The following is a 72,089-nucleotide window of genomic DNA, read 5'->3' as shown; positions in this document are numbered from 1 at the left end:
TGCACATTGTATAAACAGACAGGACCCATCCAAAAGCGTTTGACAAAATACATCATCTTTTCTAGATTAAAACTCTTCAGAGTATAGGGATAGAGGAAACATTCCTCAATTTCATAAAATCCATGTATGAAAAACCCACAGTGAGTATCATTCTCAATGGGAAAAAGCTGAAAGCCTTTCTCTTAAGATCAGGAATATGGCAAGGATGTCCACTCACCATTATTGTTCAACATCGTACTGGAAGTCCTAGGAACAACAACAAAAAGAAATAAAAGGTATTCAAATTGGCAAAGAAAAAGTCAAATTCTTTTTGCAGATGACATGATACTTTATGTGGAAAACCCAAGAGACTCCAAACCCAAATTACTAGAACTCATACAGCAATTCAGTAATGTGGCAGGATACAAAATTGAAGCACATAAATCAGTTGCTTTCTTATACACTAACAATGAAACTGTTGTAAAACAGAAATTACAGAATCTATTCTATTTACAATCGCACCAAAAATCATGTCATACCTTGGAAAAAAACCTAACCAAAGAAGTAAAGGATCTATACTCGAGGAACTACAGAACACTCACAAAAGAAATTGAAGAAGACACAAAAAGATGGAAAAACATTCCATGTTCATGGGTCGGAAGAATAAACATTGTTAAAATGTCTATGCTGCCCAAGCAATCTATACTTTCAATGCATCCTGATCAAAATATCATTGGCATTTTTTGAAGTGCTGAACAAACAATCCTAAAATTTGTATGGAACCAGAAAAGACCCCGAATTGCCAAGGAAATGTTGAAAAAAGAAAAACAAAGCTGGGGGCATCACATTGCCTGATTTCAAGTTATATTACAAAGCTTTGATCACCAAGACAGCAAGGTACTGGCACAAAAATAGACACATAGACCAATGGAACAGAATAGAGAGCCCAGATATGGACCCTCAACTCTATGGTCAAATAATCTTCGACAAAGCAGGAAAAAATACCCAGTGGAAAAAAAGACAATAAATAACAATAACAATATAAAATAACAATAACATTTATAATAAATAACAATATTTATAATAAATAACAATAACATTTCTCTTCAATAAATGTTGCTGGGAAAATTGGACAGCTATATGTAGAAGAATAAAACTCAACCATTCTCTTACACCATACACCAAGACAAACTCTAAATGGATGAAATACCTCAATGTGAGAAAGGAATCCATCAAAATCCTAGAGAAGAACATGGGTAGGAAACTCTTCAAAATCAGCCACAGTGACTGCTTTCAAGACACGTCTCCAAAGGCAAGGGAAACAAGAGAAAGTGAACTTTTTTAACTTCATCAAGATCAAAAGCTTCTGCACAGCAAAGGAAATAGTCAACAAAACAAAGAGGCAACCCACGGAATGGGAGAAGATATTTGCAAATAACACTACAGAAAAAGGACTGATATCCAAGATCTCTAAAGAACTTCTCAAACTCAACACCCCAAAAGCAAATAATCAATTCAAAAAATTGGCAGAAGACATGAATGGACACTTCCCCAAAGAAGACATACAAATGGCTAACAGACACATGAAAAAATGTTCATCATTAACCATCAGGGAAACTTAAATCAAAACCACAGTGAGATACCACCTTACACCAGTTAGAATGGGAAAAAATAACAAGGCAAGAAACAACAAATGTTGGAGAGGATGTGGAGAAAGCAGAACCCTCTTAAACTTAGTGGGAATGTAAGCTAGTGCGGCCACTTTGGAAAACAATATGGAGGTTCCTCAAAAAATTAAAAATAGAGCCATCTTGTAACCTAGCAATTGCTCTTCTAGGTATTTACCCCAAAGATACAGATGTAATTAAAAGAAGGGTCATATTCACCCCAGTGTTCATAGCAGCAATGTCCACAATAAACAAACTGTGGAAAGAGCCAAGATGCCCTTCAACAGATGAGTGGATAAAGAAGATGGGGTCCAGGGGCGCCTGGGTGGCTCAGTGGGTTAAAGCCTCTGCCTTCAGCTCAGGTCATGATCCCAGGGTCCTGGGATCGAGCCCCACGTCGGGCTCTCTGCTCCGCAGGGAGCCTTCTTCCTCCCCTCTCTCTCTCTCTGCCTGCCTCTCTGCCTACTTGTGGCTTCTCTCTCTGTGTCAAATAAAATCTTAAAAAAAAAAAAAAAGAAGATGGGGTCCATATATAGAATGGAATATTACTCAGTCATCAGAAAGGATGAATACCCAGTTTTTGCATCAACATGGATGGGACTGGAGAAGATTATGCTGAGTGAAATAAGTCAAGCAGAGAAAGTCAGTTATCATATGACTTCACTTATTTGTGGAGCATAAGGACATTAGGAGAAGGATGGGGGAAATGGAGGGGGGAAAATTGGAGTGAGAGACAAACCATGAGAGACTATGGACAGTGAGAAACAAACTGAGGGTTTTACAGGGGAGGTGGGTGGGAAATGGGTTAGCCTGACGATGGTATTAAGGAGGGCATGGATTGCATGGAGCCCTGGGTGTTATACACAAACAATGAATCATGGAACACTACATCAAAAACGAATGATGTAATATCTGGTGACTAACATAGCATACTAAATAAATAAATAAATAAATAAGTCTAGTTGTCTTAAGTATTGCTACACTGGCTTTGTTTAGACATCCATTTGTATGATAAACTTTTCTCCACCCCCCTCACTTTTTATCTGTAGGTATTTTTTGGTCTGAAATGAGTCTCTTGTAGGTAGCATACAGATTAGTCTTGTTTTTTATGCATTCTGTGACAGACTAATTACTAATTACTAATGTAATTAATCCATTTACATTCTAAGTAATTATTGAAAGATCTATATTTGTTGCTAGTTTGTTACCTTTTTGTGATTGTTTCTGAAGATTTTCTGATCATTTCTTGTCTTTCCCTCTTTCCTGGTTTGCTGGAAACTTAGAGATATATTTGAATTTATTTTGCTTTATATTTTGCATACTTATTTGTGGTTTTTGATTTGTGGTTATCATTAGGTTTGTATATAACATCATCTGCATACAGCAGTCTGTATTATGTTGATAATCATTTAAATTTCAACCCGTTGGGGTGCCTGAGTGGCTCAGTGGGTTAAAGCCTCTGCCTTCAGCTCAGGTCATGATTCCAGGGTCCTGGGATCTAGCCCCGAATTGGGCTCTCTGTTCAATGGGGAGCCTGCTTCCTCCTCTCTCTCTGCCCGCTTCTCTGCCTACTTGTGATCTCTGGCAAATGAATAAATAAAATCTTTGAAAAAAATTTCAACCCATTATTACTCTTCTTCCTATGTTTAGGCCTATGGTGTCCTTTTTTACATTTTTTTATTTTGTGAGTTCCTTCACTGATTTGTTTTACATAAATATTCAATTTTTTTTTTTTTACTGTTTTTGTGTTTCTTACCTTGATATTGTTTTTGGTCTTTCCTTTCCACTCAATGTGTCCTCATTAATATTTCTTGAAGGACTGATTTTGTGGTCATGAACTCCTTTAGTTTTTGTTTGTCTGTGAAACTCTATCCATCTATACTGAGTAATAGCCCTGCTGTATGCAGTATTCTTGGCTGCTGCAGGTGTTTTCCATTCAGCATTTTGAATATATCATGACACGTCTTTCTGCCTTGGAATGTTTGTTTCTGCTGAAAAATCCACTGGTAGCCCTCTATGATTTCCTTTGTATGTAATTGTCTTTGATCTTGCTGCTTTTAATATTTTTTCTTTGTCACTACATTTTACCATTTTATTTTATTTTTTGTTGTTGTTGTTTTTCTTTAAAGATTTTATTCATTTATTTTACAGAGAGAGATCACAAGTAGACAGAGAGGCAGGCAGAGAGAGCGAGGGAAGCAGGCTCCCTGCTGTGCAGAGAGCCCGATGTGGGACTCGATCCCAGGACCCTGGGATCATGACCTGAGTCGAAGGCAGCGGCTCAACCCACTGAGCCACCCAGGCGCCCCTACCATTTTATTTTTTTAATTTTTTATTTAAATTCAGCTAATTAACATATAGTGTAGTATTAGTTTCAGAAGTAGAGTTCAGTGATTCACCAGTCCATTTTACCATTTTAATTACTTATGTCTTGGTGTGGATCTGCTTTTGTTGATTTTTTTGGGTGTTCTTTGTGTCTCCTGGATCTGGGTATCTGTTTCCTTCCCCAGATTATGGAAGTTTCAGCTATTATTCCTTCAAATAAATTCTCTGTACCCTTTTATCTCTTTTCTTCTGGGACTCCTATAATCAAATGTTATTACATTTTATGGAGTCACTGACTTCCTGAAGTCTATTCAGATTCTGCATAATTCTTTTTTTCTCTTTTGTTCAGCTTGATGATTTTCCATTACTCTGTCTTCAAGGTCATTAATTTGTTGCTCTGCTTCTTCTAGCTTGCTGTTCATTCCATCAAGTGGGTTTCTTATTTTGTTCATGAGCTTTTTATTTTTGCTACTGAGCTCTTTATTTTTGCTATTTCTGTGTTAAGGGTCTCACTGATGCCTTCTACTCTTTTCTCAAGTCCAGTGAGTATCCCTATGATCATTACTTTGAATTCTTCATCAGGTGTGTTACTTACATTGGTTTCAGTTAGATCTCTGGCTTTGGTCTTGTGCTGTTCTTTCTTTCAGGACAAATTTCTCCTTCTCATTTGGCATTATAACATCTGTGCCTATTTCTGTGTGTAAGGAAAGTCAGCTACTTCTCCTGTTCTTCAGGGTAATGGCTTTATGAAGAAGAGGTCCTATAGTGCCCTGCAGTGTAGTGTCCCCTGTTCCTCAGGGTCTGGCATTGCTGGGAGTGTCTCCAATGTATGTGGTGTGTGCTCTGCTATTGTGTCCTGGTGATGTTGCCCTTCAGGCCAGTCTTCTACAGAGTTTCTCTTTGCTTGTTGTGGGTAGTTTTTGGTCCCTGGACTGAATATGGTAAGTTTTATCTAGGTGTGCTCTGGTCTGCTTGTGAAATGAGACCTGTCTCCACTGCTACTTGAACTGAGGCTCTGCAAAACTGGGCTCAGGTGACTTGGTGTTGGCAGTGGTTTGGGCTGGTCTTCTAGGGGGAGGATGCCCACCACACTGCAACTGAGGAAAGCATGACTGGGAAGGAGCATGGTGGCGGACAGGGCTTGGTGAAAGCAAGTTAGGTAGCAAGAGTTGGCACTTCACTGTTTCCTACAGGTGGCTCTGTGTTTATGCTGAGCAGTGGGAAGAAAAATGGCATCTACCAATTCCTTTGTTTCTGGAGGGGTCTCTCTGAATGTTGCCTCTCTGGGACACACCCTGAGATGAGCAATTAACCTCCCAACTGTGTGTCTCAAGTGCTCTTCAGATAGTTGTTTCCATGGTGTATGTCACAGGCTGTTTGCCCTGCCTTTTCTCTAAGAGCAGCCCCAGTGTCCTCCCAGCCCTCTAAGACAAGCATGCTGACCTTTAAAACTCCAAGCTTTAAGCAGATGGTTGCCAGAACTCATGAAATGTATCCTCACTTTTCAAGCCCATTGTTGTGGGGATTCATCTTCCCTTTGCACTCCCCTTGTGTGATAGTCTGTCTCTGGCCCCTCTCTGCGTCCATGGCTCCTTCCCCACCACAGTGGCAAAAATCCATTTCTCTCCCAAGCTATTGTCTCTGCATTTCCTATCTTCTTCTCTGTCTTTAGTTGTGGAGTTAGCTCTGCTAGTCTTCAGATTTATTTCTGGTATATCACAGATTATTTGATGGTTATTTAGTTGTATTCATGGAATGAGATAAGCCTAGTATTTTCCTCCTCCTCCACCATCTTCTCCTCTGTATCTTCTTTTCTTGAAGATGGCTATTTGATGAGCCTGACCTTTTCCAACTTTTTTTTTTAAGATTTTATTTATTTGACAGAGAGAGCACAATCAAGGGGAGTAGCAGACAGGGGGAGAGGGAGAAGCAGGCTCCCAGCTGAGTAAGAAGCCCAATGCGAGGCTTAATCCCAGGACACTGGGATCATAACCCAAGCTGCAGGCAGCCACTCAACTGACTGAACCACCCGGGTGCCCCCTTTTCCAATTTTCTATATCTTATGTGGATCTAGAAATTCTTGATCTTTGTATTTTATTTGTTTCGGGTTTTTTTTTTTCTAGTTATAGTGGGAATAGTGGTCTTTTACTATTTCTATACTATGATTTAAAATCAAATGTCAGAATGATCTTCTTAAATATAAATTGGATCATAACACTCCTTTGCTTCCTACATTTCAATGGCTTCCCATTGTATAGCGGATTTTTAACATATAACAAAACACAAGCTAATTCTCTGTCTCTCTCCGTTTCTCTCTCTCTCTCTATCTCTATCTCTCTGTTGCTGAAGTCCTGAATGATTTTATTCTGTCCTATTTTTTCAACTTCATCATATGACATTATTCTTACTTTCTAGCCCATGACTGGAAAACATTTTTTTTAAACAACAGATAGTAATTATTTTAAACTTTTGGGTCATACAATTTCTGTTACAACTATTCAACTATGATATTATAACATCAAGCAGCTATGGATAATAAATAAATTAGCTTGACTGTATTCCAAAAAAAAAAAGTTATATATGGACAGGTTCAGGCCATGAGCTATAGTTTGTTGACCTCTATGTAGCTAGAATAGTTTACATACATTGCATAGAAAGTACAACCCATTTCCTTCGTGGCTGACTTCTTTTTCCTTAAGTCTGTCTTTAAATGTGATCTTTTCACAGATTTCTTCTCTAACCACCCTTTCTAAAGTAAATATGTCTCTCTCCCTTATTTTACATTACATCCAATTTCCCTTTCCCTTTAATATTTTTACCACAATGTATAATCATATTTTTATGCTTTCTTGGTATTGTCTGTTTCTTCCAATAGATTTTAAGTTACATTTGGCCAGGGACATTGTCTTTTGATATTTTATTCACCAGTGCTTAGCACTTACTATTATTTAATACATATTCAATAAATTATCTGCTAAATGCACTAGTCAGGCTCTTTCTGCCCTTTTGGGCTTTGATTGCTTAAAGGGGTTGATCCAACTGTTTTAACTATGGGCTTACTGAAGACACCTGGAAGGTTTACTGTGCTAAGCAGTGCCAGGTAAGTGGCTCAATGAACATAGCCCATCCTCTCCCCCGTTCCACACTGTGGACAACTTGATGGTAGGTCTCTGAGCCATAAAACAGTGAGCACTTTCACATAACAGATTCTGGACGTACAAAGCTCAGACTTCTCGCATACATTGGCCTTGGAATGCCTAAAACAGTAAGATAGTCTTTTTGTTTCACTCTACAGACATCTAATATATGTCAGTTAATACAATATAAATAAGGCCATCTATTGAAATCTAGATGTAATTATACCCTACAAAAGGTCTATTTAAAAAATATATACTAGCTTATAATTGGCTGTTAAAAAAGACAATTTCACATATATGTCCACATATATACTAAAATGATTGGTATTCAAGCCAAATAGTAAAAATGTCCTCATTTTGCACAGTTTTAGAATGCATAGATTCCAGTTACCATGCATTAGTTCAATAATACCAATCCCCCAACAACACACAGTTCACATTTCATTCACCATGGTACAATGACGGTCAGTAATTGAATAAAGTACAAACTTTACTGTTAGCTCTTCAGTACATAATTTACTATGCAAATAACAGATGTATATTATGGTAAATGACCAATCGCATTATTTTTTTTTCAGTCTTTTGGTGATTGGTCACCGAACGTATACTCAGTTTATGTTCTAAGTATGTGTTTATGTTCCCTTTTTGTTCCCCACTGATAAACCCACATGACATTTAACAAAAATATATAATGAAGGAGTGAATTATCCAATAAAAATGAAAATTCAAAAAAGAAACTAGAAGTGATTTTTAAAACTAATGTATATATTTTTAACTCAATAATAATTAACATAATGTTATACTAGCTTCAGGTATACAATATAATGTGAAATAAGTCAGTCACAGCAAGACAAATACCATATAATTTCACCCATAAGTGGAATTTTAAAACAGATGAACAAACAAAGAAAAAGAAGGACTGGAAAAGGAAAGGACCAGACTCTTAAATACAGAGAACAAACTGGTGGTTGCCAGATGGGAGGTGAGGGGATGGGTAAAATAGATAAAAGAGATTGAGAGTACACTTAACCTCAATGAGCACTGGGTAATGTATAGGATTACTGATTCATTAAATTGTACGTCAAAAATTAACAATGCTCTATGTTAATTATACTTCAATATAAAAGAGAGAGAGAGAAAGGGAACAGTTGCTGAGTAGAGACTCTGCTGGCAAAGAGGGACCTGCCAAAGAAATGAATGAACTATTGCTGAGTTTATCAAGAGGATGATCTTGAAAATCCCAATGACTGGGGGAGGAGTTAAGGTGGCAGAGCAGTAGGAGGACCCTATGCTTGTCTCAACCCTCGAACCCAACTAGATAAATATCAAGTCATTCAGAACACCCAAGAAATCAATCTAAACACTGAGAGAACAAACTGCAGAACTAGAGGGAGAAAAGAAGCCACATCATGGAAGGTAAGAGGTGGGGAGACCCAATTCTGGGTAGAAAAGAATCATGGATACTGCAGAGGGGATGGAGCATTGATCTTGGAGAGAGAGGAGAGAAAGAGAGAGAGAGAGAGAGAGAGAAACTAAGAAAAAGCAAAACACAGGGAATTGCACAACAGAAACACATCCCCCCAAAAATCAACTGGAAAAACTAGAGCAGCTGATTATCCGTGTTTTTATAAGCAGTGGAGCTCAATGTCTGAGGTTTTAGAAGTCCAAGCCACTACCGAGTGGAGATTGGCTGGCATAGCAGTTCCCCCAGGGGGGAAGAAGGGCAGAGGGCCAGGAGTGGACAGCATGGTTTGAGGATTCCCTGGGTCACATACTGGGAGAGAAATTTCTCCTTCTTGGAGTGCATTTGGGAGAGGTAGCACAGCTTCTCAGGGGATAAAAGAGCCGATGAACAGTCGTTAGCATAGAAAGAGACACCTGCTGAGGGGAGGAGACCTTGGTGTAGCTTTTTGCTGCACTTTACCATAAATTCAAAGCCCCAGCATGGTAGTGCAACTGCTTCTCTGGGACTAACTGATATCAGCCACAGCATGAGAAGATCCTCCCCCAGAGAATCAGCCCAGGTCCATACCTCACAGATCTCTAAAATTTGGAGTTTTTAAATTGCTGCCTTCCTGAGATCAAACACAGGAGTACTGTGTCGCCTGGCAGACAGTTAGCTAGGACACAGCCAGGGTAAAAGCAGGTATCTGACAGAATCCAGGAACACAAGAAAGAGATTGTTCACTCTTCTTGTGAGGGTTTCCTGAACAGTGGCAAGTGTGAATTCCCCACTTTGGGAACATGAGAGCGGGGCGTCACCATTTTCCCCATCCCCAACAACACAAGACTTCAGTGAGCAACCCAGCACCCCCAATGGAAGCTGGAGCCACTTACACCCAGCTCCACCCTCTGCACCCTGCAGGTGCATTTATACTAGGACAAGTTGGCCTAAGAACCAGGACAGCAGTCCCTTCCCAGAAGACCATATGATTAAACTCATATTTGAAAGTTAAGAACCAAAACAGATGAACATAGGGGAAGGGGGAAAAAGAGAGAGGAAAGCAAAACCATAAGAGACTCAACTATAGAGCACAAACCGGGTTGATGGAGGGAGGTGGTTAAGGGTAACCTAAATGGGTGACGGGTGTTAAGGAGGGCACTTGTGATGAACACTGGGTGTTTTATGTAAGTGATGAATCACTAAATTCCACAGCTGAAACCAATTTTTACCATATAGGTTAATTAACCAGAATAAAATAAAAACTTGGAATCAAATAAATAAATAAATAAATAAGAACATCCCAGTGACTGAAATGACAACAATCTTCAAAGCCTGAGACTTTTTGTCTGAAAATCAACTTCAGACCATAAAATTCCAACAGAGAAACAGTATTCATTATTTTTCACCACACCCAGTGCTGTTTTTCTGAAAATAAATAAATTGAAAAAAAAAAATTCCAACAGAGAAAGAAATCTTTTGTGCAGACTTGCTTCTGCTTTGGGAGGAGAAGCGTGCAAGTCTCAACGACACAGACCTTTTAGACATCAAATATACTTAATTTCATCAGCACCAGAAAGTGTGGGATATTTTTCAGATGAGTAAAGAACCAGGTGAAGACACTGACCTTTTTGATATGGAACAATTCAAAAGATCATTTTTAAAAAAATTCTTCAGAGAGCATTTAAAAATGTGAGTCTGCCTCAGAGACACTGAGGAAAATGCAGTATGGATTCAAGTTGCCTGGGATATGGTATAGAAAGCCAAACCGGTACAAACCTATTATGTGGTGTATTATTCCCAGATTCCCTATGCCTTCATTTCTTCCTGACAGCTGAAGAGCTATATACCCCTTCTGGGTCAGGCACTGATAGCTGGTAACAACCACCATAAGATTGTGAATATGGACCTCAGTGGCCAGCATCTGGGCTCTCTTAAGTCTGTTTTTTTTAAACAGTATAAACAGATCTTTGAAACTCACTTCTACAAGAAAGAACACTTGAGCTGGATATACACATGGATTCAGTGATCGTTCGTAAAAACAATAAAGAGGGAGTCAAGGGAGTAACTCAAGAAACTTTTGGAAACTATCCTCAACCAAGACTAGAATTTTCACAAAATAAGCTTGAAATAAAATTCAAAATGACTTAAATGGAGACATCTTGGCTGAGAGAAAAGAACCACTCTGGTGCCTAATAATGTTCTCTAGCTCACATCTTCTGGACGGGTTGAAATCCTTAGCACCAGCCGGTATTGCAAATGCACCACTTCCTCCATTGCTCACTTGTACATCCAGTAAGGGAATGTATTATTTTAAAATTAGATATCTCTAATAAGAGATATGTAGTTTTGTAAACAGAATACTCCCTTGACTATACTACATATGCATTTCAGTTAACAGCTAGCTGGATGGCTTCTATTTATAAACTCGTGTTTTAGAAATTCACTCTTGATATTGACAAGTTTAAAATGTTTATATGATTGTTGGGACTGATTCCTTCTTCCTCCACTGTGAACTCCTCTCCCTCCACACCCTGCAAAGCATAGCAATTGTGGACCTTTAAAAAGTGACAAGATGTCCTTTTTCTCACTCCTATCTCTCCTCGATCCTGGAGAGATCATGTTATAATTACTTGTTTCAAGCTAGTTTCAGTGCTTAAGCCTTGAATCATGGAAAGAAGCAGCAAGAAACTATACTCAACTTGACACTTTCTAGGAAAAATCATAAAAGTGATCCGTTTAGAAGGTAGAGCTGTGTCCGTTAAGTTATCCTGGAGGAAGCATATCAGATGATTCAGTTATATAAAATAATAGTTTCATTGCAAATATGATACTATTCGTAATCTGTTTTACCATAAATATGACATTCAAATGCAACAACACTTGCTGATTAGGAATCTGGTTACAATGACCAACCACTGTTTTGGATTGATGGCTTTAACCTGCATTAGGGACTGTCAGCAATCCAAAATAGTGGGTGTTAAAACTGTTTAAATTATAACACATCCAATTTGGACTTTTAGTTCCCAAGATTATCTGTGATTGTGATTACTGCTTTTAGTATTAAATACTTGCTGATTTGTGAATAAAGATCTTTAGGAATTGATTTTTTTAAAATGAAAGAAAAGGGGAGGGGAGATAAAATGGCGGAGAAGTAGGAGGTGCTGTTTCAACCTGTCCCCTAAAGCAAGCTGATTACCTGCCAAAGAACTCTGATCACCCATGAAATCAGCCTGAGATTAGAATTTTACACTTCTAGATCTCTATGGGGGCAGAAGACGCCAGTGGACAGGTAAAGTGGAGTGGGAACATCGGACTAATATTGGAAGATAAACAAAAGGGGGAGGGAGCCACCAGAAGCAACCCATTGGAAAGTAATACCCCAATACAAGAGTGCCCTGTGATTGGGGACCAGCATTAAGTTGGAGTCTGGCTGAAAGCACTCAAAAAGAGCAAAAGATCTTAAGGGGAAATTGGTGGAATTGGTCAGGGACAGGGACTTAAGCCCATGGACCCAGGACTGCCACCGCTAGCGAGGAATCAGAGAGCGCAGCAAAGAAACCAGGTCTTGGTCCCTGAGCTGCCTGTGCGCCTGAGAGCATCTGGGTGCTGGTGCCCGTCAGGTAGTCTGGGGTAGACACCATCCAGTGCTCTCTAGAACCACAGCCTTTTATGCTCTGCAGGTGTGCTGCGCGATAGGACCAGTGTCTGAGTTGCGCCCCACTCACTTCCCAGTGAGAGGTGCCAGCTGGTGCTCTCCAGGACCAGGAGATTCTGAACACACTCAGCCCAGGCCAGTGTGAAAATCTCAGTGTGCTATCTCTGCTTGGGACCTCTCTGGCGGTCTGGACCTGCCCTGACAGCCACAGCTAGTATTTCTCATGGTTTTGGGTACAAGCAGGAGTTCCCATGACCCCAGAGACCATGACTGGGGATGTACTCTGCCAGTGGCAGAGGGAGAATTTATGTGCTCTGGAGTACCCAGAGGGGAACAGACTGAGGCTTCTCTCTGAGATGGAGGTCTGGGTACAGTTTGCTTTCCTTTAAACCTCCAAAGAACCACTGAAAGCCACCAAGGGGAGAGAAAACAAATGACCAAACAAACCAAAAAAACCTCCAGAGAACAAAAGCCTGAAAAACCGGTTTCCTCAGAGCCCAGCCCCTTGATGGAGGTAGGAGGACTCAACTCTAGCAAGACTCCCAGAAAAAACATGTGGCAGGCCCCTCCCCCAGAAAGCCAGCAAAAACAAAAACAAAAACTAAAAACAAACAAACAAAAAAAAACCACACAAGAGGACAACCACCACTACTTCTTTTATTTTTAATTCGTTCCCACTTTTCTGGTTCTTTTCGTTGTTTTTATGTAACTTTTTAACCTATTTACCATCACAATATGTTCAGTACATCAAATTCCATAATAACCTTTTAACCTGAACTTTTTTGATACACACACCTGTGTTTTTCATTTGCTTTTCTGTTTTTCTATTTTATATTATTCTTTTTTAATATTCATATAGAGATAAGCTTCAAGGTAATCCCTTTTCCCCAATCAGTGTTACCCCTATATGTAAACCAGTTTTAATTATCTCAGTTGAATCCTTAAACAAAGATATCAAGATACATCCAGGAAGACTCAAAATAACCTTCCTTGCCCACACTGAGAATTTATAACCACCCTCCCATCTTTTTCTTCTGTCAGTGTTTCTGTGTACTTGTTTTTGTTCTGGTAGTATATAAATATTATACTTGGGGTTCATTTTGACGGGGTTCTTTTTATTTATTTTTTTCTCCTCGTGTCATCTACTTTTGTTGGTCATTTTCCTTGTTTGTTTTTGTTTGTATACTTTATAAATCTTACCTTTGGGGCCCATTTGGGCTGGGCCTTCTCTTTTATATTTTCTTTTTTTTTCTTTTTTTCCTGCCTCTCTCTCTCTCGCTTTCCTTTTTTTTTTTTTTTTTTTTTTTTTTGTTCTGTTTTTTTCATTCTTTTTGGTGGGGAATCTCAATTGCTCAGAAGCATTCCAGAGTGCAGCTTGCCTGCACCACGTTGATACATCCAGCTACACATCCCCTCAGCCATATCTCACCAAAATGACCAGGAAGAGGAATGCCCAACAGAGGAAAAATTCAGAGACTGAACCCTCTTCGTCAGAGCTTTTGGATATGGACATAAACAGTTATGTCAGAAAGGGAATTCAGGCTAACAATTATCCAGGCAATAGCTAGGTTGGAGAAAGCCTTTGGTGACAAGATGGAATTGATTAGGGCAGAAGTGAAAGCCATCAGAGATGACGTTAACAATGCTCTCAGTGAGCTCCAATAGAACCTAAATTCTCTAAAACCTAGGGTAACTGAGACAGAAGACAGAATTAGTGATCTGGAGGACAAACTGATAGAGAAAAAGGATCAGGAGGAAGCCTGGAATAAACAGGTTAGAAGCCATGAAAACAGAATTAGGGAAATAAATGACGCCATGAAACATTCCAACATCAGAATAATTGGAATCCCTGAGGGGGAAGAGAAAGAACAAAGACTAGAAGATATAGTTGAACAAATTCTCCATGAAAATTTTCCCAATTTGGAGAATGGAACCAGCGTTCGTGTACTAGAGGCAGAATGGTCTCGCCCCAAGATCACAGAATCTAGAAAGACCTCGAGACACATGATTGTGAAAATGATGAATCATAATTTTAGACAGGAGCTCTTGAAAGCAGCTAGGGGGAAGAGTATCCTTATGTACAGAGGAAAGCCTATCAGAATAACGTCAGACCTGTCCACAGAAGTCTGGCAAGCCAGAAAGGGCTTGCAAGATGTATTCAAGGCACTAACTGAGAAGAACATGCAACCAAGAATACTTTATCCAGCAAGACTCACATTCAAAATGGATGGAGCGATAAAGAGCTTTCAAGTCAGGAAAAGTTTAAAAAAGTATGTCAGCACCAAGCCGGCACTGCAAGAAACATTAAGGGGGGTTCTATAAAAGAGGAAAACACCCAAGAATATCATTGAACAGAAAATATATGGAGACAATCCATAGAAATACAGACTTCACAGGTAACACTACGTCAATAAAAACATATCTCTCAATATCACTCTCAAGGTGAATGGCCTAAATGCATCCATAAAATGGCACAGGGTTGCAGATTGGATAAAATGACAGTACCCATCCCTATGTTGTCTACAAGAGACCCATTTTGAACCTAAGGATACATCCAGACTGAAAACGAAGGGATGGAGAAGCATCTTTTATGCCAATTGGCCTCAAAAGAAGGATGGGGTAGTGATTCTCATATCAAATAAATTAGATTTTAAACTAAAGACTGTAGTCAGAGATACAGAAGGACACTACATAATTCTTAAAGGGTCTATCCACCAAGATGATCTAACAATTGTAAATATTTATGCCATCAATATGGACGCAGCCAACTACATAAGACAACTGTTAATCAAGATAAAGAGTCATACTGAGGGGCGCCTGGGTGGCTCAGTGGGTTAAGCCGCTGCCTTCGGCTCAGGTCATGGTCTCAGGGTCCTGGGATCGAGTCCCGCATCGGGCTCTCTGCTCAGCAGGGAGCCTGCTTCCCTCTCTCTCTCTCTGCCTGCCCCTCCGACTACTTGTGATTTCTCTCTGTCAAATAAACAAAATAAAATCTTAAAAAAAAAAAAGAGTCATACTGATATGAATAAATTAATAGTAGGAGACCATAACACGCCACTCTCAGCAATGGACAGATCATCCAAGCAGAAAATCAATAAAGAAACAAGAGCATTGAATGACACATTGGACCAGATGGACCTCATAGATACACACAGAACATTCCACCCTAAAACAACAGAATACTCATTCTTCTCGAGTGCAAATGGAACCTTCTCCAGAACAGACCACATAGTGGGTCACAAATCAGGGCTCAACTGATATCAAAAGATTGAGATTTCTCCCTGCATATTCTCAGACCACAGTGCTTTGAAGCTGCAGCTCAACCACAAGGAGAAGTTTGGAAGGAATTCAAACACCTGGACGCTAAAGACCACCTTGCTTAAGAATGCTTGGATCAACCAGGAAATCAAAGAAGAACATAAACAATTCATGGAAACCAATGAGAATGAAGACACTTTGGTCCAAAACCTATGGGATACAGCAAAGGCAGTCCTCAGGGGGAAATACATAGCCATCCAAGCCTCCCTCAGAAAAATTGAAAAATCCAGAATACACCAGCTGTCTCTACACCTTAAAGAACTGAAGAATCAAAAACAAATTAAGCCAATTCCAGACACAACAAGGGAAGATTAGAGCAGAGATCAATGAGATAGAAACTAGAGATCCAGTAGAAGGGATCAATGAAATTAAAGCTGGTTTTTTGAGAGAATCAATAAGATCGATAAACCATTGGCCAAACTAATCCAAAAGAAAAGAGAGAAGGCCCAAATTAATAAAATTATGAATGAAAAGGGAGAGATCACAACTAACACCAAGGAAATAGAAACAATCATCAGAAATTATCACCAACAGTTATATGCCAATAAGTTAAGCAACCTAGATGAAATGGATGCATTCCTGGAAAACTATAAACTTCCAAACTAAACCAGAAAGAAATTGACAACTTGAATAGACTGATATCCAGTAATGAGATTGAAGCAGTGATCAAAAACCTCCCAAAAAAACAAGCGCCCAGGACCTGAGAGATTCCCTTGAGAATTCTACCGAACTTTCAAAGAAGAAATAACACCAATTCTCCTGAAGCTGTTTCAAAAAACTGAAACAGAAGGAAAACTTCCAGACTCTTTATGAAGCCAGCATTACCCTTATCCCCAAACCAGGCAAAGACCCCACCAAAAAGGAGAATTTCAGACCAATATCCCTGATGACTATGGATGCTAATATTCTCAACAAGATCCTAGCTCATAGGATCTAGCAATACATTAAAAAGATTATCCACCATGACCAGGTGGGATTCATCCCTGGGTTGCAAGGATGGTTCAACATTCGCAAATCAATCAATGTGATAGAACAAATCAATAAGGGAAGAGAGAAGAACCACATTGTCCTCTCAATTGATGCAGAAAAAGCATTTGACAAGATACAGCATCCGTTCCTGATTAAAACGCTTCAAAGTATAGGGATAGAAGGAACATTTCTGAACTTCATAAAATCTATCTATGAAAAACCCACAGCAAATAAAATCCTCAATGGGAAAAAGCTGATAGCCTTCCCTTTGAGATCAGGAACATGACAAGGATGACCACTCTCACCACTCTTGTTCAACATAGTATTAGAAGTCCTAGGAACAGCAACAGCAACAAAAAGAGAAATAAAAAGTATTCAAATTGGCAATGAAGAAGTCAAACTCTCTCTCTTCGCAGATGACATGATACTTTATATGGAAACCCCAAAAGACTCTACCCTCAAGATACTAGAACTCGGGACGCCTGGGTGGCTCAGTTGGTTAAGCAGCTGCCTTCGGCTCAGGTCATGATCCCGGCGTCCTGGGATCGAGTCCCACATCGGGCTCCTTGCTCGGCAGGGAGCCTGCTTCTCCCTCTGCCTCTGCCTGCCTCTCTGTCTGCCTGTGCTCGCTCTCTCTCCCTCTCTCTCTGACAAATAAATAAATAAAATCTTTAAAAAAAAAAGATACTAGAACTCATACAGCAATTCAGTAATGTGGCAGGATACAAAATCAATGTACAGTAATCAGTTGCTTTCTTATACACTAACAATGAAAATACAGAAAGGGAAATGAGAGAATCAATTCCATTCACTATAGCACCAAGAACCATAAGATACCTGGGAATAAACCTAACCAAAGAGGTAAAGATTCTGTACTCGAGGAACTACAGAACACTCATGAAAGACATTTAACATTGTTAAAATGTCTATACTGCCTAGAGAAATCTATACTATATTTACCCCAATGATACAGATGTAGTGAAAAGAAGGGCCATCTGTACCCCAATGTTCATAGCAGCAATGGCCAGAGTCACCAAACTGTGGAAATAACCAAGATGCCCTTCAACGGACAAATAGTTAAAGAAGATGTGGTCCATATACACTATGGAGTATTACGCCTCCATCAGAAAGGATGAATACCCAACTTTTGTATCAACATGGATGGGACTGGAAGAGATTATTCTGAGTGAAAGTCAAGCAGAGAAAGTCAGTTATCATATGGTTTCACTTATTTGTGGAGCATAACAAATAACACAGAGGACGTGGGGAGATGGAGAGCAGAGGGGAGTTGGGGGGAAATTGGAGGGGAAGATGAACCATGAGAGACTATGGACTGTGGTAAACAATCTTAGGGTTTTGAAGGGGCAGGGGGTGGGAGGCTGGGTGAGTCTGGTAGTGGGTATTATGGAGGGCACATATTGCATCGAGCACTTGGTGTGGTACATAAACAATGAATTCTGGTACACTGAGAAGAAATTTTAAAAAAATAAATTTAAAAAAATAATAATAATAAATGAAAGAAAAAAAGGAAAAAGTAAATGGAGTCATAGAAGAAAAAGCCAATTTTGGATATGGTGACACCACCACTGTTTAGGGAGGTTTGATGTATGAAGACATAACATAAATTAGGAATCTGGTTGCGATGACCAATCACTGTTTTAGATTTATGGCTTGCATCTACATTAGGTACTATCAGCAATCCAAAATAGTGGGTGTTAAAACTGTTCAAATTATAACACACCTGATTTTGACTTTTAGTTCCCAAGATTATCTGTGACTGTGATTACTGCTTTTAGTATTAAATATCACTGCCAACAGTGAAAAGATCTGTGGACATAAAGTATAAAATTTACATTCATCTTTATCCACATTTCCCGGTGGAGCCCCTGGCCCTGAGAATGTTTAATACTTCCTACGATACAAGATACACCATGATGTGACTTCAACTGTTTTCTAGATACACTCTACCACAGAACAAAGTGATCCTCAAATTATTGTCACCCTGGATAATATTCTCTCTGGAAATGCTGTGAAAACCAAATGAAGGGACTAAACAAAATAAACAGTATACTCCACTCATTTTAAACCTATTATCTTGTTTCCATGAGGTTTTCCAGGTTACATAGGTCCAGTACTGGAGTGCATGAACTAATGTCAATTATTATTTTCCAATGTTGTTCAAAAATTAATAAGGCAAAATACTAGAACTCACTTGGCTTTCTTGCAAGACATAGTTATTCCTTCTTTTCCCTCTGGCCACTTGTCTGCAACTGAAAGTCTTATTTCTCTGAGCATATCATTCCAACTTACACTATGAACCAGAGAAGGCCTAAGAGAAGGTTTTAAAGGTAAGGTTAATATTGTCCCAGTTTTTTTTAAATTAACATATAACATATTATTTGCTTTAGGGGTACAGGTTTGTGAATCATCAGTCTTATACAATTCATAGCACTCACCATAGCACATACCCTCCCCAATGTCCATAACCCAGCCACCCTATCCCTCCCCCTACTTCCCATGTCCCAGTTTTTCTTAATCCCTTTTCCTATCCTCTCAGAGACTTATGAGCCTTCTATTCTCCAGCTTCTTCACCAACTTCTTTCAAAATATGATCTGTTCTTAAATTTTATCTTTTAATGCTAGAATGGTAAATAAATTTTATCTTGTGTAACAACTCTAAATTTTTAGTAGTAGCTACCTGAAATGCTATGTAAAGGATTATGGGAGTGTATCCAGTTGTTTTGAGTTATAGAAAGAATAGTGGGCTACTATAAGAATGAAAATCAACAATTCAATGGCTTAAACAAATACTCTCTTTCCTACATGACACCCCTAATGCAGAAAATTCAAGTCAGAGGGGCAACTCTATTTCTTAGTCATTCAGGGACTTGTTTTCTTACCAAGTAACTGTACTTTCATCTCATAGGGAATGATTGTCATCGTATGGTTGAAGGTAGCGTAGGTTGAAGGTAGTTATTACGTCTATGTTGCAGGTGGTGGAAGAGGTGAGAGGGTGGAAAGGTAATAATACACTAAGTCTTAAGAGCCAGGTCCAAAAATAGCACACATCACTTCCACCCACATTTCAATGGTTATAACAATCATCTTCATACATGGAAGTGCAAAGGAGGCTGGAAATTGTAGTCCAGCTGAGCAGCCACATGTCAAGCAAGAAGGGAAGATTGTATTTTTTCAGGCAATTAGCAGTCTCTTGGGACTAAGCCTACCAGAATTAAGTGCCAAAACTTTAATACTATCTGCCATAGGTTGGAAGAAAGAACCTGACGTGTGGTGTTTTTGTACCTATACCCAATATAACAGCAGTGCCTTGCCCATAGGTGATGCTCAACAAATATCTGGTAGGGAAATCAGAGGGGGAGATGAACATGAGAGACTATAGAAACTCTGAGAAACAAACTGAGGATTTGGGGGGGGGGAGGGTTAGCCTGGTGATGGGTATTAAGGAGGGCATGTATTGCATGGACCACTGGGTGTTATACACAAACAGTATTTCATGGAATACTACATCAAAAACTAAGATGTACTGTATGGTGACTAACATGATACAATAAAAAAATAGTCCCTGTTTTGTCACATATTAAAGATTCAAAGACTTGTCTCTAAATAATGGAATTTCAGACATCAGTTACCAAGAAGGGGAAATACAGGCTTGAGAAATAAGGCTTTCTTGTACCTTGGAAGTCATATATAGCTATACTATATAGCTATACTATATAGTTACTACAGCTATACTATATAGCTCTGCCTATATGAAAGGCTAGCTCTGTAAAAGTGAGATTATGGTGTTCCAGAGATATCAGGAAGTATCAGGAAATGGACAGGCAGAACTTGACAAGGTAAAGCTGTAAACACTAAGGTGAGAAAGAATCAGAATACAGACAAGGGTTATAAAGGCAACTAAATAGCATTGGTATCTGGTTAATCGGCCTATTAGATAAATGTGCACTCTCCTCCCTACCAAATTAACATGTTTTGGGACTCTAGGATATAGGAGCCCTTGCTTGATAACAGGGTCTTTCTATGGCCCGCTATTCTAAAGACTGCACTTAAGAATATAACTTCCCTTACAGGTTTATTTCCTCTAACACTGGCCATTCCTCCAGCATGCCTTATTCCAAAGATGCGCAGGTAAAAAACAAAACAAACAAACAAAACAAAACAATCAAAAAATAACCTAATAGAGCAAAAAGTGCCCAAGGATTGACATTCCAAAGAGGGAAATGAGCAGTTTCTGGTTGACTTAGCTTAATGATGATACTGACTGGAAGCATAATCATATTGATTATTCTATTTCTTATTTTCCACATGGTATATCTATTCACTGCTTAATCTAGGTGCTGTTTGTAGATCATCCAGACTGTCTTCTGGCCATTGCACTCTCCTTAGCAGTGTAGGGAAAGGATAAGAAATAAAAGGGAAGAAGTAAAGGGACTTCTGATTCCAGATTAGATATGGAAGGAAAGTCATGGTTAGGGCTTTGCTTTTACTTTTTCTTAGTCTTTCCAGAATAGCCAATGTTATGACTATTGTACCTTTGGGTACTGATAATCAACTTAGTGCCTAGTGGGGCTTGTTACTAGAGCTCTTTTCTGTGATCATTATAGAGTTCCAGCACTCTCTTTTGCTGAAAATGGCAGGATTTACTATTTATCACAAGTTTTCTCCAAAGCCAACTCCTCATCTATCATAATCAGTGGTAATTTCTATTTGGCAATAGTTCATTTAAGTCCCTTATCTCATGTCCTGTTTCTCAACCCTTAGGTGCCCGTGGCCAGAGCCCTTGTTCTAATGGGGCTTTTGAGTTCTAACCCAAAAATGCCAGTTGCTGTATCAAGAAATACGTAGTAGCTTTTAAAGAAGGTCTCCTCCATCAGATGTGGTTGAGCCAATATTAGTCAGTGGCACCTATATTCTTGATTCTCTTCCCTTTGAAGGCAATAGCTTAGTAATCAAGATAGTTAAAACCACTTCTGTATCTTTCACCACATCTTGGAGTTCAAGAATAACTTAATTCCCAGCTAAGCCCTATTCTTCCCAATGATTATTCAAGCAAGAAAGGGGTAACAGTGAGAAGATGGATTGGGGATAATAAAATGGTTTCATCCAAGGTGCTCTGACAACTACCTCTCTCATCGTCTTCTCTCATGGTCTTCTTACCTCCCTGCAGACTCGGGTTTCAACAACCATCCTATGTCCACACATCGAATACCACTGGTTGGTTATTAAGCCAGAGAATCCCTCCAGTTCTTCAGGCAGTAGCTCCTGAAGAGTACTCTAGCCAAATTACTGGATTCTCACCATGAGCAAGCCCAAGTAAGGGTTTTTTCAGACTGTTCTCAGTTCAATTCTTGTCTACCCCCAGGCACTTCTTGTCCTGTTTTATAGCGATACAGTAACAGTAAAAAAAAAATGGATATAAAAAGGGAGGTAACAATGAGGAAGTAGAGGGGAGAAGGAATTTGATAGTTTCAGCTGCCTAGGAGTAATAGAAGAAAATAGATTTTGCTTGCTTCAGACCCTACCTCTTTCTGAGCTAGAGGAGGTATGGGCTGGGATCAGAGGAAAGGGGATGGATAGAATATTTTGTCCTTCTCCAAGCTGTTCAGACTGCTTTGTTTTAGACACCAAATTTGAACCACAACCACCCCCACTCAACAGAGCAGGAGGCATCATTTGAAGGATCCTCTAGTGTCTGTAAGATCTAAGTTTATAATCATTTCCTAGGGGATCTTTAATAATCCATTTTTGTCCATGTCTTCAGGGCTAGAAATTTGTATCAATGCCAAAGAGTTCCTTCATGACCCCCTGACTTTCAATTCCAGGTTCAATCCTATTCCAAGACTGGAAGATTCACCTGAACTGGAGGTGCCTCATTCTCATGGTAATTTGAAGGTCATGGCATTTCTTTTCCATTTGGTCTATAACAGAATTTGCTAGGCAGACTCCTGCATCTGCTTCCAGTTGAAGTAGAATGTGAATCACACATGAAGAGATATAAAAAACATTCCAAGTTTCAAATCCTGTCCTTTGTAGACACATATTTTTCACAATCCTCTTACTTGAATAGTATCTCTCCCCTTGCAACAATGTTTTTACATATAGTAAAAATGGCAAGTTCTCCCTTACAGGTCCAAGAGGACCATACACATAAAAATAACTGTAAGATCATGGGCAAACTGTGGTTTCTCAAAGGCTTTTCGGCCCATTCTTTGATTGTACTTACATGCATCTTTGAATTTAAAACTGTCTACATTCCATGAGATAGGTACTGTCATCATCTCAGTCTTATTAATGAGGAAACAAAAGCAGAGATTTAATGACATCACAGCAAGTGGCAAAAGCAAAACAAACTCGGGCAATGATACCCAAGAATGCTGAACAATTACTATAATCATGCTTTTGGGTGTTCTGTAAGACTTTTTCCATGAACATGACATGAAGCACTCTGCTAAAGGTTAGTTATAATTAGGGAGAGCTATTCTCAAATATAAGCTATTCACCATCTAAACTCTTATAAAAATGTCCCCATTCTCATAAAAGAGGCTATAGGAATATATAGTGAGAAAAGGACTAATTTAGATGTCAAGTGATCTTAGATCTGGATTCACCTCAGCTATATTTATATTGTGACATTGAGCAAGTCATGTTTTCTGGACTTCAGGTACCTGGTCTTTCTTAACAAGTGTTTTTACATACACAAATTCTAATTACTCTGAGAATTACATTGCTAACACCCTCCTGCACAAAATACAATGGAATTTAACTGGAGTGAGGGAATAAAACCACTACACTATGAAGATGAGTGCAGCTGCAGTCACAAAAGAGCAGTTTCTTAACCTCCAGCATTATTGCCAAATGTCCAATGGGAATGGAAGGGCATAGTAGCTCACCATCATAAATGGATTCCACATCTCTTCCTCTATTCTAAAAACATAGATGGCATTCCAGGGACGTTTTCAGAATCATTGACTGTTTAAAAAAAAATTCTGAAAGAAAAAGGGGATGGAATTTACTCTAGGTCTGGGGAGATAGAGTTAATTGATTCTTGTCTATTAAAAAGTGAGGCCTCAAAAACCATCCTACCTCTAACGTTCCTCTTCATACAAAGGGCCAACAGACACATGAAAAAATGCTCAACATCACTCATCATCAGGGAAAAACAAATCAAAACCACCGTAAGACACCACCTCACACTGGTCAGCATAGCTAAAATGAAAAGCTCAAGAAAAAAACAGATGTTAGCGAGGGTACAGAAAAAGGGGAACCCTCTTACACTATTGGTAGGAATGCAAACTGGTGCTGCCATACCGGATAACAATATGGACGTTCCTCAAAATGTTAAAAATAGAATTCCCCTATGACCCAGGAATTGTACTACTAGGTATTTATCCAAAGGACACAGTGAGTCAAAAGGGCCCATTCACCCCAATGTTTATACCAGCATTGTCCACAATATCCAAGTGGAAAAAGCCCAGACATCCATTGGCAGATGGATTATATACACATATATGTATATATGTACACATACACATACACACACACACACACACACACAAATGGACTATTACTCAGCCACCAAAAAGAATGAAATCTTGCCATTTACAATGATGTGGATGGAATGGAAAATAGTATGCCCAATGAAATAAGTCAATCAGAGATAGACAATTCTGTAGTTTCACTCATATGTGTAATTTAAGAAAGAAAACAGATGAACACAGGGAAAGGATGAAAAAATTAGATGAAAACAGAGGGAGAGCGCCTGGGTGGCTCAGTTGTTTAGGAAACTGCCTTCTGCTCAGGTCACGATCCCAGAGTCCTGGGATCAAGTCCCATATAGGGCTCCTTGCTCAGTGGGGAGTCTGTGTCTCCCTCTGACCCTCTCCCCTCTCATGTTCTCTCTCTCACTGACTCACTCTCTCTGAAATAAAATCTTTTAAAAAATATAAAAGAAAACACACCTGAGTGGCTCAGTGGGTTAAGTCTCTGCCTTGGGCTCAGGTCATGATCTCAGGGTCCTGGGATCAAGCCCATCTGCTCTGCGGTGAGCCTGTTTCCCCCCATCTCTCTCTGCCTACTGGTCATCTATCAAATAAATATTTTTTAAAAAGAAAAAGGGGGGCACCTGGGTGGCTCAGTGGGTTAAGGCCTCTGCCTTCAGTCGAGCCCCACATCAGGCTCTCTGCTCAGCGGGGAGCCTGCTTCCTCCTCTCTGCCTACTTGTGATCTCTGTCAAATGAATAAATAAAATATTTAAAAATAAATAAATAAATAAATAAAAAGAAAAAGGAAAGAAAACAGAGAGGGAGGCATATCATAAGAGATTATAGGAAACAAACTGAGGGTTGCTGGAGGGGAGGTGGCAAGTGGGGGGATGGGGTAATTGGGTGATGGGCATTAAAGAGGGCATGTGATGTAATGAGCACTGGGTGTTGTATGCAACTGATGGATCACTAAATTCTACCTCTGAAACTAGTCATACAGTGTATGTTAATTAAATTGAATTTATTTTTTTAATTACCTCTATCCAAGATAAAGGTAATGCATACCTAAGTACGCATCAATAGAAAATTGGTAAGGAAGATGTGGTATATGTATACAATTGAATATTCTGAAGCAATAAAAATGATGAGATCTTGCTATTTATGGACCGAGAGGGTATTATGCCAGTGAAATAAACTGAGAAAAACAAATACCATATGAATTCAGTCATGTAGAATTAAAAAAAAAATGAATAAACAAAAAGTGGAACCAGAACTATAGAGAACAAACTGATGGTGGCCATAGGGTAGGAGGGTACAAGGATGGGCATAATAGGTTAAAGGAATTGGGAGATACAGGCTTCATTATGGAATAAGTAAATGAGAGGAATGGGGAATTAAATAGCATTGTTATAGCATTGTATGGTGATAGATGGTAGCCACACTTGTGGTGAGTGTATGCAGAGAAGTTGATCACTATGTTGTACACCTGAAACTAATGTAACATTGTGGGTCAACTATACTCATATTCTTCTTTTTTTAATCACCTTTATCAAGTCAAGGGAAGCAATATAGTTAAGAGTTTAAAGGTATGAGACCTGTCCACAGGTTTCCCCATTTACCATATAATTATCATGATGCTCCATCATTTGGCATTAATTCCTAAGCATGGTCAAGATCCTTCAATTTGTATTCCTGGCCCCCTTCATTTTTTTGTTAAGTTGCACCTATAACTAGCAATTTTTATGCCTAATCACTGTGAACAGAATGGCTGGCTCAATTTTAGACCCAACTTAAATTACAAAATTTTCAACTTAAAATGGTAGAAGGTTGCCAGTGTTTACTAGTCCCAGTAACATTACCTGAGGAAATAATCCCAGAAATACATACGGAAAACTTCTCATAACAAGGGTAAAAGAGTAAACCAACAGGAGGCACAAATTAATCTGTGGGTGTGGCTTTGGCCTAGAACAAAACATGACTAGTAACACACAGTGATCGCCCCATCTTTATCCTACAGAAAATACAAAAGCTGGAAAATACTATTATTTGCTTTGACACTTTCTAAATATTCCTGCTGCCCCTTTGAAACTGTCACATCTGACCTTTCCTCATTAAGCAGAAGACTTGGTGCTTCTCACTTCCTCTCCATCAGAGGACTGAAACTGAGATTTTTGAGCAGCAATGGTATCACAAACCCAGGAGTAAGCAGAGCAAAATCACAAGGAGACTGTTAAATCAGCCCATGAGGGAATCAAGGCTATCAATGGAGTCAGACCCTCATTAGATAGCCAAAAATTACCTCAGCAAGAACTCTTTCTAACCTCCCCACTTTTCTCCCACCAATATATCCCTGTCCCACACACCTAGCCTTGCAGGGAAATGAAAATAAACAGCAAGGGTTAACTAGGTCCATTCCCTTTCAGAAGCAACACATCATGATAAGAGTCAATTTTACCACCTGACACCCTATTCATTTATAACACGGTTATAATGAGTTCTCCAGGTATCAGTGTCATAAATACATGTACTGAAGTCACTTAGGCCATGACGACTTAAAAAGACTTTGTCTTCAGGGGCGCCTGGGTGGCTCAGTGGGTTAAGCCTCTGCCTTCGGCTCGGGTCATGGTCCCGGGGTCCTGGGATCGAGCCCCGCATTGGGCTCTCTGCTCTGCGGGGGGCCTGCTTCCTCCTCTCTCTCTGCCTGCCTCTCTGCCTACTTGTGATCTCTGTCAGGTAAATAAAGAAAAAAAATTATTAAAAAAAAAAAGACTTTGTCTTCAAAGACAGTATTTTGTCAGTTTGTCAAAAAGGAGTATAAACTCCTATAAACTCTTACCTATAAGCACTATGACCTATGAAGTCACCAATCTATATTTGTGTATTTAGCCATTCAGAATTCTAGGATTGCCAAAGATCCATTCACCCAGTCAGGATTCTTTAATATATAATGTGACTTCCTGCCTGAATACATCCTACTTCCCACATACTTACAAAAAAGTTTTGTTATGCCTTACTCCTCCTACACCACCCCCCTACTGCAATAGTTTTTTGCTTTTTCTTTTTTTTAAGATTTTATTTATTCGCTTGACAGAGAGCCACAGGGCGAGAGAAGGGACATAAGTAGGAGGAGTGGGAGAGGAAGAAGCAAGCTTCCCACCAAGAAGGGAGCCCAGTGCGGAGCTCAATCCCAGGACCCCGGGATCATGACCTGAGCCAAAGGCAGACACTTAATGACTGAGCTACCCAGGCACACTGCTTCTCACTTTTTTTTCTACTGGGTTTGTACTTCTCAGTATCCCTGGCCAAAATCACTGAAGGAATAAAGAAATAAGACCTCAAACCATTTATCCATGGTGGATGATTAAGGTAATTTAAAAAGAGAGAGAGAGAGGGAGAGAGAGAAATTACTAGTGTACCTAAGAATACTGAGGTAGAACTTGACACATCAAAATACAAAACTTTCAAAACAGTACATTTTATTTGACATTAGACAACATTCCCCAATTTCTCTCAGCTGTGACATGTAGATGGCTTTACATTGTTTTTGTGGTCACTCACGCTGAGCAAGGTTTTTCAATCTTCAAAACACTCAAAACTCAAAGATACTGCATTTCACATTAGTTCACAAGTCCAAGTGTATCTTCCCATTTATCAGAGTATTTGGCATAGATTCCCTTTTAGGTAGAAAGGTAGAGACGAGGCTATTTCTTTAAAGACGGCTTTGTTCACAATTTCATTTATGCCATAAAAATCAGATGACAGCATGTTCTTATTCTTATGAGTCTTAGGATGCCAGAAACTGTGAAAGGAAGGCTTTTAGTTACTTTCTCCTTTCCAGTTTCCAATAATGTAATTCCCGACCCCAACCTGAAAATAGGAGCATTACAGAATCCAGCTGGCACCACATATTAAAAGCCAAATGTTAGAATTTAGTTGATAAATATATAGTCCAAAATTGTTTCTCAAAAACTTATAGAAGTGAGTGGTAACAAACTACTGTGTCCTCATTTCAACAATGACCAGTTATTGGAATTGAATTAAACTTAAAAAAAGCAATCTCCTAGTTAGACTTGGAGGTAATGCTCTTAAAACCAATTCAAAACACAAGCAGGCTGCCCTTCAAAATGCTTTGACCTTCTCTTTCACTCTTCCTCCTAATCCCACCCTCTTGTGAGTGATTTAAAAATAGAAAAGGTCAAAGCCCAGTTGGGCACTAGAATGAGGGTTTTTTTTTTATCATTTACCTCCAGTTTTTGCCAATTACTTCCAATTTCTATTATTTTTAAAATTAAAACATGCTAAAATTAAGCTACTTTTATTCACTGACATAATTCCACTATACGAGATCCTTTCTTCTACATGTTTTGATGGTGAGATTTCTAAAGGTTAAGTTGCAAACCTGCTGGAAAAGAAAAATCATGTCTCTCCCATTATGTTATGTACCATCTGAAGACTGTTCTTCAAAGAGATCTATTTAGGCAGAGTATATCTATCAAAAAGCAGGTAAAATTGATAAGTGCATTTCAAAAGCTATTGTGGCCTGAGTATGAGTGTCTCCCCAAGGCTGGTACCAATGAGACTGGGGTTTGGGAATTAGTTGTTTTTCATCCCTCCTTCTGCCTAGCAGTGGTCACAGCCATTTCTCCTGAGAGATGGGCCAGGGAAAATAAAGTGTCTACTATAAGGGAACTTCCTCACACTTAATGAGCTAGCCCAATAGAAAACCCTGCTTATTGTAGTGGCCAGAATGGTAGAAGAAGTATAGAACAGGAATTAAAACCCACATTATTAAGGGTCTAGCCATGCCCCTAATCAGAAAACAGTCTAAAAGGAAGTTTTTTAAAAAGTCCTCTAAGAAAACATTCATTTTTTTCATGTCTCTGGGAGAACTGGAAACATTAAAAACCTTATATATAACAAGCACTCAAACACACTTATAGAATGAATAAATGAACTATGTAGAATGAACATACATACATGTATGTATGAACATACATGTAGAATGAACAGTAACTTCTTATATTCTCGTCTCCAAGGTAATAAAAAAATCAAGTTTCTTTCAGTCATGATCTTTTTCGTATTTTGTCTAGCAATTAACAGAATACCTTGAAAAAGACACTTCCATTTAAGGAAGAATTTCATTCCAATTTTTTGTTTCGTTCTGTTTTACTGCATCTCCAAGATAAACTAAATGCATTTTATTTTTTTTTAAACTAAATGCATTTTATACCAGATCTGCTCCAATTTAACATCACTTTCAGTGTTAGTATGAACGAATACAAAGTCCCCTCTTATTCCCACTCTACAAAACATGCCAAAGAGAAGGTGGCCATTTGTTCTCAGTGTCTTAATATCACAGCTGCTCAGTAATATTTTTCAAGTAAAGAACTGCAGTCTCATTAAATTTGCTCTTGTGTTTCCACCATAGACTAGTGAGATTAAATTACATTTTGGCCTAGGACTTTTTAATTTCTTAATTCTCAGCATTTGAGAACATACTTTATTCAGGGTAAATAATTTTTTGCACAAAATATGGAAAATGTAGGAAAAAATCTATTGCTTCCTGACTCTAAGCCAGGGCAGTGAGCAAATGTTTTTAAAACCAGTAATTTCATCTTAATTCTCATCTTATATCATTCATCTATAATAAAAACAGATATGAAAGTAATGAATTAAAAGACAAGCCCTAAGCACCCTTGTATCAGCCTTCTGGATTTAAACTAGTTCAATGAGCAAGTGACACTGGGACGTTCTAGAACTAGGAATAATTCTTCATTTAATATTAAAAGAACCATGTCTTATTTTTCAATTTTTTTCATATCTAAGGCATGTAAACATGCATTTTCTGGATGAGACCCACTCAACTAATTTATCTAGCATAATATGTTCCAAAAAACAGGCACTCAAATATTTGCTCAAAACTCAGTATTTTCTTATCTTCATCTATAATAGGTATTCTAATGCCCTTTAGACTTGGCCCATTTCACTTCTCTTAAGACCTACAATGATATATTATTCCACATGAAAGATGCTCTATTTATCAAATGAATCTAAAAGCAAAGCCATTTGATTTTACTCCTGAGCCATTTATTTTTCACTCCTTTAATGACTCAAGCCAGGCCAGGGTAGATTGAATTCATCTCTACATTCAGCATTCAGCATTTTAAAGACTGATAGAGAATTGTTAACACCTTGCTTCTTAAAAATATTTTCCATCTCTTCAGCCAGGCCAGGGAGCAAGTACACCTCTGATTCAGATTTTATCTTTCCACAGAGGTCAGCATTTAGCATACTTCCTGGCACAATTCTATTTTCCCCATGTTTTTATTAAATAAGCTTTGCAGTGCTTAAGTAACTTCTAGTCTGGATCTCCCACCTACTTCCTTATTTCCTCCAATGAACACCCCATGAGGATAAAATCATTTTCATATCCTAGGGCATGCACAGTTCAGAGCCTCACAGAAAGTAACCACTAATCATTCATTAAGCCAAGTTATTTCCTTTTATCTATATAGAACAGTAGGCTGTGTAAATTTAAACAGATAATGAACTATTATATCCCCACTTGTTATCTCTGGGGATAAAACAAAATAATCAATGTTCACGCAGCAGATATTGTTTTTATATGTATGGCAATGCAAAACTTATAAACTGATTTATATATTATCTGCTGCTACCCAGGACACAATAAAGATGATTTATCTTCACATCTCCAATGACAAGCAAGGTCAGTGGCACATAATAGACAATTATTACCCCATTTTTCATTTATCAGATATTTAATCCTTTGTATATTATATTCAGTGTTCAATAGTTAACAATTTTTCCTCAAAAATTTTTCAACTTTCTTCATAGTATAATGATGGCTGTGATATAATTTTATAATCCTAGTACTCAGCACCAAACTAGAAAATAAGTAGTTAGACTTATATGGTGCTTTAGAGTTCCTAAAATACTACACATGTATTGCCGTATCCTCAGCTGCAAGCACAATGAAATGGTAAGTCTGTGTATCTCTTTACTGCCTATATTTTTATCTAGTAAGCATCTGATGATATTCATTCACTCAACAAGTATTTAAACCCTCAATTTGTATAGCTATTTATACAACCTTCATCACAGTCAAGCACACAATGAGAATTTTATAGAGAAAATGCCTATCGCATAGACAGTTTTATTTACACAGAAACAGCTAATGTCTTGGATTTATATAGCACTATAAAAAGTGCAAAGGCAATCTCAATCATTACATTTTCCTTTCACCTGGGAAAATATACTGGTGATTATTTAATTTGACATGACCAGTGAAGTCTTGATTAAAACAAGCAATATCTAATTCCTTACATCTAAATAGTCTAGGACATAAACCTCTTATTACATGAGAGCATTATCTTAGATTTCACAGTACCCAAACAGTACTGGCCCATAAAAGGCAATTAATATTCATCTACTCATAAACATGTAACCCACTGGTATATAATGCTTTAGTTTATAAGGCACTTTAATATGCACCTCACAATCTGAAACTTTTAATTCCATAATGAGAACACTTCTTTTCCCTTTGAAAATGGTATGGTAAAGTGCTCACAACAGCTTAATACCCTGTGTTTGCAGTATATTTTATGGTTTCAAAGCAGTTTCCATGCATTTGCTTCTCTGCTACCCAGAATACCGTATTTTTGCTTAAAATTACCAGAGTAGCAGAAACACAATAGCCACAAATATAGGAGTTATTCATTTATCAAACAATTCCTAATATCTGCATGGTATTACATACTTCTAACAAAGTACTTTATTCAGGCTTCTTTTAATCTTTGTATCTATAGTGCCTAGTAGATAGAATGTAGATACTATGTAATCAATATTCATCCATCAACTCTGAAACTCTTTAATCTTTAAATGTTTTATAGTTTATAAATCACATTCATGTATTTTTCTTCAAGTCACCCGGATGTAATCATGAATAAATATTGCATCCTGAGTGCACAGGGACCGACACACAGAAATGATATTATTATTCAGCACATAGTCCCCGGTACTTACATCAGGGGTTATAAAAACTATGACCCCCCAGACCAAATATACTTGGTTCACAAGCTAAGAATAGTTTTTCCTTTTTAAAGAGTTGTAAAAGAAAAACATGTGTCAGAGACCATATAGCCCACAAAACTTTAAGTATTTACCATCTGACCCTTTATGTGTAGTGTGATAACTCCTGATTTACATAATGCTTAACAACTGACAGAGCACTTTAAATGTTAGCTGTGCATGACTGCCAATATACTATTAATGAGAATGCCTTCTTTTTTCTGTGTTTACAGTGCTTTCACATATATTCTCAGTTATTTAAATTACGGTAAAGGGGAGGGAAATCAGGGTAGGATTAAACCTGCTAAATATTTCCAAGTTCTCTCACCTTTAAGCCTAGAGGTGGGTATTAAATCCAGGAGAAGTGTTGGCACAATCTACCAAAATATTAGGCCACTACTATAAGCAGGGGGTTCAAAGTGTCTCCTTGGGGCTTCACTCCATACCAGACCCAATCATTCATTTTGTAACCATTACTAGGAATCCCAAACCCCAAGAATCCTGCTCACCCAAGCTCAAAGAAGAAAGGTGTTGCAGGTTGGTGCTTCTCAACAGTATAGCACATCTGGGTGTTTCTTGTCTAATTCTTCTCATTGGCCTGGAACATCTCTTCACATTTCCTCTAGATAGTCTGGGACTTTTTCCCCCAAAAGCCTGATGCTTGCCTTTGCTCATCAGGCTAGAGCTTCTAAGGAAAAGGGAGGACTGAAATACAATGTTACCTATAATGCATCTTTCAACAAGTGGAGGTGAAGAGAAACGGAAATTTAAAAAATAAACACTTAATAGCTCAAAACTGTGATAAAAACTGGCTTCAAACTGGCCCAAGCATAATATTGCCAATCTAAAGGTAATCTTAAGGTAACAGCAACATCAAAAAGGGCTCCTCAAAAGAAGTGAACTTAAATAAGAACTAAAAAGGGAGAACTAAAAATGTCCAAGGGTAGAGAGGATAACAAAAGAAAAAAAGATGGGGTTTAGTGTTCTCATCTCAGGATTTCCTTTGGTCTTGGGGCTTCTATCCTTCCCAAATTCTGTGTCATAGGCTTCTAGCTTCCAACCTAATTTAGTCTTGAGACATCGTTCTCTCTTTGGCCTTCGGTCCATCTAGATAAGCAGGAATGCAAGGTCTTTATGTGTGTCTAGAGCTTTCCATCCTTGGATCTTAGGTTTTTATCTGAATTCTTAGACCTTGTGTCTTAGGTCTCAGGTCTTCCATGGGTCTCCACACTTAGGCCTACAGTCTCCCACTCTGGGTCTTTGGACTTCTGTCTAACTCAAGAACTGAACTTTCCTTCCAACTCAATCAGGTGTTCTATCCAACAAAAGCCACCTTTTTACATCACAGCTGTCAGGGCTTTGATGGCCTCAAGCCTGAGGATTCCATCTATCTTGAAACACAGGTTTTTCCATGTCTGTCTTCAGGTTTCAAGTCTCAAACCATTTGTTTTTTACTTTGGGCCTTCAATCCATTATGGGCCTTCCACCTTCTGTCCATCATAGGTCTTGGATCATCCATCTCACAGGGTGTCCTGGCGTAATGACAGCTCTGCAATGTTTATTTTGATAGCTGCACTCTGTACCTATTGGGAAGGGGTTAGGAAACCCCTCTGTCACAAACACACACACATGACCACACAGATGCACAAAATATGCAAGGAAAGAGGATGGCATAAAGTCAAAGAGGAGGGAACACAGACATACAAAGGGGCTGATACACTCAAAGGTAAGCAGAAGGGGGAAATCAGAAAAGAAACAAGAGAACAGAGATGAATGCTGAAATGGAAAATCACAAAGAACAAAGATGAATGCTGAAATAGAAAATCACAAAGAACAAAGAGACATTTAGACAGCAGGAAAGAAAGAGAAAATGGCCCAACAGAGACAGAAAAAATATACAGAAAAGAGAAATGTGAGATAATAGTAGAAAAAGCAGGAGGAAAGCCAGAATGAGAAAAAGGTGAAATGTCAAACCATCAACAAAGGGAAGGTAAGACCAACAATCAGAGTTCACAACAGTAAAAGAAGAGAGGTATAGGCAGGACAAGTTATGAACAAAAAGCACACAAGCATGCAACACAGACCAAAACGGAAGAATATAGAAAGAAGAGCCAGATCTAGGAGAGCAAAGAGAATCAGTAACAAATTGAAAAAACAAAACGAAACAAAACCAGAGAGAGACATCTAAGACAAGACACAGACCACTCTTAGGAACAAAAACCAGAATGAGACAAAGATACACAGAGAAGAAACTAGCAAGAGAATCATGGGATGGCTAAGACACATTTTAAAGACAACCAAAGAGATTCAAGAAAGAAATAGACAAGCAAAGAAATACACACTTAGAGGAGTGAAAAACATAAGCAAAGGCAGACATTCAGAGGAAAAGGGTAAGAAGTAAAGACAAGATACAGTAAGAGGCACAAACGGCATATGTGAAGCATCATGAAAAGGAAACAAGAAAAGAAAACCAAAAAGTACATTAATAATTAAAGTAAACTATTATTAGTACTAATACTACTTATATTACTAACAGTAATAATTATTATAAGAACCACCACCAACTTAAATGTTTTTTATTTATAAACTTACACCTTATAAATTTCTTACATAGAACCAAAACATGCCAACTCTGCCTACCATTAGATGGTATTTGTGGTCACCTGTATTGTGTCATATCAACTTATAAAATTTCTTAGTTTACTTTTAACTTATCATGGACCAAACTGCACTAAACACTTTACATACATGATTTCATTTACTGTCACCTACAAGTCTAACCAAAAACTCTAAATTGACAAAGACCATACACCTAATGAGTGGCAGAAGATTTAAACACAGAATGTGAACCTTTCAATATTCTGCTTCAACTGTTTACAATGATTTCCAAAAGAGCCAAACAAGATGCCACAGATGTGTGAATATTATAATAAAGGGCCCTTAGAGAGCACCTAGTCAATCCCCTCACTTTATATCTTTACTTTTCCCCATCCCTTAAAAAACTTCATTTTCACATGCTTCACAACTATAATGGTAACTTCATGGACTGGGCTTCCTTTAACACTAAATCTGCAGATATTCTTTCACAAGAGGTGAAAAAGATCCACCCTTTCAACAAAAAAAAAAAAACCCTCTTTATGTTTTAGGCTTCTACAGTTTAGGCCTCTAAGAGTGGCAAAACATTTACACAGTGAAGATAAAGAGACAAAGTGAAACTCAATTACTTGGACACAACTGATAGGCAAACTGTAATATCTTCAAATTGCTTCAGTGAACCCAGTTGTTAATACAGGTTACTGGTTATCCTCAGATCTCACATTGCACGCCCCTCCATGTTAGACTATCATGCTTCATCCCATACAAACCTACAACAAATAAGCTCATAGCTAAAAATCCTCACAGGATTACAACACCAAAAACTTACTTCATTCTGCTGTTCTAAAATGCTAGTGTGCCAGGCATGTTGATCTTCCTTTGGTATGTTTCACTTTCTTGCACTTTGCACTGTTTTGGGAAGACAGTGATTTGGCAGAAAAGAAGGAACAATCAGGACCTATAAAAAATGAGAGGGGAAACCATGTAAATGCCATATAGAAGTATTAACTGAGTAGTGTTCAAGAGTTATGGGGAGATACAAATTACGAGCTATGGAAACTATCTCTATGAAGCTTAAAAATAAATACATAAAGCTGAAGCCTTTAAGTCCCTAGGGATAAAACTAACACAAGGTTTTTGTTCAAAAGAATAGGAAACTATGGCAAACACAGAAACACCATCAATCACAGTCTTAGTCTTCTGGTTGAATAATCTGTACAAAATCCGTATAATCAGGGTTTTTGTTCAAAAGAATAGGAAACTATGGCAAACATAGAAACACCATCAATCACAGTCTTAGTCTTCTGGTTGAATAATCTGTACAAAATCCGTATAATCAGGGTTTACTACTTACTGAATGGTTACCTCCACTTCCTAATCTGCATCCCCCTAATTAGCTTCTCTTACTGCCAACTTAGAGTACACAAGGTCCTAGTTCTTTAGAGCTTACCTGACAACAGAAACTTTGTGCCATTTCTGGTCAGGTTCCATTAATCAACAAGCATACAACTCCTATTTATCTTCTCAAACAGCTTGTTTTGTGTTTTAGCCCAAAGACATCCTAAGCCATCTTGACATATATATGTAAATGATTGTCAAAATTCCCCAGCAAGGCTTCAAGAAATACTCTGGGGACCAGAGGGTCCAAAATGATGATCTCCCCATGAACAATGTCACAGATGGGCAGTTGCCCATGTTCTCCTAAAAGAAAGAACAATTAAGCTGTAAGTCTCTACCACACAACAGTCCCACCCTAAACATCCTAACTCATGCAGCCTCCTACTCTCTTCACATCATTTCACCCATTTCACACCCAGTTACTTCCCAGGTTAGTTAGGGAGCTATTTTTATCAAACCAGACACAGTCAGTAATGATGGAAACAATCTCAATGGAAAGCTATGTGCAGTATAAAGCAAGGTCAAAATTAATAGCTACTAATTATGCTTTTAGAGACACAACTTACGCACCTCTGAAGGGTGGTGGTGGTTTTGAGAGTTCATCTTCCTCCCTGGGACCAGGGAAGAATCTTGATAAAACCTCCTGGCCTAGGGTTGTTGCCCAGTGGTAGTGAGCTTTTCCCCTGGAGGATCCTCATGCCCCATCTCCACCTAGGGATCGTCAAAGGGAACAGGTCACTAACACTGTAGAGCAACAAGCCTATTCTTCTGAAGAAGATCTGGAGAAGAGATCAAAGAAAAGTGTTACTGAAATGCAGAACACTGGGAAAGTCTGTCCCAATTAGCAACTAGTAGTTAAATTAAACCATGTCTCCTCTTTTCTTCATATGGATTGATGGGTGAAGATTGAGAGGTAAAGATTTAGTGCTCTATATCCCAGCTGTAAGCCTAGTAACATGCAAATTCTTCTATTCATTCCAGCTCCATTCCTTGCACCTCCCCTCACCTCCAAGAGCAATTCAGAGCTGAATAATTACCAAAATTCCCATACTGTGCTTTATTTTCCAGTCACCACTGATGAGCATTTCTCCAGAGTGTATAATTAATATCCTATTCTCATCATAAAATATAGTGGGGTTCAAGAAATCAAGGAGTTGAAAACAGTAGAAATAATGTTTTCTCAATCAACTGAGCCATCAAGTCACTAACAAAGGCCTCCATGTGATCTGACCCTATAGGTTAAGAATTCTTCTTCACATTGCCTCAGGCTTCTTTAATAAAGCACTATTTTAAGAACTGAGTGATCTACCTCAATCAGAGTACCTCTCATTCTAGTTTTATAGTATTTCCCTCTTTTAAAACTTGTATGTCAAGCAGTAAGTTGCTAGAGTGCTGCCAAGGTAAACAAAACTGTATTTTACTCAATCCACATGGTACATTTCTTGAACAGCTTATATAAATGGGTCCCAGGATATTCAGAGAAATCAATTATGGTTACAGGCATATAAAACACAAGTTATTACAACAACTAAGCAAATCTATGCAAAGGATAAACAAGATACAGAAAGCTAGGAAACCAATAAATAGCTTTCACAGAAACTTGGGTCTCTGTTTTTCTACCTTTCAATAATTCTATGATTCCTCAAATTTAAAAACCCTCAAGTATTTTTTTAAGATTTTATTTATTTATTTGACAGACAGAGAAGCAAGCAGAGAGAGAGGAGGAAGCAGGCTCTCTGCTGAGCAGAGAGCCCGATGTGGGTCTCAATCCCAGGATCCTGAGATCATTACCTGAGCTGAAAGCAGAGGCTTAACCATCTGAGTCACCCAGGAACCCCAAGTTGTTTGTTTGTTTGGTTTTTTTTTTTTTTTGAGAGAGAGAAAGAGCACAAATGGGGGGGGGGCATGGGAAAGAGCACAGGGAGAGGAGAGACAATCTTAAGCAAACTCTATGCCCAGTATGGAGCCCAACACAGGGTTTGATCATTCTCACCACCCTGAGATCATGACCTGAGCCAAAACCAAGAGTTGGAGGCTTAACCGACTGAGCCACCCAGGTGCCCCAGCCCTCAACTTTTTAAAATAAGGAAATGACAGTAACAATAGAATTGGGCCTGCAAAAACAGGGCTATGACACATATTTAGTCGGTACTTATGCATCAATGAATCCTCAACACCTAACTACCAGTCTGCCAAAGGATGGTAGAAATAATTTCAAGGGCTGCTAATCAGAAGGTGTAGGTTTGTTCGATCTTTCCCACGAAGTTGCTTTGAGATGTGAATGGAAGTAATTTATTGTTTTGCATCTCTCATTTTTTGTTTATGAAATGGGGATCAAGTATGCTTGCCCTTACAAACCTCACTGGAGCCTAACTCTGAGGGATAAATGAAATAATAAGCCAAACTCATCTGTAATGTTAAAATATATATGTAAGTGCAAAAAAACATAAAATCACTGTATGAATTGATAAAAACTGGCTCATGTTCTGTTTTAAAAAAAGTAGAGTTGCAGGAAGTTAAAGTCCATAAAGCCAAAGACAGAATTCCCACAATGATGAGCTCTCCAAATTATCTTTTTCTCTCGGGTGGCATGATAGCCATCATTTTAAAGATTATTTGGAGCTTATCCAGAGTCTCAAAAAGAAAAATCTGCTGTATGTGAAGCTGCTTGCAGCTACTTGTAGTCCTCATGTTTCACATGCTCTGAATGTCCTTGAGAAGAAAGATGGGTCTCAGGAGGGTACCGGACTGCTGAGAAATCCTCAGCAACAACAAAAAACTAGGAAACATTAGATCTGAGGACTGGGATAAGAAACATGAGCCCAGAGCATCTTGGTAGTTCCAGAAAGTAAGAAAGTGCTCAAACGAAAAGCAGAAACCCACAAGGATGGGGCTATGTTCAATGAGCCAACTGAAAGAACTTCCAAAGTCCAAAACTAGAACAATCTGAATGAAAATAAGTAGTAATAGCTTATTATCCAGAATATAAATATTCCTCAGTCCATATTGATATAAATTAATTATCAAATAAATACATAAATTAGGGAATAACAGACACATTTCCTATGCAGAAGAATTCCAAATAACTTATATAGACACTCAACCATCAGAGAAGTGAAGCATAACTCCCCATTCTTTAAGCACATAGTGGCTTTCCTTTCAAATACAGTATGGGAAGGGAAAAAAATAATTTTAATATAACAATAATTTTAAATGTTAAGTAGAGAAACTTGACAAACAATACCTTAGTCAACTGGTAACAGTCAACATCAGTATCAATAGTGACATGTCACGTTAATAGTATGTACTCGAGAAAGAAGACTGCTATGGTCTTCTTCCCAAAAACTTGAGCCCAGTCTAGCCACAAGAAGAACATCAGACAAATCCCAACAGAAGGACATTCTACAGAATACTTGACATTAGTCCTTAAAATTTTCAAATCCATTAAAAACAAGGAAAGCCTGAGAAACTGCCAATAACTAAGAGCCTAAGGAACACACAGTTACTAGATGCAAGGCAGTATCTTGGATGGGATCCTGGAACATAAAAAGAGCGTAAAAGAAAAACTGAGGAAATGTAAATAAAGTATAGACTTTAGTTAATAATATATCAATATTGGTTCAGTAATTGTGACAAATGTATAATAGTACTATAAAATGTTAATAATAGGGGCACCTGGGTGGCTCAGCAGGTTAAAGCCTCTGCCTTCGGCTCAGGTCATGATCCCGGGGTTCTGGGATTGAGCCCCACATCAGACTCTTTGCTCAGTGGGGAGCCTGCTTCCCCCTCTCTCTGCCTGCTTCCCTGCCTACTTGTGATCTCTGTCTGTCAAATAAATAAAATCTTTTTTAAAAAATGTTAATAATAAAGTAAAATGTGTATGGGGTATATAGGAACTCTCTCTGTACTATCTTCCAAAACCATTCTGAATACTCTAAAATAAGAAAGGTTTTTTCTTTTTAAATCTGCAACTAGATGTTGAAGGTTTATAGATTGTAGTTTTTTTAAAAAGCATGCAAAATGGAACCTAAAAACTGGTAATTCTGTTTTCCATATTTTGCTACAGTTATGTACCCTCATTGTTGGCAAAGTGTTTGTTTATAGAGATTTAATTATAGTCAGTTTTTAAGTTGAAACATATGAAGCCCAAATATCAAGATCCATAATATCAAAAAGTTATTAAAATTAGCAACTTAAACTCTTGTTCTTATTCATCAATGGACCATAGAGAAGGACCTATTCAATCCACTATATAAAATGAAGGCAGCAGTTATAGCAGTTTCAGTCAAGGGAGGCATGTAACGCTGGAAAACTAATGATCATAAGAGAAACTGCATACCAATTACATTATACAATGGCAAGCATACTAACAATCATAATATAAATATGCCAAAGGTTTTCAAAAGTATGGACTAAAATAATCTAGACATTTTATAATGATATCCAGTAACATAAAAATACAGCATACCAAAAGTTTTCAGAGCTATGGATAAGGTAACCTAGACATTTCATAATGAAACCCAGTAATGTACACTGATCTTCCAGCCATATCCCTATTTTGAAACTGCTATAAACATTCAATTACATATTTTATGCAGTAAGAAGGTATTGTGTCTGCTGCATACCTTCTAGTATTTCCAGGGAAACTAGAAGAATAGCATTCTAGTTGGTCAAACAAAATAATTCTTTAAGTGTACCCATCATCTAAGAAATCTAACACAAGTAAAATTTAAATTTTGCTTCCATCTCTAGCTCTAACATGAAGAAATCAAAAGCTCATTTCCAACATAGTCATCAAAATAGTAAAGTGTTCTTGGGGCGCCTGGGTGGCTCAGTGGGTTAAGCCGCTGCCTTCGGCTCAGGTCATGATCTCGGGGTCCTGGGATCGAGTCCCGCATCAGGCTCTCTGCTCAGCAGGGAGCCTGCTTCCCTCTCTCTCTCTGCCTGCCTCTCTGTCTACTTGTGATTTCTGTCAAATAAATAAATAAAATCTTTAAAAAAAAAAATTTAAATTTTGCTTCCATCTCTAGCTCTAACATGAAGAAATCAAAAGCTCATTTCCAACATAGTCATCAAAATAGTAAAGTGTTCTTGGGGCGCCTGGGTGGCTCAGTGGGTTAAGCCGCTGCCTTCGGCTCAGGTCAGGATCTCAGGATCCTGGGATCGAGTCCCACATCGGGCTCTCTGCTCAGAAGGGAGCCTGCTTCCTCCTCTCTCTCTCTCTGCCTGCTTCTCTGCCTACTTGTGATCTCTGTCTTTCAAATAAATAAATAAAATCTTTTTTTAAAAAAAGTGATTCACTCTAAGAAATTATGTGCTTCATTAAAACGCATTTGCAAAGGGGCGCCTGGGTGGCTCAGTGGGTTAAGCCGCTGCCTTCGGCTCAGGTCATAATCTCAGAGTCCTGGGATCGAGCCCCGCATCGGGCTCTCTGCTCAGCAGGGAGCCTGCTTCCCTCTCTCTCTCTCTCTGCCTGCCTCTCTGCCTACTTGTGATTTCTCTCTGTCAAATAAATAAATAAAATCTTTAAAAAAAAAAAAAACGCATTTGCAAAAAAACAAGAAATACTGGTGTAGTGTCTGTAAACCCTCAGCTTACATAACCCCTAAGTAAACAGACCAAGGTGCTCCCTAGTCACACTTTACATTTTCCCCTTGCCACTTTTCTCAGTAAGTTTGTTTGCTCCTCTCTTCTTCCTCTGTGCCACACAGAACTTTCCAACATTTTTTATGGTAAACATCAAACTGCCCAACACCACAATGATTTGTTCATTTTGGCATCCTCATCAAGAATCATGTCTTTGGTTTTGTAACTTATTCCAGTGTGTGACCCAATAAAGTTTGTTAACACAATGATTGTCTCAATTTTGAAGATGCCCACATTTCCAGAGCATCCCATTTTATAAATTGAAGAGACTTTATTTCAAGCAATGAATTAAAATAAAACTCCAAGATTCACCTTTGGATGCCATCTAGTGCAGGCTTCAATCCACTTAAAGTTGATCCATCCTTCCTCTTGAGTGGGGCACAGAACCAGCTCAGAATTCATCCCTTTAAAACAAATTCCAATAAAGTTATACTTGTATACTCATACAGAATAATTTGTTAAGTAACAATAAAAGATGTCACAAGCAGAGACCAGTGTTTCTCAAATTGGGGTGATTAAGAACCCTGGGGGTTTGTGGATATATCTTCATGGATCTCTAAATCCTACATAAATTATATAAAACATTGTATATCCTTTAATAAAGATCTTAAACCTGGAAAACATGTTTACATTTCAAATCACTTTCTTTAAGTCAACATTCCTCAAACCATGTTCTTTACGATCTCAAAAATTTTTGTTCCTTTAAAAGGCATTTTATCCTGACAACTTACTTAAGTTTGAGAAACAATGACCAATTGTTATATAATGATTAATATGATTAATTATATAATTATTATTATTATTAAATAATAATAAATTATTAAATGTATTATTATTAATACATTTCCAAGAAGGCTCAGGACCACTTGTATACTAACCCCAATCAGTCAGACTGGGGGATGTCTTTGGCATTGGTGGGAAACAAGCCATGAGGAAATATGGTTATGAATTAAAATGGGCAGTAAGGGATGCCCATGCAATACGGTTCTTCTTGCTCCTGCCAGGATGCAATACGGTTCTTCTTGCTCCTGCCAGGATGCATAGACATGCACCAAGAATGTCTCAAATTTGATGTTAATAATTTTTTTCAGCTGGACCTCTGTGTTTTACATCAGGGAGACTAAGCTTTTTAGCTTACCAAGGTTGTCTGTTAAAAAACTGAAGGGGAAAGGGTATAATTAACTTCATAAAGTGGGCAATGTCATAGTTTTCTTATAAAACTTACACTTCTCCATTCCCTTCTTGCCAAACAGGTTCCACAAATATTTCAAACTAAAAAGGAATCACTACTCATGTTTTGTGGCAGAGATAGAATTAAAAGGCACAAAAAGCCAACATATCACATTTGTACCCCCAATCTGAACCTTGAAAAGCTCAAGCTTATAATGAAATTTAACAATGAACAATTTCCCAGCCTTGGCATATAGCCAAACACAACACCTAGGCCTTATCTCTGTAATCACTTTTCATACTTCCAAAAGGGGTAAAAACCAAATTACATTAAAATAAACCAAGTGGACTACCCATATGGCTGTACTATTAATCATATCCTGGACCAAAGAGAAAAAGTAAACCCACTTCCTTCTTTGTTTATCCAACTAACTTCAGACCCTAGTGGGCACCCTTTTTAAAACTCTGTAACTTATAATTCACACAAGGCAGCACTTGATCATCATTTCCTAAAGGTATTTCAAGTGCTCTTTTATTAGTTCCTCGGCAATATATCACAGGAATGAGGTTATACAGGACCATATCATTTCTAACCGTCATTTCAGTGTTAACTAGCATATGGCTGGGTATATAATATTTCTGTTGGTTAACTCATACGGTGAGATAGATATCTATCGGTAGATAGATAGATATAATCTCAGATCAGGTAGGAACAGGGAAGGAGACTTAAAGACCCTCCTTTCTACAGGTAGCATTTAAGAGAAGGAAAATAGAATAGGGAAAAGATTTCTTAATAGCTACAAAGTAGTACTTACAGTATTCTAAAGAGCCAGAGACTCTTCTTACAGTTGTCCAAGGAGCTAGTAGTGCATACTGCACCCTGAGCTGGGCGGATCTTTTGACATCCTTGTCAGAGGAATAGTATCCTTTTTCAGTGATTACAAAGAACTGCCGTTGTGATAACTAGTTATTTGCTTCAGCAGTTCCACATTAAAGACTTCTCTGCCACACCCTGCACACTAGAAGCTAGGATATTATTCATTTTACCAGGAAGCTATCTCACTGTTGAAATTTATGTCCAGAAGAATGATTAGAACTTAGCTTATTTCTCCTTTAATACAAAACAAGGCAATTGATACTATCATTCCTAAGTCCTCACTTCAGTGTAGTGCTTCAGGATACTTTAAATTAGCAGAATTCAACAGGGTGCATTTTATATATGTAATAGGTTAATCAAGTAAGGTGAACTATGGTTTTCAAAAATGCCTCAGCATATGTTCTCTCAGTTCATTCTTTGAAAGCAATCTTCTTGAAATAAGTAGGGAGGTGGTTGATGATCCAGATGAAGAAATTTAAGGACTAGAAAGTTTAGGTAGTTTCTCTAAAAGTCAATGGTGGTGAAGCCCAAATAAAGAATGGTTTTTAAACGGTGGCAGAGCCCAAAGATATGTGTCTTAAGAGTTCCACTCTAGAACTCTTAGGAATACTTAAAATAGCAAGATTCATAGTGGTCTATCCACAGACCCACCACCCATAGTAAAATGAGAGACACTGGTCATCAAGTACATGGTATAAATGGGTTTTTGGACTTCAAAAATTAAATGACCAGGTTTACAATTCCATCTTGCAAACAGCATTTTTTTAATTGTATCCTGGCAACCAGCACTGTACAATAGCAATATACAAGAGGGAAAGAGAGATTCTTGGCCAGGCAATCTGCTCTGGAAGGAAGAATGCACAGATGGTGCTAATCTTTCTTCCTGGGGAGACAATTTTCAACTGATACTTATACTGAAAATCAGTAATAAGGGGTGGCAATCCAGCTTTCTAGGCCTGACTTGCCTTGAGCATTTTGCTTAGTAAAGCAGTAACAGAGGTGGGCAGGGACGGTTCCTGTCCCAGAATGTGACAACTGGGATTGCATCATTAACAAGTGCAGAAAAAAGAGTGAAGGTCCATCCACCTAATTCAGGTCTGCTTTTGGTAGTCAATACTGCACATAACATCAAAGTGATAGGAAAATCTTGGGCTGATGAGCTAAAAAAAAATGGGACAATCAGTACTGCGTTAACACAGAAGGGACTTTGCTTAGTCAGCAATGCAATGCAAAGAAGTGGAGGGGTCCGTGTCTGATGGGTGGGACCAAGGAAAGTGCAACTGAGGCATTACAATAATATAAAGTGGGTAAAACAATGACATCAGGGATTACTAATGTATTAAGTCCAAGAGAAAGGGCCTTGCTCAGTCAACATTCCCCAGCAATAAAGCAAAAGGGGCAAGGGATGGGGGCAGAGTGGAGGAACAATCTTATTCAATGGCTGAATACATGAACACCTGAAACTGTGACAAAGGTCCATAGGAAGGGTGAGCACAGGATGGGAAGAGGGATGATAAGGGGAAGACCATGAGTACTTGGAATTTTATACATAGGAGCAATACAAAAGGAGGGGAGTATGGACTGCTATTTGATAGACAAGTTCACAGCATACTGCAATGTTTATACTTAATTATGTCATGCAAATTGGGGCTGGGAGTGTTTGTCTAACAAGGCCAAGGAGGAAAAATTCATTGCTAATTGCCATTGTGCCCATTAACAGTCCCAGGAGTTTTGTGTGTTCAGCAATCCCTATAGTAATGCAAAGGGGTTTTAAGGGAATGTTATCCTAAACCTAACAGAAGGGAACTTAGATAATTGCCCATTGACAGTCCAAGAAAGAGACCTCAGTCAGTACCCCTAATGAATACAAAGGGAGTACAATAGGTCCCATAATTGATAGTGGTGCATATTAATGGTCCAAGAGCGGAGTCATCCTTTCACACTGCACAGATCAACAAATACAAGTATGTATATTAATAAATTCTCGAGAAGAGCTCATTTATGGTTAACATGCCCCTGAAGCAAAGGAGGTTTGAGGGGATGAAAAGATGGACAATTGCAATTATACACATTAAAGTCCAAAAGAAAGGGCATTAGAGGTAAACTGCATCTCCTTACTCCAAAGCAAAGAGGGTACAGGGGTTCTAGTATAAGACATGCTTAGCAAACTGCACTTATACACATGAACTTTCCAAGTGAAAGAGTTTAAATAGTGGACACTACCTGCTAAACATGCTAAGAAAGTAGGTAGAGTCCTTATAGAGTACATAAAACAGGGGAAAATTTCAACTGTACATATTCACAGTCCAAAAGAGGACCTTAGTTCATCAGCACACTCTGCTGTATTGCAAAGGGAAGGTGAGAGTGTAGGGCCTTAGTCTAATGAAGACAACAGACAATTTCAATTGAGGAGTGAATGTTAGCAGTTTACTAGAAAGAAATTTGGGAGAAAACAGTATCTCCTGCAGCACTGCAAAGGAGGTACAATAGTTCTGGAAGTAACAGAGTTGTGGAAAACTACAATTCTGCATATTAACTATTCAGATGTAAATGTCTTAGCAGTGGGCACCACCTACTGGAAGGCTTAGAAGTAGGGGGTGAGGGGGTCTCCTCATCTAGTGCATAAGAACCTGGACAAACGTAATTATGCACATTAATAGGACAAGTTGGGGTCAGCAACCCTGGTATACTCAATGACATACAACAGGGTAGGATGAACTAAGCTGCAGTCCTGTACACTAATGCCCAAGGGATGGCACGGTTAATTAAAACTATGTACTTTGTACAAATGTAAGGATTAAGTAATGGGAACTCCCTGCTAAAAGGTAAAGAGAGTGGGGAGAGAGGTGCCCTTATTTAGTGTACAAAAACATGTACAAATGAAATTATGCATAATCACAAGCCATGAAAAAAGGCCTTAGGGATCAGTACCCCCGCTGTACTACAAAAGGGGTCTGAGAGGGTAGTACCTTATTCAAATGGGATGAAGCATGTGTAGTTATGCACATTAATATCCATGGTGCGTAGTTGTGGTCAATGATAACTGTGCTCCTTGACTGCTCAAATATAACAGCCTTAGAGGGGGCACTCCCTGCATAACAGATAACAGACAGAAGGAGTGGGGAGAGGTGTTCTTCTCTAGTACACAGGAACCCAGACAAATACAATCATGCATCTTAACAGGCCAAGAAATGGGACCTTATGGGTCAGAATTCCCTGCAGTACTTCAAAGGCAGTGTAAAGGGGAAGAATCCTAATTTAATTGTCATTACACTCATTAACAGTTTGAGGAAGAGGCCTTAAATTGACAGTATCCCATGCAGTACCTCAAAGGTTCTTAGAAGAGTCAGGGACAAGTTAACTCAAAGGAGAGTGGACAGGGGGCGCCTGGGTGGCTCAGTGGGTTGGGCCGCTGCCTTCGGCTCGGGTCATGATCTCAGGGTCCTGGGATCGAGTCCCGCATCGGGCTCTCTGCTCAGCGGGGGGCCTGCTTCCCTTCCTCTCTGTCTGCCTGCTTCTCTGCCTACTTGTGATCTCTGTCTGTCAAATAAATAAATAAAATCTTTAAAAAAAAAAAAAGGAGAGTGGACAACTGAAACTACACACAGCCACAGTTCCAAGAGAAAGGCTTGAATGTGGTCAGTCACCTCCACTTTGGTAAATGCAAAGTCCTGAACTTAAAGGTACAGTTGTGGACAACTGAGTGGGTACAAAACAATGAAGGTTGTGCAGATTAACTGCGTTAGTGTGTAAAATCTTGAGTAGTAGGCACCTCCCACTGGAATATAAACAGTATGGGGAGGATCCTAACCTGGTGCACAGGTATAAGAGCAAATGTTAAGTATGCACACACAGTCTAAGAGAGTGGATCTTGGCTAGTCAGAAGCCCCTGCAATAATGTAAATGGGGCAAGGAAATGAGATCTTATTCTAACATAAGGGAGCAAGGACTGCTGTAATTATGCACATTTAAACTGCACAGGAGAAGCAGTCATAGTAGGTCAGCACCCCTGACACAGAGAAGGTGTGATAGGGATGGGATCCCAGTGCAACACAGCACATTAACTGTCCAATAGAAAGACTGTAGGTGGTCAGTATCCCCCAGTAGAATAAGAAGAAGTAAGGGTATTAGCTTATCAAGAGGGCATATGTACATTAAGAGTCCCAAGGAAAGAATTTTGGGATACTAGCATCCCCTGATGTAAAAAAAAAAAAAAAATTGATGTAAAAAAAAAAAAGCACTGGAATTTTGCACACCAATTGTTCCATAAAAAAGTAACTGAGGTAATTAATTCAAAGAGAGTACGGGGGACTTAAATGAAAGACACAGTATATCAATTACCATGGTTCACTTTATCCTAGCACAAAGGTATTAAAGTGCATCCATGCCGAATACAAGTGAAATTAGAGAAATCTAGTGCAGAGGAAAAGGAACAAATACAATTATGCCCATTAACAATACAAAAGGGGGGGCGCCTTGGTTTTCAGCAAACCCGTACTGTAATGCTAAAAAGGTAGGAGTGAATGGGATACATCTTAATTGTCCCAAGCACTTCTGAGGTGATGTAAAAGGAGAGGGCATGGGATCCTACACTAACAAAAGGGACCACAACTGCATTTAAGCACAGCTACAGTCCCAAGTACCCTCTGCTATAATGCAGAGACTATAGGAGGGCGTGGGAAAATATACCAACAAAGGGAACCACTTCTAAAATTAAGCACTTTATCCTTCCCAAATACACTCCCAGATAATGTAAAGGGAGTTGGTGCGCATGGGATCCTACAAAACAGAAGGTACCACAGCTGTGAGAATCTGACAGGCCCAAGTACTCTCTGCTATAATGCAAGAGTTGGGGGTCTAGGATCCTAAACTAAGAGAAAGGAACGCAGCTGCATTAAGCACCTTTCAGTACCAAATCTGCTCCCAGGTAATATAAAGGGAGGAGGTGATCATGACTAGCAAAATGGACCACACCTGTATTTAAGCACATTAACAGTCCCAAGTACCATCTGCTGTAATGCAGCAAAGGGAGTTAGAGGACATCGGATCCTAGACCAACAGAGGGCACCACAGGTGCAAGTGAGCACTTTAACGGTCTCAAAAATCCTCCCAGGTAATGTAAAGGGAATAGAAGGGGATGGGATCCTAAACCAACAAAAGTGACTACGCCAGCAATTAAGTACTTTAACAGCCCCAAGTACCCACTGCTATTATGCAAAAGAGGAGGAAGGCATGGGAAAACTAGACATACAAAAGGGACCGCAGCTCCAACTGAGCATTTAAACAGTCCCTAATACATCCTCAGGTAATGCAAAGTGAGTTGGAAGACATAGAATCCTAGGTTAATAAAAGGGATCAGGACAGCAATTAAGCCCATTAAAAGTCCCAAATATCGGGGCGCCTGGGTGGCTCAGTGGGCTAAAGCCTCTACCTTCGGCTCAGGTCATGATCTCAGGGTCCTGGGATCGAGCCCAGCATCGGGCTCTCTGCTCAGCAGGGAGCCTGCTTCCCTCTCTCTCTCTGCCTGCCTCTCTGCCTACTTGCAATCTCTCTCTCTGTCAAATAGATAAAACCTTAAAAAAAAAAAAGTCCCAAATATCCTCTGCTGTAAAGGACAGAAAGTTAGAGGGCATGGGATGCTTGACTCACAGAAGGGACCACAGCTGCAAATGAGCACATTACAGTCCCAAATCTGTTCCTAGGTAATGCAAAGGGAGTTGGAAGGGGCTGGAAACTAGACTAATAGAAGGGATAACAATTTTAATTATACAAAGTAACATTCCCAAATCTGCTCTCAATAATAGGGGAGAAAGAAACGAGATCCTAGACTAACCGATGGGACCACACCTGCAATTAAGTACTTTAACAGTCCCAAGTACCATCTGTTGTAATGCAAAGAGAATAGGAGGGCATGGGAAACTATACTAAGAAAAAATTCTCGATTTAGTAGTGTGGCACCTTCTAACAGTCCCCAAACTCCTCCCAGATAATGTAAACAGAGTAGGAGGAGATGGGATCCCAGGAATTCCAGAAGGTACAACAGCAGCATTGAATTAACAATTAACAATTAGCATTTAATTAACAATTAACAATCCCAAGGACCCTCTGCTGTAATGTAAATTGAATAGGAGGACTTGAGAACCTATACTAATAAATAGACAACCGCTGCAATTAAGCAACTGAACAGTCCCAAATACACTGCCAGGTAACACAAAGGCAGTTGTAGGGCTTGGGATACTAGACTAACAGGAGGGACCACAGCTACAGTTAAGCCTATTAACAGTCCAATGCCCTCTGCTGTAATACATTTGGAGAACACTGGGCTCCTATAACAACAGAAGGGACCACAGATGCAATTAAGTACTTTTTAGTTCCAAATACCACCAGCTCATGTGTAGGAGATGGGCTCCTAGACCACCGGAAGGGACCACAGGTAAGATTAAACATATTAAGAGTCCCAAGTATGCCCTGCTATGTGCAGGAGTTGGAACATGTAGGACCCAGACTAAGAAAAGGGACCACAGTTGCAAATGAGCACATTAATAGTCCCAAATCCACTTCCAGATAATACAAAGTGAGTAGGAAGGGATGGGACCCTAGACAAAGAAAAGGGACCACAGCTGCAGCTAAGCACTTTAACAGTCCCAAAAACAATCCCAGGGAATACAAAGGGAGTTCAAGGATGTAAGATCCTAGACGAACAGAAGAGACCACAGCTGCAATTAAACAGCTTAAAGGTCTCAAGTACCCTCTGCTGTAATGCAAAGGAAGTAGGAGGGCATGGGAAACTAGACTAACAGGAGGGACTGCAACCGCAGTTAAGCACAGGAACAGTCCCAAATGCCCCGCCATGTAATGTGAAGGGAATAGAAGGGGAATGGGATCCTAGACTGACAGAAGGCACCACAGCTACATTCAAGCACCTTTGGGTGCCAGGTATCCTCCGCTATAATGCATAGGGAGCTGGAGAGGATGGAATCCTACATTAATTAACATAAGGGACAAGGCTTCACTTAAGCATATAAGAGACTCATAAACATTCCGTGTAATGCAAAAGGAGTTAGGTGGGTATAGGATTCTACCTTAATATAAGGGACCATAGCAGCTTCATTTAAGCACTTTAATAGTCTCATGTAAACTCTAATGCAAACTGAGTAGGTGTGGATGGGATCCTAGACAAACTAAAGAGACTCTGGTGGCAATTAAGCACATTAACAGTCCCCCAAGTATCCTCTGCAGCAATGCAAAGGAAGTAGAAGGGGATGGGATCCTAGACGAACAGAAGGCATCATAGCTGCCTTTGAGGAGCTTAAAGATCCCACTACCCTCTGCTGTAATGCATAGGGAGTTGAAGAGGATGGAATCCTACCCTTAAAGGGACCATGGCTTCATTTAAGCACATTAACAGTCCCATGGATGTTCCATGATAATGCAAAGGGAGTAGGTAGGGATGCGATCCTTGTCTAAAAGAAGGGACCATAGCTGCATTAGAGCCCATTAACAGTCCCTCACACCCTCAGTGGTAATGCAAACCCTGTAGGAGGGGACGGGAACCAAGACAAACAAAAGGGACTATAGCACCAATTATGCACATTAACAGTCCCAAGTATCCTCTGCAGTAATGCAAAATAGGAGAGGACGGAAACATAAACAGAAGGAGACACAGCTGCATTTAAACACCTTAAAAGGTCTCAAGTACCCTCTATGTAATGCTAAGGAAGTTAGGTGGGGAATGGGATCCTACACTAAGAGAAAGTACCACAGCTGTTTTTGAGGACCTTGAAGATCCCAACTACCCAACTCTGCTGTAAAGCATAGGGAGTTAGAAAGGATGAAATCCCTACTCTAACATATGGGCTGTAGCTACATTTAAGCCCATTAATGGTCCCATATACCCTCCATGATAATGCAAAGGAAATAGGAGGGGATAGAATTCTAATCTAACAGAAGGGACCTCAAGTACACTTTAGCATATTAACTGTTCCTCGCACCACTGGAGGTAATGCAAACCCTGTAGGAGGGCATGGGATCCTAGACAAACAAAAAAGACTGTAGTGGCAAGTAGGCACCTTAACAGTCCCACATATCCTCTGCAGTAATGCAACGTAGGAGAGTATGGAAACAAACAAGGGGACGCAGCTTTAAGCACCTTAAAGGTCCCAAATACCCTCTATCGCAATGCACAGGAAGTTAGAGAGAATGGAATCCTACATTAACATAAGGGATCATAGCTGCATTTAAGCATATTAACAGTCCCAAGTACCCTCTGCAATTATGCAAATGGAAATAGGCGGGGATGGAATCTTAGGTTAACTGAAGAGACCTTAGATGCCTTGAAGCACATTAACAGTCCCTTGTACTTTTTATGGTATTGCAAACCCTGTAGGAGGGAACAGGATCCTAGACAAACAGAAGGGACTGTAGTGGCAGTTAGACACATTAGCAGTCCCTTGTGCCTACTGTAGTAAATGGAAACCCGAAATGAGGATAGGATCCTAGAACAGAAGAGACAGTAGCTGCATTTTAAACAGTTAATTGTCCCTTGAACCTTCTGTAGCAATGCCAGTTTAGGAGAGGATGCGATTACAAACAGAAGGGACTGTAGTGGCAATTAGGCACATTAACAGTCCCAAGTATCCTCTGCAGAAATGCAAAGTAGTAGGAGGGGATAGGATCCTAGACTAACAGAAAGCACCAGAGCTGCCTCTGAGGACCTTGAAGATCCCAACTACCCTCTGCTGTAATGCATAGGGAGTTGAAGAGGTGGAATTCTACACTTAAGGAACCATGGCTTCATTTAAGCACATTAATAGTCCCCTGGATGCTCCATGATAATGCAAAAGGAGTAGATAGAGATGGCATCCTAGTTTAACAGAAGGGACCGTAGCTGCATAGAGCACATTAACAGTTCCAAGCACCTTCTGCAATAATGCAGAGTTAGGTGGGGACCAGGTCCTAGGTTAACAGAGGAGATCGTAGCTGCGTTTAAGCACATTAACAATCCTTTGTACCTTCTGCGGTAATGCAAACGGTATGGAATGGGATGCGATGTGATGCCAGACTAACAGAAGGGATTGTAGCAGCAATCAGGCATGCTAACAGTCCCAAGTAGGAGAGGATAGGAACATAAACTAACAAAGGCAGCTTAAAGCTGCCTTTAAGCACCGTGAAGGTCAAAATTACCCTCTGCTGTAATGCACAGGGAGTTGGCCAGGATGGAATCCTACAATAACATAAGGGTCTGCATATTAACAATCCCATGTACCCTCCATGATAATGTAAAGGGAGTATGAGGGAATGGGTTCCTAGTCTAACAGAAGGGACAACTGGTTCATTAGCAGTCTCAAGTACCCTCTGCAATAACACAAAGAGAATCAGGTGAGGATGGGAACCTAAGTTAAAAGAAACAGTCCCAAAAATAAAGAACAGTCCCAAACACCATCTGCTCTAATGCAAAGAAAGTGGGAGGGCATAGGATCCTAGACTAAGAGAACGGACTGTGACTGCAGTTAAGCACATGAACAGTCCCAAATGCCCTGCCATGTAATGTAAAGGGAGTAGAATGGGAATGGGATCCTAGACTGACAGAAGGCACCACAGCTACGTTCAAGCACCTTAAAGGTGCCAAGTACCCTCTTCTATAATGCAGAGAGTTGGAGAGAATGGAATCCTACATTAACATAAGAGACAAAGCTGCATTTAAGCACAATAACAGTCCTGTGTACACTGTGTGCTAATGCAAAGCCAATAGAAGGTGGACGGCATCCTAGACCACTGGAAGGGACCACAGGTAAGATTAAACATATTAATAGTCCCAAGTATGCCCTGCTGTGTGCAGGAGTTGGAACATGTAGGACCCAGACTAAGAAAAGGGACCACAGTTGCAAATGAGCACATTAATAGTCCCAAATCCACTTCCAGATAATACAAAGTGAGTAGGAAGGGATGGGACCCTAGACAAAGAAAAGGGACCACAGCTGCAGCTAAGCACTTTAACAGTCCCAAAAACAATCCCAGGGAATACAAAGGGAGTTCAAGGATGTGAGATCCTAGACGAACAGAAGGGACCACAGCTGCAATTAAACAGCTTAAAGGTCTCAAGTACCCTCTGCTGTAATGCAAAGGAAGTAGGAGGGCATGGGAAACTAGACTAACAGGAGGGACTGCAACCGCAGTTAAGCACAGGAACAGTCCCAAATGCCCCGCCATGTAATGTGAAGGGAATAGAAGGGGAATGGGATCCTAGACTGACAGAAGGCACCACAGCTACATTCAAGCACCTTTGGGTGCCAGGTATCCTCCGCTATAATGCATAGGGAGCTGGAGAGGATGGAATCCTACATTAACATAAGGGGCAAGGCTTCACTTAAGCACATTAACAGTCCCATATACACTGTTGTGCTAATGCAAAGCTAACAGAAGGGATTGTAACTGCAATTACAGTTACAGTCCCAAGTAGCCTCAGCAGTAATGCAAAGGAAATAGGAGGGGACAGGAACATAAACGATCAGAAAGGGCCACAGCTGCATTTAAGCACCTTCAAGTGCCCAAGTACCCCGTGCAGTAATGCACAGGGCGTTAGAGAAAATGGAATCTTACAGTGATGTAAGGAACCACAGCTGCCTTAAAGGACTTTAACAGTCTCAAGTACTGTTTGCAATAATGCAAAGGAAGTTAGAGGAGGGCTGGATCCCAGGTTAAGAGAAGAAACCATAGCTGCCTTTATGCACATTAATAGTCCCTTGTACCTTCTATGGTAATGCAAATGTTGTAGGTGCGGATGGGCTCCCAGATAAACAGAAGGGACTATAGTGGCAAGCAGGCACATTCAGAGTCCCAAATATCCTCTGCAGTAATGCAAAATAAGAGAGGATGGGAACATAACAGAAGGGGCCACAGACCGTCTTTAAGCACCTCAAAGAGCTCAACTACCCTCCGTTGTATTGCAAAAGAAGTAGGAGCACAGGAGAAACTAGATTAACAGAAGGAACTACAGCTGCAATAAGCTCATTAATCATCCCATTGCACCCTTCACAAAGGGAACAGATGGGGATAGGATCCCACCCGAGGGACGTAACTGCAATTACGCATATCAACAGTCCCAAGTACCCTCTGCAATAATGCAAAGGAATTTAGATGAGGAAGGGATCCTAGGTTAAGAGAGACCATAGCTGCCATTTAAGCACATTAGCAGTCCCTTGTACTCTCTGTAATGCAAACTCAGTGAGAGGGAGGGGGCTGGGATCCTAGACAAGCTGAAAGGACTCTGGCAGCAATTATCCATGTTACAGTCCCCAGTATCCTCTGCAGAAATGCAAAGGAAGTAGGAGGGGATGGGATCCTAGATGGACAGAAGGCACCGCAGCTGCCTTTGAGGACCTTAAAGATCCCAGCTGTACAACTCTGCTGTAACGCACAGGGAGTTGAAGAGGATGGAATCCTACACTAACATAAGGGACAGAGCTGCATTTAAGCACATTAGCAGTCCCCGGGACACTTTATGCTAATATAAAATGAGTAGGAAGAGATAGGAACCTGGACTAACAAAAGGGATTAATAGCTGTGATTAAGAACATTAACATTTCCAAATGTTCAGTGCAGTAATGCAAAGTAAGTAGGAGGGAATGAGAGCACAGAAGGGAACATAACTGCCTTAAGCCCTTAAAGGGCCCAAGTAGCCTCTGCAGTCATGCAAAGGGAGTTAGGTGGAAATGGGGTTCTAAGTTAACCACAGGAGACACTGGGGATCACAATTTTGCATACGAACAATTTTAAGAAAAGAGCCTTCAATAATTAGCACCTTTTAGATGTAAAGATGGTGCAGAGTTCCTAATACAAAAGGCTCAGTCTAATCAATTAATATTGTACACATAGTGTCCTATGTGTATAGTTCTTTAGTAAAGGTCCCCTGCTAGAATACAAAGGGATTGGGTGTGGCTAGTTCACAGAACATGTGCAATTATGAAAATTATCAATGCCAGAGGATTCTTGAGTTATCAGCCCACATTATAGCGTGCAAATGGGATACAATGGCCCTTTCAAATAGACAGGACTCTGTACAACTGTAATGTGCAAATTAACTGTCCAAGAACTGAGTTCTTGCATAATCTGCACTCCCTAGCAATATCCCAAAGAGATTAGGATAGGGTGGGATTTCATTTTTTATTGCACAGCACCATGGATATATGCAATTATGCACATCAACTGTTTAAAAGAAGTGACCTCGGGTAATCAGAACTCCTCATAAGCAATGGCATAAAGATAAGGTTGTATCCTAGACTAACTGTGGGGGCAACGGGCAGTGAGGATTTTACATATTAATACTAGGTAGTAAACAGTCTGCGCTACCTAGGAGTAAAAAAAAAAAAACAAAAAAAGAGCATGGGTGGATCTTATCTTTTAGGCAGGACCAAGAACAATGATGACTATATGCATTAATATCCCAAAGTAAAGGACTTAGAGAGGATGGGCACCTCTGCTACAATGCAAAGAAGTTGCAGAGGATTTGTGTAATGAACAGGGGTGTGGACAATTGGGATTATACTCATTAATCATTCGAGGAACATGGTCCCAGGTAGTACTTCCTAGTAGCAATGCAAAGGGGATGAAGGGACATTGATTACTGGGCAAGACAACGTACAATTACAATTTGGTACCTTAATTCCAGAAGCAGGCCAAAAATGGTAGAGTGCCTTTGTTTAATGAACAAGGCTGGTATGATTGGGACTGAGCATGTTAACTGTTTGAAGACTCATGTTTTCTGCACCCACTCCTGAATTCAGCAAAAGGGTTTTGGACTGGGATCCAATCCAATGGGCAGGATTATGGACAATTAAATTTACACTCAGCGTAGTGTTCAGGTGATCAGCACAATTTATGAACACTGCCCAGAAAACTGGGACTGTGACTACTGCACCAATGACAGAGGAATGGTTTCTCCTTCCTCAAGGGCAGAGGAAGATAATGAATAACCAAAATTATGAACAATAGGTGTCTGATATGAAGCTTTCAACCAACATTTTCTAACAAGAACACAAGGTTTGGATTGTTCTAACATGGGACTGGACAAATGGGACTGTGTACATTAATTGGAAATGACTCAGGTAGTCAACTCAGGAAATAAGCAATGCTAGAGGAAGAGTATTCCAATCTTATGGACAAACAATGGACAATTTATTTTTAGCACCAAATCAATGCAAGTTGGGAATGACTTTAGGGGTGATGGCTGGGTCTGGGGCTGGGGTGGGGGCGGGGGCTGGGGCTGGGGCTGGGGCTGGGGCTGGGGCTGGGGCTGAGGCTGGGCCTGGGGCTGGGGCTGGGGCTGGGGCTGGGGCTGGCCTCGGGGCTCAGGGCTGGGGGCTGGGGGCTGGGGGCTGGGGGCTGGAGGCTCGGGGCTGGAGGCTCGGGGCTGGGGCTGGGGCTGGGGCTGGGGGCTCGGGGCTGGGGGCTGGGAGCTTGGGGCTGGGGCTGGGGCTGGGGGCTCGGGGCTGGGGGCTGGGAGCTGGGGGCTGGGGGCTGGGACTGGGCAGCTGAGGCTGAGACTGAGGCTGAGGCTGGGGCAGTGCTTGACACAGGGCAGGGGAAGGGCTGGTGTCAGATGATGGGAGTGGGGCAGTTGCTGGGAGCAGGGTTGGGGAGGATCTGGGGGCTGTGGAGAAAAGGCACCACAGAAAATTGAAACTGTGGGCATTAACACTCAATAATGTTTTACTAGAGGAACAAGTCCACAGCAAATAAAGTTTTCTGACAAATAACTTATTAATTAGTGCAGCATTCTGGATGGGAACAAAGCAAGGCCTGGAATGGAGTGGACCTTCAAATATTCCTTATTATATTTAATCATAAAGTTAAAATTTTAATTATTTCTGTGTTATGACTTCAAAAATCCAAGAGGAAGTAGTTTATTAAGTCAATTTCAAAGTAAAAAGTAGCAAAAAGTTTTTAAATGACGGTTTGACTTTGACTATCTAAAGCCAAAAAAATAGCTTAAGCAATCTGTAAAAAAGAAATTGAAAACTTTAAGAGATTTTAAGGAACCCAAAAATGAAAACTCATTTAATGTAACTGAATTCTACAAATAAGCTCCTAAAAACATACGCACAATAGTCACTTAAAGGTTAAAACTAAAGCTAGCAAGCCACATTATCAAACTATGTAAGACTGACATCCAAGAAATAAATATAAATCAAAATCCGACCCCAGCATTAGCCACGGGGTAGGTGTTCCTCTTGAGAAAGGCAGGGATTCCTCTTCTGCCACCTGTTGGCCAACGATCATCTGTGATCCATTCTTGTTCTTGCCAGGACTCACCACCATGTTCACACCTGGCAAGCATGGAGCACTGCCCCTGGCCACATTGCAGATGAGCAAAGGCCCGGGGGGAGGGGGGGTAGACTAGCCATAGGCCATGGGACCAGTGCAGAGAAATGGGGGTTGGGTTCAGCCCAAAGCCAAAGAGCCAGCACTGCAAGAGGCAGTACTGGAGGGGAGGGAGCAAATAGAGGGGAGGGAGCAAGTGAGAGGGGAGGGAAATGGTAAAGGCAAGTGACCTTGGAAAGACCTTGGGTACCACCCACTGGGAAGAAGACGTAGGAACATGGCTCCTCTGCTTCCTTCTGACTGGCTGAATAAAGACGGCAGTGAGGTGCTATGCTAACTCACACAGACTAAGTCCATCCTCCAGTAATTGGCTATGCCCAATTCTACCACCATTTCTGATTGGGTGGGTCATGCGGCAATCCAACATTGTCCATCCCACCTTTCTCCCACTTTTCGCGGCAACACGACAACGCCCGCCATCTTTAACAATAAGGCAGGTCCACCTGGTGCAAAGCCCGCCAAGAATGTACCGGGCAAAAATCCCCGCCATGACGTCCACGTGATAAACTGCCATGATAACCAAATGACAAGGTCTGCCATATTGCCCCTGTGGCAAAACCTGTCAGAAAATGCATACGGCAAAGACAAGAGCCCGCCATGTTTTACACTGCGGCAAGTACTCCAGCCGCCATCTTTTACTATGTAACAGAATATTTGCACCGCCATGCTGTGCACTAGAACAAAGACACCACCATGATGTGTCCTTCCCGCCACATGAACACTGCGGCAAAATTGGGTCCGCCATTTTGAACACTCTAACAAAGCAGAGAGCCATGCTGAGCAATGCCGAAAACCCAAAATCGCCATTTTGAGCCGTGTGCCTAAGTGTTCTCCCTATTAATTTCTACCAGCCTCTTGTAACATGACATAAGACCATCCTATTTTTCTACTTCATGATACCACAGTTCATGCAAAGTTCCTAACAAGCCCCAAATCAGCTCACTCAAAACATTTAGCTAATGCAACGCATATAGCTGCCTCTGCCTGTCCCGCTATCCATCTTAGCTCCCTAATTTATAGTTGGCACAAACAACCAGCCCCTAGCCGACCCGCTAAAGTGGCCGCCATCTTTCCTCCCCAGCCTAACTAACCAACCCCTTAGCCTAACTGCAAAGTCATCTCCCAGCCAAAGCCGCAGGTCCACTCACACAACACCAAACGTTTAGCAGCATAAATCTGTAGACATCCCAGATAGCACAACCAACACTTCCATCCGTAAAAGGCCCCGATGGGCAATGAGAAAAAAAAAAATCTAAACAGGTATCCACAGCCCCGATGGGCAAGGAAAAAAAAATAATAAGGCAGGTATCCGAGGCCCCGATGGGCAAGGGGAAAAAAAAAAATACAAGCAGGTATCCGAGGCCCCGATAGGCCAAAAGGTAAAAAAAATTTTAAAGCAGGTATCCATTGCCCCGATGGGCCAGAGGGTTGGGGAGAGAGAGGGGACACAGCAGGTATCCGAGGCCCCGATGGGCTAAGGGGAAAAAAAAAATAAAAGCAGGTATCCGCGGCCCCGATGGGCAAATTTTAAAAAAAAAAGGAAAAAAAAAGAATTAAAAGGCAGGTATCCACAGCCCCGTTGGGCAAATATAGTAATAATGACAATAATAATAATAATGAAACCCGGTATCCGCAGCCCCGATGGGCAAACTATAGAATAGGGAAGAAAAAAGAAAACTAAGATCATTCCAGTGAAAAATTCCTTTAAAATTGAAAATTGCCTCAAAATATCCCAAATATCTGAAAAATAAGGAGGAGGTGTCAAGAAAACACTCAAAGGAAGTTTAGAATTATTAAAATATGTTATGGAATTTTGGTGAATTTTCTTAAATTAATACGCCATAAGACGTGGTTGGGACTAGAAAATGTTCCAGAAAGAACCACACGGGCAAAGATATCCACCGTTAGCGTGCTTCCAAACCGGGAAAGGAAGAAATATGGCGGCAGCAGCAAATTTCAGGGCTTTAAGAAGTGAGGGGGAGGGGACCTGAGGGCGGAGGGAGTAGAAGAGGAGTGGCTTAGAAGATTGAAAGCCAGACATCTTTGTGGTTTAACTGGTTCAAAATTTAACCAGTAACAAGAAAAAGGGAGCTTTCAAAAAACAGCAACATGTTAGGAAGAACACTAGACTGGAAGTAGACTTCATTTCTTGACCACAAATTCAATGGGTTTTCAGTGGGTTCTTATCTATAAAATAGGGACGTTGGGTAAATCAAATTAGGTAACTGTTGCTAAAATTCTCCACAAACAGCATAGCAAATGAAAGGGGTTAGTTTAGTTTGGTTTTGAAATGGGAAGAAGGGGGAGGTAAAGCTTTGATATGTTGATAAAGAATCCCAATACCTCTTTCAGCCAGAGTTTATAACTTCCCTACCAAACGTTTTAACCAAGGAAGCTAGAAAGGGCACTACATTAAGGTTAGATCCCTCTCCAAAGGGCTTTCTCTTCCAGTATCTAATGAGATAGTGCCCGTTTATTCCTATGTTTTTTACAGATAATGAAGCTGTTACGTGATATGCATGAGGTCACACACCATTATTTTGAGACAGCGAATTTTCTACTCCAGCATTCTACCTTTGTGTGGCCCCGGTCATAGAAATTAGAAGTGCTTTTAAGTCAAACGGTGAGCAAGAGAAAGGTAGGAACAGAAAGTAATTCACAGAATGTCCTCTTGGCCTCTAAATAATCGAGAAGCTATACTGTTTGTGAGCTATTTGCAATTGTAAACCGTGAGTCCTTAATCTTTAGTATTTTCCTGTTTCCTCCATGAATCTGATGACCCCTGACATTGAACCAATCATAAGGGCACAGCAGCGAAGTTCACTCATGGGCAGTAAGTGACAGGCAAAAGCTTATATAAAAGCCAAAGTTGCCCCCAGAAACCTAGATATTTCAGTGAGAAGCATTTAATCTCATAAACTGTTCTATGTTGTTTATCAAAGAAACAATGGAGAACCAGAGGGAGACAATGAAAACTAAGAATCACACAATGACTCCTAGAAAGTCAGAGGATAGGTTGCCCTCCCACTGGCTGAACTAGAAAGTGTAACTATTAACCCAAATACTATCAGGTAAGCATGCCCTCTAGTCTCCAGAAAACAAAGTATATAAAATTTTCTTCCTTAAAGGATACACTCCATCTTCTAAGTGCTCTTGGTTCAGATACCCAAAAAAAAGTATCTGATTTGTCATTTCAAATGAGGGAAATTGCATTGTACAAGTGGTAACTTTGAGAAGACAATGCTAAACACAAAGAGAATCTGGTAACAGAATTTCAATCTGAAAGATAATTTTCCACAAGAGCCTTCCTGAAAAATTAAACTATAGAGCAAAAGCCTACAAACAAAACCTGTTATGTTTCCCAGATTTGGGGCAGGAAATGGGATTATAATTCTGAATGTCTTTAAGATCTCGCCTAATCTAAGTTTTCACAAGTTTCTAATGAAAGAAATAGGGGAAAGGGAGTCTTATTGTATAGGCTGGTAAATTGAGATGGAGGGATATTGATTTTTTTTTTTTTTACTTTTGGTTTAAAAGCTAGTGACAGCATTAGGATCCCAGAGAAGAGGTCCTTAGACTCATACCTTTTGTTGCAGTTTAGTGAAATAATTATGTTGATAAGATTGCCTTGTGTATTAGATCTCTCTAGTGAGAATTGTGGAATTTGTGTGGAGTTCTAAATCACCATAATGATCATGATATATTTCAAAAATAATAATCATACCTGTAAAAGTCAGTCTCCACAACTACTTTGATATCACTCAGTTATCAGAGAAAAACAATGATTATATTAATACTATTCCCTTAACACCTGGTCTTTCTGCCTGGACTCACCAGTAGGACTTAAAAACCAAGCCAACTACCATCAGCAGCAACACCATCAGGTCACCTGAACTAATCTTAAACTTCTCTACAGACCATGAACTAATAGTATCACCAAGAATCTGAACCCCCCCAATAGAATTTAATGTGTTTCAGCTTATAGTGTTTTTAGCATAGGTTACCAATCATCAGGGTAACTAGGCCTGCCTAATACGTCTCTGTCCAATAGAATTTTCTACAATTGTGGTAATGTTCTATACTTTCTAGACCTTGGGTTAAAGAAATTTTTCTTTTTTTTTAAAGATTTTATGTATTTATTTGACAGTGAGAAATCACAAGTAGATGGAGAGGCAGGCAGAGAGAGAGAGAGAGGGAAGCAGGCTCCCTGCTGAGCAGAGAGCCCGATGCGGGACTCGATCCCAGGACGCTGAGATCATGACCTGAGCCGAAGGCAGTGGCTTAACCCACTGAGCCACCCAGGCGCCCCAAGAAATTTTTCTTAAATAAGACTTAGATCATCAATTACAAAAGATTGATAAATTTGACTTTTTAAAATTAAAATGTTTTGTTTTACAAAAACACCTTAAATGGTAAAAGGCAAGCTATCAATTGGTTTTCCCAGAGTTATGCAGCCAGGCTCTGGTTCCTGAAGAGCAGCCAAGCTAGCAGATTACTCCCGTTGGCTCTCACAGTAATTCCTTTCATGGGATTGGGTGAGATTAAGCCACCAAAATGGTGATGACATGCTGATTCTAGGTGACTCTCATTCACATGAGACACAGGACATTTTCAGGCTCTAAGCTACTAGGATCCACAGCCGACGCAAGCTAAGAACTACAGAAGCAAGAAATCTATATTCTTCTGATACAAAAGTTTCTGAAGAGTCATTGTATTGGAAGTTATAACAGTGTTGCTACCTTTTCTTATAATGGAAAGTATAAAATTAACCAGGTATGGTACATTGACAATAAAGAACTTGAAGAAATGGTTTCTGGGCCTGAAAAGGAAGAGGTGCTACCTGGCTGTTATGAAGAATTTTTGCATAAACTGTTGAATTAAAAAAAAACTGTAACTACCTCTTTCTACCCATTATTCTAAATCTTCATTGTTAAATTTCTATACTTCACATGGGCCCATGAATTTTAGAATATATTTTAATTGAATTACTTACATAGAAAGCTCTCTTCCAAATTTTTGCCTAAAATCGTGCATGCCTTGGAGAAGCCCTGTTTTCTTCTGTCATTTATCACCTTTGGGCTTGAATTATTCCTCCCCCTCCTCTACCCTCAGACCTCAGTCCTTTACTTCACATTCTTTTTGCCTTTACTACTACTACTTGGCTTTTTCCTGAGGCTATACCCTAGCTTTGTCCACATCTTCTACTTTGGGCTCCCAAATGCCTGGAATACAACAGGAATTATATGAGAGGAAGGATTCAAGACCTCTTTCTAAAAGATTCCAATTATTCTACTTCTAGGCTTGTCATTTTGTTAACCTGTACTTCCTCTACCCTGCTTAACTAGTTCAAAAAAAGGCAAGAACTACCTGACTTAGCCGGCAGATGGCAGCATGAAATTATCAAAGAAATACTGAGCCAGACTGTAAAAAAGGAGCCAGGGTCTTACACTAACCCCAATTAAGGTAGGAGTTGAAAGGGGAAGTACCCTATTCATTCCAATTCAGTAGCAGAAGAAAGAGCAAAAGAAAAATTCTCACACACCCCTAATTCCAACAGTCCCTCTGAGTGGGAGTTTGTCCTTGGCTTCAATGCAGTGCCACTTAAAGAGGACTTTCATAAATTATTCAGAGTCAAATTAGCGGATTGATGGGGACCTTAAGGGCATTATTAGTCTTTAAAAAAAAAAAACACAGTTAAAGAAACTAGGACATATTATGGACATGAGTATACTTGGGGAAGGGCTCATTACAATTCATAAGGACTATCTACAGTGGAAGAAAAATGATAAGCTTTGTTGTGTGTAGCTTTATATAAATAAGAATGTCTTAATACTCTGAGCTGTCCAAAGATGGAACGAACTACCCCCAAAACTGGTAAGATGCCAGTCTCTCAAGGTAGGAAAGCCAAAGATGGATGAGAAGAATCCTCAGAGAGAAAAGGTGGGCCCCATGCCCTGTAAGGATCTTCTAACTAGCTCAAGATCTTCTATATGGGATCTTACCTTTTCTATTTTTGTAAGGTTGTAATTAGTGATTACTACCATCACATAATAAGTGATCACTATGATTACATAGTAAAAAGTGATTCTTATGATCAATTGAAGGCCAAAAATTTAGATAACCTAGATGAAATGGACAAATTTCAAGGAATGCACCAACTACCAAATTTGCCTCAGGAAGAAAGAATAAATTTAAACAAACCTATAATCAAGTAAGGAGATTGAGTCAGTAATGAAAAACCTCCCAACAAAGAAAATTCCAGGACCAGAGAGCTTCACTGGTAAATCTGCCAAAAGTCTGAGGAAAAGTTAACACCAATCATTCTCAAACTTTGCCAAAAAACAAGAGTGGGAAACACCTCCCAACTCATTCTATGACACCAAAGCCAGAAGACACCACAAAAAAGGAAATCTATAGGCCAATAGTTTTTTATGTACACAGTTGTAGAAATTCTCAGCAAAATATTAACATCAAATCCAGCACCATATAAAACATTTATACACCAAGACCAAATGGAATTTATCCCAGGAATGCAAGAGTACTTCAACATCTGAATATCATAATCATCCTTTTTTAATTATTTTTTTTAGATTTTACTTATTTGTTTGTCAGAGAGCAAGAGAGCATGTGCAAGCAGGGGGAGCGGCAGACAGAGGGACAAGCAGGCTCCTCACTGAGCAATAAGCACAATGTGGGACTCTATCCCAGGACCATGAGATCATGAGCTGAGCTGAGGGCAGATGCTTAACTGACTGAGCCACCTAGGTGTCCCTGAATATCATGATCCTCTTAATTGATATGGAAAAAGCATTTGATAAAATCCAACAATTTATCATCATAAGAACAGTCACAGGCTATAAATAGAAGGGAACTTCCTAAATATGGTATAGGGCATTTGTTTTTGTTTTGTTTTGTTTTGTTTTAATTTAAAAGCCCACAGCTAATCACTCAATAGTAGAATTCTGGAAGTTTTCCCCCTAAAACCAAGAACAAGAATGCCTGCTTTCACCACTGCTTTCAGCATTGTCCTAGAAGATCTAACCCAATCAATTAGGCAAGAAAAAGATATAAAAGATATCCAAATTGGAAAAGTAGAAGTAAAATTATTTCTATTCATAAATGACATGATGATATATATATGTATGTAATCTTAAAGCAATCAATAATATTATCAGTGCTAATAAACAAATTCGGCAATGATACAGGCTACCAAATCAGCTGTATTTCTATACATTAGCAATGAACAATTTGAAAAAGAAATTAAAAATATTGTGCATGGTAGCCAAAAGATGGAAACAACCTTAATGTTCATCAACTGATAAATGGGTAAACAAAATGTGGTATAGCCATACAATGGAATATTATAGAACAATAAAAAGAACAAAGTACCGAGATATGCTACAAGGTAGATGAACCTCAAAAATATTATATTAATTCAAAGAAGGCACACACAAAAAGGCCACATATCACAAGATTCTATTTATATGAAATATCCAGACAATGCAAGTCCAAAGTCAGAAAGGAGATTCATGATTGCTCAGGGCTGATGGGAGTGAGGGAAATGGACAGCTGCTTAATGGAAGAGGTTTCCTTTTAAGGTCATGAAAACATTCTGGAACTAGATATTGGACATGGTTGTACAACATTCAGATGTACTAAATGTCACTGAATGGTAGACTTTAAAATGGTTCAGATGGTAAATTTTATGGTATCTGTATTTTATAACAATTTAAAGAAGAAAATGTTAGCAAAATGGGGGAGTTCGTGGACATATTGGGGCCCTGACCTACCATTTGAATAGTTTGATTACCCTGATAGAGAGAAGTCCAGCAGCTTCCAGCCATTCCAGCTACCCCAGCTAAGGTACCAAACCAGTGACCAAAAACTATCATGGGTTTTCCAACCACAGCCAAGCTCCTTGTTGAAAGAAGCTGCATGAGTGACTCCAGACAATGTCACATTAATCAGAACTGCCCAGTTGAGCCTAGCTAATCCACAGAATTATGAGAAATAATGAATTGTTGATGTTTTAAGCCAAAAAAAGTAGAAAAATAATGTGGCCCCGGGTGATTTGAAAGCACATAAAAGTTTACTTCTCCAAAAAGGTGAAATAGGAACAGACTGTAGCTCACTCTTGAAAAGGAATTCAACAAAGAAGCATAACTTTGAATAAAATAATCCACCAGAAATTGACCTGGTCCCAATTCTGAGCAGCATAGGCAATCAGTGGTAAAAGAGGAATGGCCATACTTGCCACTCAGAGCCATGTACTGTTTCTTTCTTATCACCTCTCAGATTAATTCTATCCAAATTGGGATATTTGGCTGTTCACATGGTTAATTTTGTTGTTGATATATACCAATCTAATAGGCTAATACACTAGGTCAGTTGTTCTCAAAAGAGTGATAGATCCAGCAAACCAGCAGCATCAGAATTATTTTAAGTTGTTTGTGTTGGGTTCCTTTCTCTACAATGATAATAACTACCACCATATATTGAACACATATTCCATGCAAAAGCTTTAAATATATTATTCCACTTAATGCTTATAAAATGTATTATAAGTAGTCTTCATCATACAGATGCATAAATCAATCTCAGAGATCTAAGATGATCTGCCCAGGATCACACAAACTAGAAATGGAGAATACTGACATTTGAAACTGATCTGTCACTGAATGCTAGAAATATGTTTATTTAAGGACAGGATTTTAAATGGATGGGGAACTCCAAAATCTAGAGTCCTAGAAAGTAGGAGAGAGGAGCCCCAATCCACTATAGTGACATAATCACCATGCTGTACTTAGTTCCTTAGAACTTTTATAACTGAAAGTTTGTACCCTTAGACCAGCATCTCTCCATTTCCCCCACCCCACCCCCTTGCAACTGGCATTCTATCCTCTGCTTCAAAGAGTTGACCTTTTTTTTGATTCTACATGTAAGTGATATCATACAGTATTTGTCTTTCTCTGACTTACTCCACATAGCATAACGCCCTACAGGCTTATTCATGTTGTTGCAAATAAAAGGTTTTCCTTCTTTTTTTATGGCTGAATAATGTATGTGTACATGTATGTGCTGTGTGTGTTCACAGATATATACAGTCACATTTTCTTTATCCATTCATCTGTTGATGGACACTTAGGTTGTTTCTATATCTTGGCTATTATGTAATAATGTTCAGTGAACATGAGAATGTAGATATCTCTTTGAGAAACAGATTTTTTTTTCAATTTATTTATTTTCAGAAAAACATTATTCATTATTTTTTCACCACACCCAGTGCTCCATGCAGGCCGTGCCTCTATAATACCCACCACCTGGTACCCCAACCTCCCACCCCCCCGCCACTTCAAACCCCTCAGATTGTTTTTCAGAGTCCATAGTCTCTCATGGTTCACCTCCCCTTCCAATTTACCCAGATTCCCTACTCCTCTCTAACGCCCCTTGTCCTCCATGCTATTTCTTATGCTCCACAAATAAGTGAAACCATATGATAATTGACTCTCTCTGCTTGACTTGAGAAACAGATTTTATGTCCTTTGTATATATACCCAGATGTGTGATGGCAGGATTGTATGGTAATTCTATCTTTAATTTTTAAAAATATTGTATTTATTTATTTGAGAGAGAGAGACAGAGAGCATGAGCGGGGGTGGGGGGCTGGGCGGGCGGAGAGTGCAGAGGGAGAGGGAGAAGCAGGCTCTCCACTGAGCAGAAAGCCGGGCATGGGGCTCAATCCCAGGACCCTGAGATCATTACCTGAGCTGAAGTCAGACGCTTAACCAACTGAGCCACCCAAGCACCCCTCTATTTTTAATTTTTAAAGGACCTTCCATATTGTTTTCCATATGGCTGTACCAATTTACATTCCCACCAACATTGTGCAAGAGTTCCCTTTTTTTCTGGGTGTTGAGTTGTGTCAGTTTTTTATATATTTTGGATACTAACCCCTTATCAGATACGTTATTTGCAAATATTTTCTCCCACTCAGTAGGTTTCCCTATAGTTTTGTTGATTGATTCCTTCACTGTGCAGAAACTTTTTATTTCGATGTAATCCCAAATATTATTTTTTCTTCTATTTCCTTTGCCCCAGGAATACATATTTAGAAAAATGTTGATATGACGAATGTCAAAGAGGTTACTACTTGCACAATCCTCTAGGATTTTTATTTTAAAATTATTTATTTTTATTTTTTTAATTAAAAAAGTATTTTTATTTTTTATCTTTTTTTTAAAGAAAGCATGAGCACGTGCATGAGTCAGGGTGGGGAGGGGTAGAAGGAGGAGAGAGAGAGAATCTTAAGCAGGCTCCATGTCCAGCACAAAGTCTGATGCAGGGCTCGATCTCACTACCCTGAGACCACGGCCTGAGTCGAAATCAAGAGTCAAACACTTAACTGACTGAGTCACCCAGGCACCCTTGATCTAGGATTTTTATGGTTTCAGGTCTCACATTTAGGTCTTAATCCATTGTGAGTTTATTTTTGTGTATGGTGTAAGAAAGTGGTCCAGTTTCATTCTGCATGTAACTACCCAGTTTTCCCAATACCATTTGTTAAAGACTACTTGGAGTATTCCATGATCTGCATAGTCCCTGAATGCTAGCTTAGGTCTAGACCTACTAGGCAAACCCAAAGAACAGTTCCAATTCAGTTTCGCTTAAATCTTTTTGTACTCCAAAAGGACTTTTTCTAATTAGTCAAGTAGCTTTAAGCATAAATTCCCTGGATACATGACAAGCTTCTAATCTCTCATGCAGAAATCCTCTTCCATTTTCTCTTTTTTAAGACTTACTTGTTTATTTGAGAGAGGAGGTGAGGGGCAGAGGGAGAGAATCTTCAAGCAGACTCTCAGTGAACACAGAGCCTGACACTGGACTCCATCCCATGACTCATGAGATCATGACATGAGCCAAAATCAAGAGTCAGAGGCTTAACCAATAGAGCCACCCAGGTGCCCCTTCATTTTCAAACTAAGCAAAACCAAAACCATTTGCAAGCCTTAAAGGCACCTTTCCCTGACAACTTACTTCCTGTTGCACCTTTTTTGTTGCTCTTTAGCATCACTTTAAACATATCATTAGTTGCAAGAGTAGCCCTTCTGCTTAGAATTAAGTGGAAATAAGAGTTAAATGAGTTTGGGACACCTGGGTGGCTCAGTCAGTTGAACCTCTGGCTCTTGGTTTTGGCTCAAGTTGGGATCTCAGTGTTAAGAGATCAAGCCCCAGTTCAGGCTCGGCACTCAGGTTGGAGGCTGCTTGGGATTCTCTATTCCTCTCCCTGACGCCTCCCCCTGCTCCTGTGTTCTCTCTCTCTCTCTCCCTCCCTCTTTCTCAAATAAATAAATAAATAAATAAATAAATAAATAAAATCTTTTAAAAAAGATTTAAGTGAGTTTCTCATGATGATTTTTTTTTTATTTTGAGATTATTATAGATTGATTGGCATGCAGTTGTGAGACATAATACAGAGAGACTATGTGCCATTTACTCAGTTTCACCCAATGGTAATATCTTGCAAAACTTGATAATATATTACAACCAGAAAATGATGCTGACATAGTCAAAATACAAAACATTTCCATCCCTTGAAGAATGGCTCCTGTTGTCCTTTCTTATCCATAGCCACCTTCTTGTCCTAACCCCTCCACACACATCATGAACCCTGACAACCACTAATCTGTTTTCCGTTTCTATAGTTTTGTCATTTCAATAATGTTACATAAATGGAATCATACAATATGTAACTTTTGGGGGTTGGGTCTTTTGCTCAGCGTAATTCAGTAGAAATTCATCCTACTTGTCATATGTACCAATAGTTCATTCTTATTATTGCTTAATAGCATTCCATGTATGAATGTATCCGTTTGTTTAGCTATTCACCTGAAGAAATACATCTGAATTTTTTATAGGACGTTATGAACATTGATTTACAGGGTTTTATGTAACCACGAGTTTTCATTTCTCTGGGATAAATGCCCAAGAATGAATTTGTTAGGTCGTATGGTAGTGCATGTTTAATTTATGAGCTGCCAAAGTTTTTCCAGAGTGACTTATTATTTTACATTCCAACTGCAATATATATGTGATCTAATTTCCCTGGCCCTTCACAAGCATCTGCTATAGTCATTAGTTTTCATTTTAAGCATGTTGGTAGGTGTATAGTGATATTTCATTGTAACTGTATTTCGCAATTGGCTAATAATGTTGAACATTTTATTTTATTTTATTTTATTTTATTTTATTTCATTTATTTGACAGAGAGAGAAAGGTCACAAATAGGCAGAGAGGCAGGTAGAGAAAGAGGGGGAAGAAGGCTCCCGTCGAGCAGAGAGCCTGATGTGGGGCTCGATCCCAGGACCCTGAGATCATGACCTGAGCCGAAGGCAGAGGCTTAACCCACTGAGCCACCCACATGCCCCAATGTTGAACATCTTTTACGTAGACTTTTATTTGCCATCTGTATAGGCACCACGGTGAAATGTCTTTTTACATTTTTGCCCACTATCTAATTAAATATTTGGGAGGTTTTTTTTATTTCTACTATTGAGTTGTGAGAGTTCTTTATATATTCTAGATACTAGTTCTTTGTGAAATATGTGGTTTGCAAATATTGTCTCCTGATTTGTAGTTTGTCTTCTTTATAGGGCCTTTTGCTGAGCAAAAGTTTTAAAATTTGATGCAGTATAACTTATCAGTATTTCCTTTTATGGATCATACTTTTGGTGTCAAGTACATGAACTCTTTGCCTCATCCTAAAGTCAAAGATTTTCTTCTGTGTTTTTCTAAAAGTCATATAGTTTTGCATTTTACAATTAATTTTGTGATCCATTTTGAGTTAATTTTTATAAAAGATGTGATACTCAGGCAAGGGTTCATTTTGCTTATTTATGTCCAATTGTTCCACCATCATGTGTTTAAAAGATTATCCTTGGGGTGCCTGGGTGTCACAGTTGGATGACTCTTGGTTTCAGCTCAGGTCATGACCTCAGGGTCGTGAGATCAAGCCCCACATTGGGTTCCACACTCCATGTGGAGTATGCTTAAGATTATCTCTCCCTCTCCCTCTGCCCCTACCACTTGTGCTCTCTCTCTTTCTCAAATAAACAAATAAATCTTTAAAAAAAATTTTTAAAGATTATCTTCACTTCATTGAATTGCTTTTGCAACTTCAATAAGAACCAGTTGTACACATTTGTGTGTGTCTATTTCTGGGTTCTCTATTCTCTTCCACTCATCTATGTGGCTATCACTCTGCCAATACCATGTTGTTCTGATTACTCTAGATAGATAGTAGGCATTAATTAGGTAGAATATTTATTTGTAATCTATTTTTTCTCAAGATTGTTTTAGATATTCTAGTCCTCTGTGAAACATGTGGTTTGCTTCTGTCCTCCCATATAAATTTTAGAATAATCTTTCTAGACGTGCTGTGTATGTTGATAGGAATGTTATTAAACCCATAGATCAATTAGAGAAGATTGACATGTTTACTACATTGAATTTTCCAATTCTTGGGCTGCTAAACCCATATCAAAATAATGGACTTCTTATCCAGTCACCTTCTTGTCCTACCCCTTCTACACACATCATGAACCCTGACAACCACTAATCTGTTTTCCATTTCTATAATTTTGTCATTTCAATAATGTTATATAAATGGAATCATATAGTATGTAACTTTTGGGGGTTGGGTCTTTTGCTCAGCATAATAATGTGTGCTCAGTGGTAATTCTTTCCAATTATTTAGGTATTCTTTGCTTTTTTTCATTAACACTTTGTAATATTCAGCATATGGAGCCTTTTCTTTGGGGGTACATATAAATGCTATATTTGTTTTAAATTTAGTTTCTGCATATTTATTGTTAGTATATGGAAGTTCAATTGGTATTTGTATGTTGATTCTGTAGTTTGATGCATTGGTGATCTCATTAATT

The 72,089-nt window shown here is 39.4% G+C and overlaps 1 protein-coding gene and 1 pseudogene across 1 annotated transcript; one reads left to right on the top strand and one right to left on the bottom strand.

Annotated features, from left to right (window-relative positions):
- The first annotated feature begins 8,312 nt into the window (after nucleotides 1-8,312).
- Nucleotides 8,313-10,882, top strand: LOC122896607 (annotated as a pseudogene).
- Nucleotides 10,883-27,455: 16,573 nt separating this feature from the next.
- LOC122896606 lies at nucleotides 27,456-58,815 on the bottom strand. Its single transcript, XM_044234722.1, has 3 exons — nucleotides 58,529-58,815; nucleotides 33,936-34,053; nucleotides 27,456-33,895 (listed from the first exon to the last, which is right to left on the bottom strand). Exons 1-3 carry the CDS (start codon nucleotides 58,813-58,815, stop codon nucleotides 33,698-33,700), a joined length of 603 nt encoding a protein of 200 aa, XP_044090657.1. The 3' UTR covers nucleotides 27,456-33,697.
- Nucleotides 58,816-72,089: the final 13,274 nt, after the last annotated feature.

Source organism: Neovison vison, chromosome X (genome assembly GCF_020171115.1).
Source record: "Neovison vison isolate M4711 chromosome X, ASM_NN_V1, whole genome shotgun sequence".
NCBI classification, from domain to species: domain Eukaryota; kingdom Metazoa; phylum Chordata; class Mammalia; order Carnivora; family Mustelidae; genus Neogale; species Neogale vison.
The sequence above is the reverse complement of the archived record's forward strand: the minus strand, read 5'-3'. Positions and strand labels throughout refer to the sequence as shown.

Excerpts from the sequence above, each read along its gene's own strand:
- LOC122896606 (XM_044234722.1), bottom strand. The coding sequence starts at position 58,815 with ATGGCGGTGCAAATATTCTGTTACATAGTAAAAGATGGCGGCTGGAGT. Across the intron at positions 34,054-58,528 it reads CCGCGAAAAGTGGGAGAAAG|ACATTTCACCTTTTTCTCAT; the intron begins GTGGGATGGACA and ends GTTGATGGTTTG. Across the intron at positions 33,896-33,935 it reads TTTTCTCTTTCTTTCCTGCT|CATTCATCTTTGTTCTTTGT; the intron begins GTCTAAATGTCT and ends TTTCTATTTCAG.